The 60,948-nt window shown below is 42.0% G+C and overlaps 3 protein-coding genes across 4 annotated transcripts; all 3 read left to right on the top strand.

Moving 5' to 3' along the window:
• Positions 1-4,990: 4,990 nt before the first annotated feature.
• On the top strand, positions 4,991-12,812 carry LOC104251185 (protein FAM83D). The gene is made up of 4 exons (XM_059827197.1): positions 4,991-5,458; positions 8,329-8,496; positions 9,385-9,509; positions 9,873-12,812. The coding sequence occupies exons 1-4, from the start codon at positions 5,006-5,008 to the stop codon at positions 10,825-10,827; spliced, it is 1,701 nt and encodes a 566-aa protein (XP_059683180.1). The 5' UTR covers positions 4,991-5,005; the 3' UTR covers positions 10,828-12,812.
• Positions 12,813-13,458: 646 nt separating this feature from the next.
• Positions 13,459-17,395, top strand: LOC104253019 (protein FAM83D-B). The gene is made up of 5 exons (XM_059827424.1): positions 13,459-13,911; positions 15,752-15,919; positions 16,521-16,645; positions 16,889-17,116; positions 17,272-17,395. Exons 1-5 carry the CDS (start codon positions 13,459-13,461, stop codon positions 17,393-17,395), a joined length of 1,098 nt encoding a protein of 365 aa, XP_059683407.1.
• Positions 17,396-20,171: 2,776 nt separating this feature from the next.
• DHX35 (DEAH-box helicase 35) lies at positions 20,172-51,394 on the top strand. Of its 2 annotated transcripts, XM_059827155.1 has the most exons (22): positions 20,172-20,211; positions 22,552-22,685; positions 23,061-23,153; positions 23,986-24,063; positions 26,315-26,419; positions 27,682-27,743; positions 28,354-28,423; positions 28,995-29,054; positions 31,094-31,206; positions 31,557-31,653; positions 32,734-32,892; positions 34,192-34,402; positions 36,136-36,260; positions 37,064-37,118; positions 42,235-42,330; positions 42,728-42,822; positions 43,462-43,539; positions 44,718-44,847; positions 45,551-45,632; positions 46,172-46,243; positions 48,629-48,740; positions 51,280-51,394. In XM_059827155.1, the coding sequence occupies exons 1-22, from the start codon at positions 20,172-20,174 to the stop codon at positions 51,322-51,324; spliced, it is 2,112 nt and encodes a 703-aa protein (XP_059683138.1). In that variant the 3' UTR covers positions 51,325-51,394. The 2 variants fall into 2 exon arrangements, with proteins under 2 accessions (XP_059683138.1, XP_059683139.1); XM_059827156.1 differs by lacking the exon at positions 23,061-23,153.
• Positions 51,395-60,948: the final 9,554 nt, after the last annotated feature.

Genomic DNA, 60,948 nt, shown 5'->3' with positions numbered 1-60,948 from the left:
ATCTGCAGAAGTAACTGTAAATCTTCACCCCTTTTTCTACACAGAGGGGCTATTACACATGTAACTATTTGCCGCATGAGTGTGCGTCTTCTTGGGCAGTTTAAATTCTAAACTCTGAAAACATAAGCCTGTTTGGGTCTCTGTAAGCCATCAGTGGATTAAATCCAGCTCACGTAGTTGTGCTTCACCCAAGCAACAGCAAATGCAGCTTCCACCAGTCTTCCTTTTAGCTGGCGGCTGTTACACACCAATATTACACTTCACACAGACACTCCCCCTGTGGGAATCCTCACAGCCTTTCCTTTTTTCTAGGCTATAAAAAGTTGACTTAGGCTGCCAGTGACTGTTAAGCGCTACCCTCTGCTCCTCGTCAAATCTAGCCCATCGCTGGAGCTGGATATTGTACAATACAGGGCTCTGGGCTCCTCATTCTCGGCTCCTCGAGGCAGCAGAGGTGGCTGTGTGTCACCCCCACAACAACGCCGTGCAGGAAACGCTTTTGGACCTGTGAGGTTATTACCGGGCTGACGATTTACTCTTTTGAACTCTGAAGATACAATTCTCTTCCCTCACCAGTTTTAGGAACAATTTAGAAAATGGTAGCAGTTCATCTGATTGCTTTAAAACCTCAGTTCTGTTAAAGGCAGGGGGTTTCTTTGTCTGTTTTGAAACATTCAGAGAAGTTGGGCTTCCTCCATTATTGAAACACATATGCTAAGACTAGAAAATACTGTTGTGCTTGACTTAACCTTAAGGGATTTTAAAATTCATTCTCTAGTAGAAAGAAGATGATTTGATAACTGGACAGACTTTACCGCATCTGTGTGTGGTTAACAGTGGGTCGTCTGATTACCTCGAGAAAATTCTTCTGGGAGAACACCAAGGGTAGCCTGGCTATGACTGAACGGGAAGGAGATGATCTTTCAGATGCCTCTCTTCTCCCATGGTGGTGGGGGTTGTCTCTACAAATCCATCCTAATGAGAATTCAGGACGCAGCGTAAGAAATTTTGGTGCCGCTATCCACTAGGTTATAAATGGTGCAAAATTGAGGCCCAGCTGATGCCTTGCCTCCCAGGGAAGGAGTCGAGCCCTTTTCCTTCTCGGAGCAATTTTGTCATATCAGGTGTATTGACTCCTACCTAACTCCAAGCAAATAAAAAGGAAGACTGTTGAATGCAATAGCACTACGTAGTTTGAGGCTTGCTTTCACTGAGAGTTGTTAATACGATAAAGCTGTAGGAAGCCAGCCCATTTTAGACAAACAGCTTTTAGTCCATTGGTATTTCGCTCTGTTTATATGTAAGACTCCAGGAACTCATCGCTCTAGCTGCAATCTTGAGCAAACCAACAATTGATTTGCTATCAGGCAAAAGTTATTACAGCTTCTAGATTACAAAACATCCCCCTAATTGGACTTTGTACTGTAGTTGTAAAATTGGCCATAATACAGCTCTTCTGGCTTTATCACTAACATGCTCACTGACGTCTAGTGGCGTCTGATCAAATGTAATCAATTCTTATTCAGATGAGAGAGTCAGTAATCCAGGGTATGTTTCACAGCCATGCCAAGCATTTACCACTGGCTTTGGGTTGAAGTTGCATCAGAGCGGGACTTGCGAAGGCTGTTGAATAGGGACCTAGAATGGATTCGTGCTTATGTGTTGGTGACATTCTGGATATAATGGTCACTGCCTGCGGGGCACTGCAAATGCGCTTAGGGAAGGAGCTGGCAGTTCATGCTGCATGCAGAGTTGTTGGTTGTAGGTCTGGGATGAGCAATTCTGTAAAGTGGATAATTAACCTGCTTCTGGTCAGCTATTTTGTAGAGACAAACAGGCTTTTGGGGGATTAATAAAGACATAGATATTCTTATATGTGCATTGTAGGAGCCTACCTCTAGGAATAGGGCTTTTTATAATAAAATTTAGCAGTGTTACAACACTAGTGGTTTTTTATATCTGTGTGTTTTAAAGGCCATCCCAGGGGAAAGCTCTGAGGTACCCAGCAGAAGGCACTTGGCTATTTCATTGGATCTTAGTATTGCTAAAAAGCTGTAGAAACTAGAAATCATATTGTGATTGGCATATCTAGCACTTGGCTTATTAGAGGAAGATGTGGGGTTTTTTATGCTATACTCTGTGTTTTTAGCCTCAATAAACATGTAAGTACAGATTCAAGGTCCCACTTGCATTAGTAAGCCAAAGGTTGTAGTTGTTCATACAGACTACGCAAAGATTTGAGAACGTGGATGTATTGACGGGTCTATTGTAGGCAGAGCGGCACATGAGAATAACCTTTCTGCTTGCTGAAGTCCTAGTGGTTCTAGCAAACTGGTCGGTGAGAGCAGCTTTACTTTCCAGGTTGAAAGACTTTTTTTTAGGTGGGAAAAAAGGTGTCTCTCAAAACAGTGTCTCTGCTTTACTGAGCTCAAACAAGAAAGTCCCAGCACTGAAATGTTGGATAAGGGCCTAAGTACCATTGCTGGCATCTGTTTGACGTCAGACCTGGATCTGTGTTTCACATACGAAGTGATGCCATTTTAGCCCACTTAGTCTCACTTCTGTGGTGCTCCAGAATCTTAAAACCCTCCCAATTTTGGGAAAAACTGACTCTAGCTGATGTGATTCTTGCAGGTGTGGTTGAAGAACCACATGGATGAGGAACTCCTGGTAGGGAAGGAGAAGAGCATGGCAGGGCAATAGCAATAATGAATCAGTGCAATACTCAGCGGAGGCAGTGAATTCTGTAGTTTATTGAGCAGGGTCTTATTGCATGGGGTTGAAAGCACTTACAAGCTCCCAAATGGCATTACAACTTCTCTTTAGTGTCCTTTTGCTTTAATCTTGGAGCTCTGTTTACCCAAATCTTCTCTGCTGAAACTAAATCAGCAATACCGTGAAATAGGAATGTCTTAACCGAGAAAGCGATAGCACTGGTCTCCAGTAAGCCACAGGTGAACTCTTGTCCATCTGCTGGAAGGTGTTCTCCCTAGGTCTGGGTATTTCTGTGCCTTATCATACTTGCTAAAGGTAACTCAGTAACTAGTCTCTGGAAGGTTTGTGGTGACTATACAGTGCTGTTCTTTAACATGGAGACTATTTTGCAAAGGGATAGCGGTTCAGAGCATACCAGATTTTGAAGTTTTTATTTGCTCTTTCAATTTCTCTCACGATCACCGGTTCCCTCTTCCTAAATACACAGAAAGGAAATGCGAGGGGTCTTCATTCTAATTTAATGAATCACGTTGACCTACCTTGTTACAGCAGTTCTCTACAGGCAGAGTCCAGAACATGCTTGTAGTAGCAAGGTCTAGCCTCTTACTACAGAACACAGCTAGTATTTACATTTTTATTTTGTTTTGCCTGTGGCTGTGCAACAGAATTTGTTGTCCCTGGTTGTTCTTCAGTTTTATTCTGCTGTTTTCATGTTGGCCAAACTGGTAATGGACTTCTCGTTCCCCCCACACGATGCGAGTACCACTGGGTTCTTCAGGCAACATCTGCCATGGCAGTTATGACCTAGAATATTTTGCTATATTGCAAGTGCAGAAGTTGTACTAGAGGAGACTCTGCTCAAGATACCTGTTCCCAAACCTACAGCAATGCAATTATCTCCACCCGCAGTTGGAGGGGAGATAGGGCTGTTTAAACAGTGCGGATGCAGCCTTAGTGTTGCCACCTCTACATCATCAGCCTATAGATTGCAGTGTGAGAATGGACTACAGGAGTGTCGGTAACCCTGGTACAGCTCGGTGTGACTGCTGCATGTACAGGATATTAACAAATGATGGCAAGCCTTCTGCAATAATTCGTAATTCCGTCGATCAGTAGTAAACGATGTACAAATAAAACTTGATGAAATGTATTTTATGTGAAAAAAATAATGTAAGAACTGTATATTGTATTAGCAGCTTTGTGTATAAGATGGCATTTTGGCAATCAGAGTCTAATATATTTAAAACTTTTTTTAAAAAAAGGATATTTGATATTGTATGGAATTGACTTTATTGCTACTGTAAGTATGAAAAGAGGGTTTCTTAACATGTTGAAGCAATGCATAAAATCTTGAATTGTATGTAAAACTCATGCCAAAAGGGTATGTCTGACAGTATTAGCACCTGACTCAGTGTCTTTAATAGAGAGATTGAATTTTTTAATTTAAAAATTATATTAAATTTCTTTTAATAATACAAAAAAATGCCACTGAGTTTTATTTAATTGGTTTACATTTTGGGACTGCCTAAATACCTGTCTCTGCCTCCCCCACCACTGTTAAGCACAGCCAGAATTGCCTAGAAGAGTAAATCTGGGCAGTGGGTAGGTGTAACGTTTTATTTTTCAGCAGGTAGCAGTAATTCCTGATGGGGACAAGCAAGAAGGCCAAAACCTGAACTGCCTTTCCTGGATCTTGTCATGTCTGAGGCATTAGGCCCAGCATTCGTTAATACGTTTCGTTAAGAGGATCCTTCTCGAGGGGCTTGATTTGGGTGAAGGCAAAAGCACCCTCACCCTCCCAGCTCTGCCCGACGGGGCAGCAGGACACGGCGGAGGAGAGGAACAGTGAGGGCCAGGGCCTCCAGCGGGGCTGGCCACGGGGCAGGTCTGTGCCAGGCCCTGAAGCCGCGCGGACCGCGCTCGGCGCGCAGGCCAGGCGGTGTGAGACGGCCGCCTCAGCCAGGGGGGCCTCGGCGGCCTGAGGAGGGGGGCGCCGGGGCGTGCGCCCTCCAGGGCCGGGCACTAACGGGGCTGCGTGGCCCTGCGCCCCCGACGCGGCGGAGAACGGCTCCTCCGCCCCCCTTCTTCCCCTCGGCCCGCCCCGCACGAAGCGGGCCCGGCCTGAGGGGGGCTGCCGGGCGGGCGGGCGGCGGGGCCGGGCCGCCTTCGCCGCAGCCAACCGGGGCGCGGGGCGGGGCGCGGCTCCCCCACTGGCGGCGGCGGCGCGGCGCTGTTTGGATTCAAAGCCGCTATAAAGGCGCCGCCGAGCGCGGCCGGCCCGCACCGCGCCATGGCCAACCCCTCGCAGTGCCTGGAGGAGGGCGCCGGGCGCTGGCCGCCGCGGCCGCCCGGGCCGTACAGCGAGGCGCAGCGGCTGGCGCTGGAGGAGCTGGTGGCGGGCGGCCCCGAGGCGCTGCGGGCCTTCCTGCGGCGGGAGCAGCTGCCGCCGTTCCTCTCGGAGCCCGAGGTGCAGGCCATCGCGCGGGGCGCCCTGCCGCCCGCCGCGGCCGCGGAGCCGGCGGGCGAGGCCTCGCTCGGCGCCTCGCTCGACGCCTCCTCGCTCACCTACTTCCCCGAGCGCTCGGACCTGGAGCCGCCGGCGCTGGAGCTGGGCTGGCCGGGCTTCGCCAGCGGCGCCTTCCGCGGGCTGACGCGGGTGGAGGCGCACTTCCAGCCCGGCTGCGGGGAGAGCATCTACGGCTGCAAGGAGGCGGTGCGGCGGCAGATCCGCTCCGCCCGGCAGGTGAGTGCGCGCCGGCGGCGGGGGGCGCCCGGGGGTGCGGGTTGTTAACGGCAGCGCCCGCCGCTCCCGCCCTGTCCGGGGCCCTTCCCCAGCGGGTCAGCGAGCCGGAGCGAAAAATCAGCGACGGTATCGATGAGCATCTCCTTCATGTGCCACTAAGCGAGGCCACGCGGCTTTAAAACCCCTGTCGAGCAAAGAAAGCCTCGTTAGGACAAGCTCGTAAATACACAGCGACTGGTGCTCGTCCTGGCAGTGTGCGTCTACGTGCTACAGCCGTGAAATCTCGCCTTCCCGCTAGCGTTGCTCCGGAGGTAATGGGCCGAGAGTTCCCCGGTACTGCCTGCAGAGCTGCTGCTGTTCGTGGCCAAACCACCCGCTGGTTTTGAGCTGGTCTTGCTCTTAGTCAAAGCGGGTTTCTCATTCCTGGTGCCTTACCGGTGTGCTCTGCAAGCCAGACGCACTTGCAGAAACCTCCTGCTGTCCCTTAAAGGATATGATACAAAAAACCTGCTTTTATAAGGGAGGCCTTATCTATGGAGATAACCCTATAGTTATATATCCCTTCTTCAACTCATTATTTGCTCTAAGTAACGTGTAGACCTGCTCTTAGCAGGACTTCCCTCCTACAAGAGGGGATGGTTTTGGTCTGGTGCAGAGTTATGGCTTATAAATCATGCAGCATAGTAACCTCTAACTGTTCTCTGTAACTCATGTAACCTGAGTTTATAGCCTCCAACTGTAATCCCCAGGAGGGATCCACCCTTCTCATTAGCAGCTGTTCAATTGGCTTAGCTAAAATTTAAAAGTATAGCTTCCTCTTCGGGTGGCCAAGGGAAGCAACCTCTGGTTCTGCGTAACGCATGCCCGCGCATGGCACACCCTGCATCCGCAACTAAGCTTAGTCGCTGCCCCGTTCTGAGTGCAGAAGCTTAGGGATTGTGTGAGGATGACATAAACGATGGGCTTCTTGCCAGAAACAGTTACAGAGGAAGCTCTGTTCTCAAAGGATCCTTATCAGGTAGATGAGACCAGTCTGGTGACTCGAGTAAACTCCATGAAAACATCTGTTTCTCCACAAAGATGGACTTGTTTGTAATGTTCTTTCTTGCAGCATCCTGCCAAAGGCCTTCCCTCGCACTGAGCCAAGAGTCAGGCAAGCTGTTCTGCCACTGCTGCGTATGTGCCTGATCCAGGCAGCGTTTTTGTGGACAAGGAACGGAGAGAAATCTTAATCCCCTATAATTTACTGAATATCAGATGGTGTGTGATATTGCTCAATCGTGTTCAAATTCTTCAGGTTAATGTGAGGAACGGGAAAACCTCAGATGCTGCATGGTTTCTTCTCAGCTTGCTCAAATGCTGTTAGTTTAAGTGAGGAAAGGCGACACTGTTGCTATCTTGCCTCTCCTTTCCTGAAGGGATGAGTGGAGAGAAAAGGGTCTTCTCTCTCTCTCTCTCTCTCTCCTCTAAACATAACTGTACTTTTGCTCATTTTGAGTGAAAGTGTATTTCTTTTTCAGTTGCTAATTCTGGAATTGGAACTGAACTGTGCTGTTGAGTAGTTATTTGAAGGCATCAGTGTTTCCAAGGGGTTTAGTGTGAATTGTTCTGTTTTCAGGGGTTATTTTCTTACTCATCTGGTCTTGTCAAAAGCATCTTATCTTTCTTTATTGTCTTTTGACACTTAAATGAGTGACTGGGGGAAGAAAAGCACAGGAGACATGTCAGAAGAACAAGGATAAACGAACTTTATCTAGAAATACCAACGTGCCTGTGTGTGTTATATCTAAGAACTCATCCTTAGGGAATCAATCCCTCAAGGAGTAGGGCACAGGTGGGAATGCAAAGCTTAGCCTGTTCTTGTGGGAAATGTTTCCTCTGAGTACCGGCAATGCCACACACAGAGCAGCTGTGTTGCACAGATATACGCCTTGGGTGTGCTGCAGCAGTGCGTTGATGCCTTATTTATCTGATAGGCAGGTGCCAGGTACCCGCAGCCGTTGTATAATCATTGTCCTTGATGCTGATCTAAGAGAAAGGGAATAGAAAAGTAACTCATGAAGCCAAATCCTTTGTGTCCCCACACAGATGTGTGTTCCTGGTTTTGAAGGGTGAGAATTCTAGCACCGAAATGGTGTGTGATGCGGCTCTGAATTAGCTGGAGAGATTGTTCATAAATGTAGGACTGTTGTCTTGTCTTCGGCCCATGGAGAGAAAATTTTCCCATTTTAGGACTTGCCTTCTGTAAAGAACTGTTGAGTGAGTGGGAGGATTTCTTGTGAAGGTGTGGGGTGGAAACCAGAATACATCCAGTAAGAGTCTGGAAATAGTGTATTCAGTTTATATGTTGCCACAGAACTAGTTTATCTCTTGGCAACTTATATAGGGACAGCATTCCCTTCTGACCACACAGAAATCAGCCGGGGTTTGTGAAATGCTCACAGTGATGTGAGGAGGCCATCAGAGCTGATCCTCCTGCAGGCAGCGGCGATCTGTAGCGGTATGCCACGCTGGGAGCACAGGAGTGGAGATTCCCGATCCTGCTGCGATAGCTTCCCTGATATTACCAAAAGGCCAGATTACGGGAGATTATGTAGGAAAGCAGGCTGTGAAAGTGTACAAAAGCAGCAGCAGATGTGAGGGGGAAAAAAACCTCTTCAGGCTTATGTTTTGCACTCCAGGGCACAGTGAATTTACAGAAACATTGCGGGGAATATAGAAATCTTTTATAACTTGCCAGGGCCTGCGCAGCAGGACAAAGAAGCGTGGGGCTGACCTCGATGACAGCAGCCGGAGATGGCTGGGAGAGGCAGTGATATGGCCTTGTGTAAAATAAAGCCCTTGAACAAGTGTTGTTGCTTTTATTGCAGGTGATTGCCCTTGTGATGGATTCCTTCACAGATATTGATATCTTCAGTGACCTTCAGGATGCCTATAACAACCGCAAAGTCCCTGTCTATATCCTTCTTGACCAGGACTTCCTACCCCATTTCCTGGAAATGTGCAAGAATTTGGGAGTTTGTCCTGAGCAGGAAAGTGTAAGTACTAAATGTGGGTGGGTATGGCTTGTTTTTATTTTTTTGGTACAGTTTATGGTTATGGATATTAAAGATACCCTTCTATTAAAACATCAAACTGCCTTGAAAGACTAAAGCATCCTGTCTGTTTGGTAACTGATATAAAAGGGGATTTTCTGAAATGTTTCTCAGCTCCTGAAGATCAAGGCTCAATATTGCATGGTTTCAGTACAGTCTCTAATCCAACATGTGAAACAGCTTGCAAACACTGTGAAAACCATGCGGAAAAGGCACATCTACTACCTGTATATAGGAGCTACAGCCATGCTGTGCAACTCCCTGGTGTGCTGGGTGGAGTGCGTACTGTGATCCCTGTCGTGAGGAAGCGACAACTTTCAAGCATTTAATTTTGCAAGATCTAAGTAGCTGGGTTCTTCGGCTTAAGGAGCTGCTTGCTAAGGAAAACAGAAACAGAGGAAGCTCAAGGGTGGTATAGCTCTGGTAACATCTAATTTCTTTCCTAATACATAATTGCTTTCTTTTAAAAGGGTTTGGATGATGTGACCCAGGTGATTTACTTAATTCTTCTTAATATAAGCCGACATGACTGTGTTATGACTTGGCTTGGACAGGCTTATGTCCACCCCAGTGAGCATTTCTCTGGATGGGGAAACATTTTGAGCTTTGTGGGCAGTAATTAATTAGAACTGGCTGTTCTCTCCACAGACTCTCCTAATCTAACAGAAATTTAGCACAGTGTAACTAATAACACTCCCCTGCAGACAGTATAAGGAAGTTAATTTCATTCCTATCTTCCATAGTGTGTGTAGCTGCTTTTAGGTAGAATTGCTAATCAAAACTTTTTGGAAGTTAACTTAAATCTGATGTTTCCCTTATTTTCTGAAACAGCTGATGAGAGTTCGAACTCTTACGGGGAACACGTACTACATGAGGTCGGGTGCCAAAATTGTTGGGAAAGTCCACGAGAAGTTCATGTTAATTGATGGCATTAGAGTGACAACAGGCTCCTACAGGCAAGTATTGGGGTCCGCTAGTGCCTGATGAAGCTACGGAAAGGGGGAGTTCCTGCAAGAAGGATGCATTAACTTTGCTGTTTGCCTGGCCTTAATGAATGCCAATGGCAAGTGGACTAGCTGAGTCTAAATGGGACTAACACAAAACTGGAAACAGCTTTGAAAAACTGGTTTACACAGCTTGTTGCTAGCAAAGCACTTGGCCATGGCTAAATAGAGGTCTTTCTGAAGAAGAGAGTGAATAGTCTACTGACTTTATACCTTTCTTATGCACAGCACTTCTAAGCGGAGTCTTGCTATTTCTAACTGTATGTGTTGAAATGCACTGGAGATTAACTGTGAATCTTTGTTTGTTTTCAATAGTTTCACGTGGTCTGACGGGAAGCTGAACAGCAGTAACTTGCTGCTATTGTCAGGTCAAGTGGTTGAACACTTTGACCTCCAGTTCAGGATTCTTTATGCCCAGTCGATGCCCATCAGCCCTAAGTGGCCGTCCAGCTGCCGGAACAGTGGGATATTTGATCACCTGGCAAACAGAGTCGAGTCCCCTAAAGAATATACTGTAGAAGGCAACCTGAGAGCAGAGTTTGCCAGACTGTCTAGTACTCCAAAGAAACTGTTGAAAGAACTAGATCTGGCTGAAGTTACTCCTGGAGGCAAACCTTGTAACCTGGAGCATTCTTGCCTCTGTGAAGAGGAGTGGTTCAGCGATAAAGTGGCCATAGCAGAACAGAAAAGTGCATCGACTCAAACTGGCCCATGGGAAGATAAGCCTGTAGTGACCATGTGTAATGCTGCCACGCAGACCAATGCTGTAATGGCAGAAACTGGCACTCAGACTTCTGTCACTGCTAGAATGACAGGCACTCAGACTTCAGTTTTGCTGAAGACTGCAGTGACACAGACAAAGGAAGATGAGTATGCAGAAACACCCCTGCTTCACAGAAAGTTGTCTAAAGAAGCATCTTTGCTGTCCGGAAGGGCTGTATCAAGTTCTAGTCTGCGATCACTATCTTCGTCATCATCCCAGTGCTCTCTTGCAAGCTCTACCGGCTCGCTATCTTCTCTCCGGTCCTTTGAATATTCTAGCAGTCACAGGGCAGAATACTTCCAAAAGCTGCATAAAGAGAGGCAATTCCACTACTCCACTATCAGGTCGAAGCTTAGCCACATGGTGGATATCCTATCCCGGAGGGGACGTGTGCCTGGAAACTACATGACCCAATACAGCGGAAGATGCAATCTAAAACAGAGGCGTGACATCAGTGCCAGCCTGCGCAGCCTCCGGGATGTTTCACTCTTTTCTCTGAATAAATGATTACTGTGTTGAATGCAGAAGACAAAAGCTCCAGCCTCACACTGCAGTCACTTTGTACCTGCTGATTCTTTTACTGCCTTCCAGCACTTCTACTTTTTTAATATATGTGTACATCACTCTCCAGCACTTTGTTTTATACTATGCAATTTAAGCAATAAAAAGAGGGGGTTATACTGTAACTACTTGCATGTTCCTCTTACATGCATTAGTGGTGAAGATTCATTTTAATTCTGGATGTTTAACCTGAAAAGTAAACTTATTACTGCTTTCTAGGGTTGCTAATGCTCTGGCTTTAATTTATGTAAACGTAGAAAAATCTGAGTTAGACTGATCTTGCTCAGAGTGACTTTGGATATTTAGCTTACATCAAGGTATACTCAAATTTTTTTCTTTTTAATATTGGCTTTTATTTCTACTTTATCCTTGGCATGAGGGGAAACAACTTTATAAAAAGAGCCATAAAGCTAATTTTATTCTAAGTCTAACTTCAGATATATATACATTATTCTTCCACTAAAGTTGTGAATGGTCTGTTGGAGCAGTTGCAGGTTCTTATCTTCAACTGTATCCTTTTTCCACTGTTTTAAGCCTTCTGAAATGGACTGAGCTAACTAGCTCTTCAGTTTGATCGTCCTCTCATGCCTTTGTGCAGATACATCTATGTATATATGTGTATGTATATACATCCTCAGAAGAGCATCTTTTTAAAACTAAGACCAGGAAGTAGCAACTTAGCACTCCAGGATAGCTGTACCCATTTCAGGTACAGCCCTGATGTAAACATTTCTAGTATTTGGAACTAAAAGCTAGATGTATTGGACCTGCAAGACTATTAATGGGAGCGTATTGCTGAGGTGTAGGGGTTTTTTTGTGCTTGTGAGTGGGAAATGAGGTTGATACCTGGAGTTCAGTGCCTTGCTGCAAACATACCTGTTGTACTTCTCTTTTGGATGACTTCAAAGAACTTTGTCTTTTGTGCAACTTGCTACATGGAATGAAGACTTTTAGTCTTAGCACTGTAAAATGAGCTTCCAGTTCTGGCTCGGTCTAAGAATGTCTGAACCACCTCTCTTGCGTTAAGAGACCTGTAAACAGCTTCTTCCTTTGGAGTGAACTCGGAGGTGTGAGAATCATGGAGGGCATGTGACAAAGCCCCTGTCCAAAAGTAAACTGACAAATGCACTACAAAATGTTATGGTTATGTTTGCTAATGTTAATGTACAAGTAAGTCTAAGAGTGAAAAAATAATGTTTTTAGACTGTCCTATTGGAAACATCCTGTGTTTCCTGCTCTGTTTATCCTTTACCACTACTAACTTGGTTTGAGAAGCTGAAGTACCACTTGAGTTTTTGAAAAATACTCTACTTTCAATATTTAAATGGATCTTAGGTTAAGTTGCTGTGCGGGGACATTACCTAACTATTTTTTAGCAGTACTGTGTATGTTTGTGCCTGCTGGATCGCTTCTCTGAGCAGTGTGTGGATCTTCTCTCTGAGCTCTGACCTGTACTGTTCTTTAGACCTGCATCTCAGTACTTTACTGACCAACCCGACTCTGAATTTTCTGCCGACTCGAGTAAGCCTGGGTTATGTATTTTCTTATTTATGGGCAGGTGTGCCCAGTAGATGGCACGTTTCAGCTGTTGTTTTGAATATTCCCGTAAACAGCAATGAATGAGTGAAAGAACAGAAAAAAATACCCAAAACTCAACAAAGCTGCAACTTACGTGTAGACAGCAACTCTTTATTCGATTAACTTTGGCATTTCAGTCTCTGAAATCTCTGTGGACAAAGAGGCTTAGCTACTTTTATAGCTTGGATTTCAAAGCAGCCACTCCTTCCCTAAAGCTGTAAGGCAGATGTGCAAAGAGGTGCAGGTGGGGAAGAAAGCTCTGCACTTGCTTGAAAAGATATGAAACTTTCTTGCCTGGAGCTGGAACAGCAGGAGCGAAGCAAGGTGCAGAGAGGGAGCCGAGATACACCTTCAAAGCCAATCTCCAGTTGTATTTTTAAGAGCTTGAATGTATGTAAAATCAACTTGTTTGTTCTATGTGCTTTTTAACTTTATTACACTGTGCAGCTGTTGCACAACTCACAGGAACAAGAAACAGTTTACAAATAAACTTTTGCCGTGGGCCTTTCTGCCTGATCGTTGCTTTGTTTTCTATGCGTTTGGCATTTTGAAGCTGGGTGACTCTTCAGTGCTTTCCTGCTGCTGCGGGTAAGCTGAGTGGCCATAAGGAAGCCGCCTGGCCGGGAGGGCCCTTGGCCCTCTCTAACCTTAGGAGCAGCCTGGGGAGCAGGTCCAGGGCCGTGCTTACTCTGCCCTGCTTAATTCAAGGTTGGCTCTTCTGCGGAGGCTTGCCGGGGCGGGGGGAAGCCAGCCGGCTCTGCCACCCGTGCCTCTCCCGTGGGCGACGCTGCTCCCGCGCCCCTTTCCTTCCCCGCCGCCGGTGGCTGCGCGGGGACGGGTGGAGTGGAGGCTCCGCGCCCGCGGGGCAGCCGCCCTGCGCGGCGCCGCCGGCTCCTTCCCGGGGCCGGGCGGGAGGCGTGGAAGAGCCTCCCGCGCGTGGGGCCCGCCCGCGGAGCCGCTATAAAGGCGCGGGGCAGCGCGGCGCCGGCCGGCCGCGCCATGGCCAACCCCTCGCAGTGCCTGGAGGAGGGCGCCGGGCGCTGGCCGCCGCGGCCGCCCGGGCCGTACAGCGAGGCGCAGCGGCTGGCGCTGGAGGAGCTGGTGGCGGGCGGCCCCGAGGCGCTGCGGGCCTTCCTGCGGCGGGAGCAGCTGCCGCCGTTCCTCTCGGAGCCCGAGGTGCAGGCCATCGCGCGGGGCGCCCTGCCGCCCGCCGCGGCCGCGGAGCCGGCGGGCGAGGCCTCGCTCGGCGCCTCGCTCGACGCCTCCTCGCTCACCTACTTCCCCGAGCGCTCGGACCTGGAGCCGCCGGCGCTGGAGCTGGGCTGGCCGGGCTTCGCCAGCGGCGCCTTCCGCGGGCTGACGCGGGTGGAGGCGCACTTCCAGCCCGGCTGCGGGGAGAGCATCTACGGCTGCAAGGAGGCGGTGCGGCGGCAGATCCGCTCCGCCCGGCAGGTGAGTGCGCGCCGGCCCGCTCCGCTCCGCTCCGCTGCGCCCCGCAGCGCGGGGAGAGCCCGCTCCGCCCCGCTCCCGCACGGCTCCCCGAGATCCACCGCGTCCTTCCTCCCTTCGTTTACTTGGAAATAAATTCCCGGTTTTACTTTGCTATTTCGTTATTGCTTTATTTTTTTTTCCCACCATCTTTTGTACTTATTTATTTAATAGGTTCGTTATTTGCGAGCTTTCCCCCCCGATATTGATGCAAACCGAGTCCGTGCTCGCCGGGCCTCGCCAAGCTCACTCGGGGCGCTGGCGCCCGGGAGCGGTACCGTTCCCGTTGCCGGCTCCTTTCAGCAGTCGTTGGTTCCGCACCGTACGGCGGGTGCGCGGCGAACCCTGCGGGCTCCGTCCGCGGGCGGGGGCTGCGAGGGCGGCAGCGGCTCGCAGGGGAGGTCTAACTCCCGGAGCTGGGGCGAATAATCGGATCTTGGCTTGAAGTATCGTGAGAATCGGAATAAGAAGTTGAAGACAAACCTCACTGTTATCTTAAGTAGGGAGATGTGATATAAAGGGCAGTCAGACACCGGTGATTTTTTTTTTTTTTAACTGTTTCTTTTCATATTTGAAAAGTTTGAAGGACTGGAAAACTTAAGTGTTGGAAATAAGCTCAGCTTTTTCTTCAGGCAGTGCTTCTGAGGAAAAGACATCTGTTCTCAGGAAAAAACCCTCTTGTCTAGGAATTGGAGACTAAATTTGTCTAATGCAGAACTAGACCCCAGTTTTTGCCATATCTCAGGGTGAGGAAGAAACCTGAAGCAATACATTTATTTTGTCACTGTTCTGTTTCTTCCGAGATGTTCTCAGCGTTCCCAAACATCTTCACAATCAACTCGGTGCTCCTGTTAACACCAGGAGTTACTGATGTAGCTGAAGAAGACTGACAGCGAAATGTCTGTCTTTTCCTCATGCAAAATACTTTTTTTATCAGTTCGCTCAGGTTTTTGGAGATGTGTCAAGTCTTCCCTCTGCCTTCATAGGTCTTGGCACTGCTCTAGAGGTGGGGGGAAAGGAGAAAATGCTCAGATTTCTGCAATTTTTTCTTGAAGGTGAGGTTATGTACTAAAAAAGGGAAGGCTTTAGTACAACCTTAACTAAAACCCACGAGCAACGTGCTACTGAACAGATGCAGGAGCTATCATTGCTGTTAATTAGTGATGAACTCTGGTTTTTAAATAGAGAAAAGGTGTCTTTCCACAGTAGGCTTTCAGGCTAGATTGCTGGTACCTAATGAACCAAAAAAGCTACAGATCCTGGCAAAAGAAGCTTCAACGTCTGCTGCTGAAATTAATGAAATTCTACAATGCAATAATAAAAATCTTAAATTATGTTATCTGCTATAAATCAGTCGAGCGACAGCAAAATTGAGGCAAATAATCTTTAACAATTTCTGTCCATAAATTCAACATTTTTTTTTCTATAGTTTTTTCTATTTAACTATGCAGGGACATGAATAAGTGATCATAGTGAAGGGGCGATGAATATTGTGTCTCCTGTACCTCGCTGTACTGTATGCAGGAATCACCTTTACCAAAATACCAGTCTCTTCAAAGAACCTTATTCTAATCAGTTTTTTTTTCCTTTCTCTTCTCTTTCTTATATGTCTGTTAAATGTTTCAGCAGTCCTGTGAACAACAGAAGAATATACCGTATCAGAGAAGACTGTACCATGTTCCATAACCACCAGGAAAAAAATAAGGGGGGGGAATATCTAATTTGAAAGTCAAATTCCTCATGTGCCATGTCCTTTGGGATGCTGTGGAAACAGCCTAATGATTTCTTCTGAAACTTTTTACAGATGATTGCCCTGGTTATGGATTCCTTCACAGATACCGATATCTTCAAAGACCTCTTGGAAGCTTGTAGCCAGCGGCAAGTTAAAGCATATATCCTTCTAGATCAGTCTTCATTTTCTCACTTTCTAAAAATGTGCAAGGATCTGGGAGTTGACCTGGAACAGCAAAAGGTGAGCCTTGTCGTATTTATAGGGATAGAGAGTTGAGCCTCTTACGACTGAAATCTTTGAGCTATCAAACTATTATGCCTGCTGACACAACTTAAAACAGGGTTTATGTAGCTCTAGCTCTTTCTGGGAAGATTTAACCATTCTTGCATAAGAAGGCAATTAATAGAAAACCTGAAATCTTTATAACTGGCTGTTACAGGTGCTTTCTGAGCACAAATACTAATTGAATATTCAAGGAAGTGCAGGAGGAATGTCGAGTTCCTAAAGCGTGACTGGAGTTGCTCCGGCTCACTGAGACTTTGAAGACTGCTGGAGAAGCAGGTTCTCAGGATTCTGTGGAGTTTGGGCCTCTTCAAGATTTGTTGATAAGGGTTTTTACAGTCGCATTCTGCACGATCAGTTTATGGGTCTGCCCCTTAATGCCACCTCTTTGCCTACTAAAACAAGACAAAATTATCATTTGGTTCCTAGAGGGTGAGTCTTGTGCCGCTGCGCAGCAACCTTTGCTAGTTCATCAGTGATAATTACTGTTGTCTGTTACTCCTTTAAATGCAACCATTTAACTTTGAAATCCACATGACGCTTGCCATATCTTTAACAGTTCATAAGAATTCGAAATATCACTGGGAACACATACTACACGAGGTCGGGTGCCAAAATTGTTGGAAAAGTCCGTGAAAAGTTCATGTTAATTGATGGCATCAGAGTAACAACGGGCTCCTACAGGCAAGTGCCAATTTCTTTCTGTTGCTTTACATGATTTCTTCACATGGAAAGGAGAAACAGCCACGTTGCAAAACTGCTTTCCTTATCACAGTTTATTTGTAACGTTTGTCCTAAAAAGAGCGCGCTGCTCATCATTTGGATTATAAGAACAATCTAACTAAATGTGATGAAAGAGAATATTCAGTTAGTACTTCACTATTTATTTTCAATGAACTCAGAATTTTCTCATTCTTCCTTTGCTAGTTTTACATGGACAGATGGGAAGCTGAACAGCAGTAACATTTTGATCCTGTCAGGCCCCGCGGTTGCACACTTTGACCTGGAATTTCGGATTCTTTATGCACGGTCAAAGCCTATCAATCTCAAAGAGTTATCCAGCTGCAAGAAGAATAAGGTGTTGGACCAGCTGGTCAGGATAACAGTGGCTTCTAGAGACTTGACCAGGGAAAACTTCCTGAGAATGGAGTTTTTGTATCTCAGAGCATTTGTAGGAAACCTAAAAAGGAAGCGAAGCTGGCTGCATGCCTCAAGGGAGGCAGTCTACGTGTCAAATAATGCGATGCATGCCTCTCCTCCACTGACTAAGAGGAATGGCTCTCTAGTTATGAGGCCACACTGGATTGTAGAGAGATGAATTGCATGTTCACTTGGAGCGAGAAGCAGAACCTCAGGAACCACATCCAGCCGCCCATGTCCAGTACTGTCTATAGTATGTTTGTGAGAGCAGCTGGGAAACAAACCTCGAACTGAGAGAAAGTGATACTGGGACTGTGGTTTCATTTGAAGACCACTATAATGCAGATCAACAGATACAGTTATGGTATTGTCTTAGGCTCAGATGTGTTTTTTTTAAAAAACCTCTAACACCTGGAAAGCCATTATTGACTTCTAGCATTCTGTCAGATTTTCATTTTTCAACCTCTTACATGTTTCAAGCTAATGGGTTAGCAGTGTCTTAGCTCAGTAGTGCAAACCTTTTTTTTAAGGAATCTAGGTATAGAAAATAATACTACTTAAAGGTCTTCCAAAGAAGAGTAGCAGAACTGTTGTACGGTTCTGAAATCAGTCTAAGCTTAGTCTTGTGTTGCACAAACTCTCTGCAAACTCTTTCATGACACAGAACTGGAGTAAGCATAATCTAGAAACCAGATTATCACTACCATGCTACTAGTCCTCAGATGTTAGATTTTCTTTACATAAAGCAGTGCTGCTAGGCAGAACGAACTAACGTGTCAGACGAACAAGACTTTTGCAATGATTTAATTTCAAATGACCTTTTCTTTATAATTGTAAGAATACTTGGATTGTTGGACATCATGCCATAAATGTGTGTAAGGGATAGTATTCCTCAGAACCTACTATGTTTGTAGTAGAGTCAAATGAAACCATTTTCTTGGCATTACTATATATACTTTTTGGTTTCTTTATGGTTGCTACTGCTGTCTGATCTTATGGGAAAAGTTGAGTAGATCTGAAATCTGTGAAGCTGCTGCTACTTCTCAAAAGCCTTACTTCCACCAGACATGCAATAACATGAAAGTCAGAAATAGAACCCTTTATTTTTAAGGTTTCATGCAAGCTTGTTTTTTTTTTTTTTTTTAAATCCATCCATTTCTGGAGAAAAACAAAAAAAACCCCAAATTGAGTAAACTGTCCTCCCAAACAGTTGTACGTTGAGGCACTGAAGTTCCAGCAGCCTGCCGGTGCAGAAACTCTTTGTTAGTCCAACCACGGCAGCTGTGGCAAAAGCAAAGGTACACCAGTTCTCAGGTTGTTCGTGAGGCTCTTGCTACTGCAAAAAACTCGTGTGTGTGCTTGCCTAAGTGTCTCGTGGCTTCAAAGGGGAAGGTTAAAACTTTGCTGGGGGATTTCATATGGGTCTCTGCTAAACGTTGTCAGGATAACATTAAATTGAGCATGTGGAGCTTATAAAAATGGTCTTTATGGGCAATGCAATGATGTACTGATTAGGATGCAACGGATGTGTGCCCTTTTTCTTCTGCGCTTACAGTCGTGGAAATGTAATAGTTCTGACTCTCCTAATCTGTAAATGTTCAATAGTCTTTAACTTTTATCCAGATGTAAAGAAGTTTGAAATACGAATTTTTATTCTTAACTATGTTTTCTGTAAACACAAAAACCATACAATGTTGTACTCTATGCAAAATGTTGTTTGTGCAGTCTTATTTTCACAATAATTATCTGTATATGTTTTCTCAAATATAAGTTTTTAACTTTGTTATTCATCTCATTGCTTTAATAGGCAAGTCTTTCCACGTGCCATTAGTAGGGCTTTTTTCCTCAACAGTTGCTAATACATTGATAATACACAATACTATGGTAAGAGATGTGTTTATTTTTGATAGAGTGGACTTAATCTTAAAAGTACATTGAAATAAATAGCTAGAATTTTAAGAATGTCTTTAATTATAACTGAATAACCTTTTTTCCAAGTGGTTACCTAGACAGCGTAACAAGTGACCATGGAGGTACAGCGTTGTGAAGTGCAGTCCGTGATCACCCCAACTGCACTGCTAGCGTGTCAAGTTGTTAATGAAGAACGAGAATGATTAATAAGAATATAAAATGTGATTAGATTTTTTTTTTCCATAAGCATGAGTTTTTGACAGGATTACTAAACTTATTAGAAGCTGTTTGTGGGTTTGGTGTTTTTTTTTTTTTTTTTTTTTTTTACTCCAGCCTATACTTAATTAACTCAAAGTCTACATTAAATATGATTCAATAGTAACTGTCATGGGCTGTAATGAGCCTGTGGCAGGGCACCGCTGGATCTATTAACTATTATTGAGCTTGTTTTCTTTTTAATCCCTCAGCTGCCTGGTGTGAAGTGCCACAGCTGTGGCGCACGGTGTGGAAGCACCCTTCATGTGGGGAAGGGAAGCCATTAGCTTTACTTCATTAATGAAACAAGGACTTCTTGGAGGCGATCTTTCAATCCCGTTAAATCCTAGGTGCTCCCCCAGGTTATACACTTCATTTTAGCAATAGGAGTAGCGTCTGGAGGGCTTGGCTCAGGCTTACCCTCCGGGACTGCGTTACATCCATTTCACTCGTTTCCGTTTGGCTCGGCGGGGAAGGGTTTCAGTCACACTTAGCGACTATTTTATCGACTGCGTTTCCTCAGCAGCGTCGCTTCTGTGTGTCTGAGTAACAGCCCGGATCTTACACTCGGCATTATGAACTGGGAGCCATTTTTGCCGTTAAAATAAGGAAATGTCCAAAGCTTCAGCACTTGTGTGGGTAACAGCCAGGGCCCCGCGCTGCCTCAGAGAGGCGGCGGCACCGATCCGCTCTCCCGCCCAGCGCCATCAGCGTTCCGCGGGCAGGCAGCTTCCCTCAGCAAAAGCACCTCGCACGGCTGCGCCGGGGGGGGAGGCCCGCGGGCGGCGGGGCGGCCTCGGGCCCGGCAGAGACCCTGAGGGGCGGCGGGCCCGCTCCGGGCACCGTGGCAACGGGCGGCGCGTCACGTGGGCCCCGTCGCTTCCGTTTGCCCTCTCACCCCAAGATGGCGGCGCCCGTGGGACCGGTGAAGTTTTGGAAACCGGGTGAGGGGGCGCGGCCGCTGCGGGGAGCGGCGGCCCCGGGGCGGCGCGGGGTGTGCGTGAGAGTGCTTCTTGCCGGGCTGTCTGCTGCGGGCCCCGGGGATTACCGCACCCCGGCGGGCCGCGCTGCGGCGAGGGCTGGGGCGAAAGCCGCGGCGCTGCCCCCGGCAGCCATGAGCTCTTGGGGGTCTCACGGTTTCAGACGCGGAGAGCAGCGGAGAAACGTGCTGTCCCTCTTCTGCCGGGGTCGGGGGGGGCGGCGAGGTTTCTGTGCCTCCAGCCGGGCGTTGCCCGGTACCGGGGGTGGCGGGGGGGGGACGGAGTCCGCCCTGAGCCCCCTGGGCTGGGGGTGGATGGTTCTCCGGGTGGGCGTGCTGCCCTTCGGGCGGGCCTCGACTGGCTGGAGAAATGCGAAGGGGAGCCCCAAGAAGTCTAACAAAGAAAGGTGCAAAGTCCTGCTCCTGAAGGGGAATAACCCCAGGTGCCACACACCGGGGAGAGCAGCTGAGCAGAGCTGAGGGGACCTTGGGGTCCCGTGGGCACCAAGCTGAGCCTGAGCCGTTGATGAGCCTTGGCAGCAAAGGAGGTCACCCGCAAGCCGGGCTCTGTGGGGAAGAGCATTGCTGTTAGGCTGAGGGAGGTGATCCTTCCCCTCAGCACCGGGAAGGCCATATCGGGGTGCTCTGTTGGCTCCCCAGCACCAGGAGGGCATGGACTTACTGAAGCAGGTCCACAAAGCGATGGGCCACAAAGATGACTGAGAAATTGGAGCATGTGACATGCAAGGGGAGGCTGAGAGAGCTGAGACTGTGCAGCCTGGAGACGAGGAGTCTCGGGAGGATCTTCTTGATGTATATAAATATCTTATGGGGGGGTGTAAAGAAGATGAAGCCAGACTCTTGGTGGTGCCTCCTGACTGCACAAGAGGCAATAGGCACAAGCTGAAATATTAGAAAGTCAGCTTAAACAGGAGAAAAATCTTTTCTACTGTGGGAGCGATCAGGTTCTGGAACAAGCAGTCAGGCAGGTTGTGGGGTCTCCAACCCGACTGAATGAGGACCTGAGCAGCCCGCTGTAAGTGACCCTGCGGTAAGCAGGGTGTTGGACTAGAAGGTCTCCCGAGGTCCCTCCCAGCCTCCCCTATGCCATGACTCTGCGATCGTTCCCTCAGGCTTTGGGCAGTTGTATACCTTCCCATTCGCTTATCCCAAAGAGGAGCTTGGTGGGTCTGAGTTTGGTAATTTTTTTAAAATTGGTTACTGTGTTGTGGTATGGTGTGGTTTGCAAAGCTATTCCAGAGTCGAGATTAGTTTAGCAAACAGCTTCTTAATCATTTGAATATTATAGTAATATGTGCTTATGTACAATATGTATATACAAAATATATTGATAGTTGTGTATTTAAAAAAAAAAAAAGTAGAAAATGCTGTGAAAGAAAATCAGTGGGTGATGAGAAGCAGCATCTGTTAACTTTGCTGATTTATCAAGATCCAGATATTCAAGTCCCTGGTTCTTCCCCATCTGTCCTGGCAAGTGACTAGTTACTGGAATCATTGCTAATCACTCTCAAAATTGGATCAATTTGCTATAGAACTTGCTTGGCAGCTTTGAATTAGGGACTAACTGTTTTTAAGCAGTGGAAAAAGTGGGAAAAGCCCAAACAAGCAAATCCTACAAAACAGGGGAATCCTCTTTTTTCTCAGACTTTCCCAGTTGAATCTGCAGCTGGAGATGATACATTCCATTATTGAGATGAGTTTTTGTTTCTAGTTCATTTGCATGATTCAGCATTTTCAGTTGTCAGTAGTTTTATGGTCACCTGCAGCAGGAATAATTCAAGCTTCAGTTACTGAGGTAAATTCAGATCTGAAGCGAGTAGCATATCTTACAAGCAGGCAAGGTTGAATGTTTATACAGTTGATACACTTCAAGGGATGTTCTGTTACAAGTCTGACTGGCTGGCTTAAAATCCATGGACATACTTCTGAGAAAGGTATTGAAGGTATATCTGGACTTTTGCACAGAAAAAGAATAAAATTCCCAAGATCTTGCTGTGTATTTTTCCTATGTGCTTTTTTCCTCCTTTACCTTCTTGTAAAAATTAAAATACTTATTCACATTAGATTTTTTTTTTAACGAGCAGAAGACACATATTTAATTTCAAAGAATTTCTGCGTGTTTACTCTTAGTTAATATTTTGTTTATTTTCATAGAAAGGTTAGTCTTTTGACATATGCTGCTACCCATGATTCCTCCTGGTAAGGAACATGTTTATTTTGGTTGTATTGTGATACACTAGGCAGAAGTGTATTCTTCCAGTTAAAATTATCTTGTGTCATTTAGGCACGGAAGGTCCTGGTGTCAGTGTCTCAGAGGAGAGACAGAGTCCTGCTGAGAGTAGTGGCATAACAGTCATCTATAACCCTTATGCTTCCCTTTCTATTGAGCAACAAAGACAAAAGCTGCCTGTTTTTAAGGTACAAAGTACTTTTTGGTATACTAAATCTGTTGGATGATGTCTGGCTCTTATGTCTTTTTTTGAAAGACCAGTATAGAATCACTTTGCAACATAAACCAATGATTTTATGACCTTGTTCTCTTTATTTGTTGGAACTGATTGTCCTGTTTGACAACTGTTACTGACAGTTTTACAGGCTTTGTAGATTTATGTTAATTACTATATGTTGTCCATGTCATTTATAGATTTTAAAGAACTGTTTAGCTTTTGGCAGTAAACTCCATGTAAAATGAATTTCCTGTCTCTGTGACATATGTAACTATTGTAATTTTAATTATGTTCTTATTTTTGTACACATCTGTTTTTAATAGCTAAATGTCATCTTCTCTTTCAGCTAAGGAATCACATACTTTATCTAGTGGAGAACTATCAAACTCTGGTGATAGTTGGGGAAACAGGTTGTGGGAAATCAACGCAGATTCCACAAGTAAGTGTCTTTTTAACTGAGGAAAATCAGGGGATTTGACATGAAATGTTAAACTGACAATTGAGAACTGCACTGTGAGAATGGAATTCACCTGTGCTCATGTGTGTGACCAAAAGGAGAGAAATATAAGACTTTATATCAGATAGCAGGAGCTGGTTTATCTGTAATATAAAACCTTCTTCCACTACAGGAAAGGACCATACACAATAAATAAGTTTATGCTGGTACAAATGATAGTCACTGTGTATAGTAGGTATTTGTAAATCCATCAGAATCATGTTTAAGATTTTTGTTGAGAATATGTTTTTAAGAAGGAAAAAAGGTACGCTTTTCTTACAAGCTTTCCTTTTGGAAATTTTTGAAATATTCTATTTTTTGTGGTTTTAAAAAATTTTCTCTTTTGTGACAGGAAAGAAAAAATTCTGAGAATGTTTCATAGTTAGTTCTTGATTTTAACTTAAAAAAATTGCAGACTAATGATGAATGTCATTTGCTTCAGTGTGAGCACAGGACTTGTGCTGCTTAGCTTTTTTTCTTAAAGGGGTTATAAAATAAAGAGAAAAAAATGAAGTAGTTCAAAAATACTTGAGACCCAAAGAACAGCTCTTAGATGCTTTCTGAAAGCTTATGTGCTTAGGAAGTAGCTATTGTACTGTATTAGTTTTAATGGTGAAATTAATAATATACAAAATCTCTTTAAGTAACTGATTTGCCTAAGGTCTTGCATCAGTTAGTGTCAGAACCAGGAAAAAGCACATAGTGCAGAGAACTAACACCTTGCTGTAATCACAGCATGACCAATTAATTTCTTATCCTCAATATTTGTTTGCAGTACCTAGCAGAAGCTGGCTGGACAGCCGAAGGTAGAGTTGTCGGAGTGACGCAGCCCCGTCGGGTTGCTGCTGTTTCAGTGAGTTTCTCTGTGTCCAAATTTTCCCGGTTTGTTGTCATTATAACCTCCAGTTTATTAGCAGGGTTTGCTGAACAGCAGGAATCACAAGTGCGTGAGCTCCTGAATGAATAGACGTTTCTGCTTATCTTCCTCACAGGATTGCTGGTACTATGTGCTGAATTCAACCTGATTAGTAGGTCTTGCCAAAGATTCCAAGCCCAGAATTGCAGATGTAGAAGTTTTGAAATAAAATTGAGTGGTACCAGCAGAACTGTGTACAGAAGTTAGGGCTGCGCAGGGGTGAGCTATGATTGACTCTGGACTAGAACTGTGCTTGTGTGACCCTTAGCTTCTTTCACGAAGTAAAGTAGTGGTGTAAATCTGTGCATAGTAACATAGCCAGTGGAAGAAAGAGGAGGTTGTGTACCTCTTTCTAGCAATTCATACCAAGTTTTCTTGAATCTTTGTTGTGTTCTTTTGTTGTGTGGTGGGGTTTTTTGTTTTCCCCTGGTAAGAGTGCTGGGGAAAAGAATGAACAATTTTATTGTGAGAAATCTTTTCAAATATGTAGTATGTCTAGGAGAGCTTAATGTCAACTGGATGTAGTATGAGAGGAAGAGGAGGGGATGCTGAGGGCAACAACTTTTACTCTCTGGTAATAGTCTGCACAGAAAGCATCCTGTGCTCCTTGTCTTCATTACTGCTGCCAAACACTGACCTAGTGAGCTGAAGTTTCTGCTGCAGCATTCTGAGGTGCCATTTGTAACCCTCATTTTGCCTGTCCTTTATAATGTATTAAACTGTACCTGCAACAAATCAGCTAATGCCTCTGGTAAAAATGTAGTAGACTGAGCAGCTGTACAACTTGCTGTTTGATCTCATCCAGTATTCTTTGACCAGATCCACTACGGTTAAGGAAACAGTCTCTAGCAGTGATCTGCATCCTATGCTTTGGGCAGCCTGCCTGCAGTGTCCTCCCTTTTCTCCTTCATAGGACATCCAGCTGACAGTGCACGGTTCTGCAGGAGATGTGTATGCTGCAATGATTTCTCACGACAAACTTACTTCTCTTTTCCCTTTGATGTCTTAACACATTATTTTTAAGCCTAAAATAAAAATACTCAATTAGGGCTTAGTATATAGACACAGTAGGATTTTTCTTTGAGACTGTTACTGCAAACTGCCTGGACTTGTATGGCTGTTGCAGGGGGACGAGAGGTGTGGTTGGTGATTTATTCTTCTGTCTTGAACTGAAAGTGATCTTTTATTCTAATTGTTGTGCTTATCTGCTTTCCCATCTAGAGTATGGGGATTGTCAGAAGTAAAGAGGTAGTTGCAGAGGCATAAGGCATAGTTTAGAAATTCCTGAACCTCTGCTTGCATTACCCAGACTGACAATTATCCTGAATGCTTGGGCTGAAAGTGATGGAGTGATAAGATTCAAAATGAAGTCATGAATTCACTGCTTGTTGATATGGTTTAGAATGTCACTCAAATGACTGATAGTAGCTTCCTCTTGGAAGGACTAGGAGTAATGTATGCATTTTGGAGTTTTATTGTGTCTTTAGCCATTAAATGTCTTTGTAGTTTGCTGAAACCATGGCCTGATAATACCTAATATTCTGTAGAATAAGTCTGAATAACTCAAGATTTTTAGCTAAAGGAGCTATTGGCTTAAAACTGGCCCAGGGTAGTACTGTTCCAAAAATTGTCGCTGTTTTTAATTATTCTGCCAGTTCTCTGTCTGATTTCTAAGTAGAAGATTCTGTATTATGAAAAATACAGTAGCGTCTTTATTTTAAAAAAAAATGTCTGAGTAAGTTGAGGGACAGATCAACTTAACTGATAACTTTTTTCTGCATGCTATATACCTGTACTCTTTCCCTTTTTGCATGACAGCTGTGTTCTTAAATTGCAGCCCGGCAATTGCTGGTAGGTGGTCCTTCCCCAGCATTGTGACTGGTTGAGTGGCTGCCTTTCTAGGTCTGTCAGAGTACTTATCACAGAAAGGTACCTCTCTAGCTTTCCTGAGTAGAAGCGGTGTGAAACAGATTTATTAAGTTACCCTAAAACATTTTAAAATATTTACCACTTGTATGTTCAGTATGCACTGTTATGTGGAACAGAATTTTGTGTTTGATCAAGAACCATTCTTGGAAAGCACTAGCTCTGATCCTGTTTTAATGCCAGTTCTCTACGGACAAAGCAATGATATATCGAAGAAGTGTGCTGTGAGCTGTCTCTTGTTTATAAGATTCTCTTTTCTCAGGTTGCAGGTCGAGTTGCTGATGAAAGGGGTGCAGTGTTGGGTCATGAAGTTGGATATTGTATTCGGTTTGATGACTGCACGGATCCACAGGCTACAAGAATTAAGGTGAAACATGAACAGTATGTGATTACTCTGAAAGAGTTAGCTGAAACTCTTCAAGTACCTTTGCAAAATTAACGAAAGCTTGTAATGCCCATTAAAGAGAATAGATAACATTTCAGTTTTCCAGGTGGGTACCCCAAAAGTGTGCTTGAAATGGCTGTGGCTATCCAAACCTTAATAAAATGAGTACGTGTTCTATTCTGCTAGTCTGGCAGCTACTGTTTTAAAACTAAAGATTTTCAAGGTAGTTATGGACAGATATTGGTACAGTGCTAGTGTGACCTGATACGTCACTCAAAGTCATAGTGAAAGGCTGCAGTGAATCACAGCTAAAGTATCCTCACCACCCTAAAAATAGGTTTTGATCAAAAGCACAGATAAAACATAAGATGAGTAGGTTAATTGAGAATAATTTGATGTGGATTAAATAGCAAGCTTTGCAGCTGTTCTTTAGTGCTGTGAGCAGTATTGATGTTGCTTGTGTCGGTACAGACGAGAGTTTGCTTTAGTTATGCTGGAATAGCAATGATGACGAATGAGACAATTTACTTTTTGATTATTTTTTTTCTGAGGCTAGCAGCCCTTTTAAAGTGAAAGAAATGGAGATGTTTGTTCATTAAATGCAGCTGAAATCTTCTTTTTATTTTTGAGCGTGATGATTAGTCATTTGGGGTTGGAAATTTGGAGGTTTTTGCCTCGCACACCAGTTCTTGCCCAGTTCAAGGTCACAGCTGGAGTTTCAGGTCAAACTACAGTTTGATGGCTACATAAAGCTGGTGGCTTTCTACTGGCTAGTGGGATGAAAGTTTTAAATTAAAATGTTGCATTTTGTTAAGGTTTGTGTGCTGATCGGAAGTGTGTGATAGATATTAAGTAGCCTACTTTGAGAGGGTCAAGACTGGATTGGCACACAGGATGTTGTTGGTAGAGCAGATTTACCCATGTTACAGACAAGAGTGAAGAAACTTCTATTGCCATGTTCCAGTGCTGCTAATCTGTTATTTTTTTTTCAATACAAAAATAACTAAATTTAAAAAATGCAATACTGATTAAAATACAATCACTCTGCTTACCTCTGGGCTAGCACTCAGAAATACCTATTTGGCTTCCATAGCTGAATATAAGTGAGTTTAATAGATCATCAGAAAATTAAAGGCAAGCAAAAATTTAGACAAAAGCCTAGAAAATCATCTTTAAAAATCAGATGGATAATCAAGACTACCTGTTAGGGGTTTTTTTACATTTTTCTTTGCATTCACTTTTAGTTTCTAACTGATGGTATGCTGGTGAGAGAGATGATGGCTGATCCTTTATTAACAAGATACAGGTAAGGAAACATGGAATGAATGCTTCTGAAGTGTAATTTGGTAAACAATTGCATTTTTTTTTGGACTGAGGTGTGGTTATTATAAATTGAATACCAAAAAATTGAAATTATTTTAGAAGTTTGACTTCTTTATGTTGTAAAGACTATTAGAAAATCAGCTGATCATTGCAACACCAAACCTGGCAGGATTTGGTTCTGTGGTTTTGGAACAAAAGGTAAATGAGGTTCATGGAGTTTGAATCGTTTAATTTACTAGTTTTAAATTCACTTTTTCTTTCTGATGCTAATCAAATAAAAAAAAAAATCAAACAACAAATCTGGTATCCAGAAAACCTGTGCAGTACAGTAAAGACAGACCTTATTTCTTCCACCCCTTTCCAAAAGCGAGCCTGAATAAAGAACAGTATGTATGTACCGCGTGATGCTACCTACATTTTTGTCCCCACTTTCTCACTGTGCTTTTTTTAACTTCCACAGTTTTCTAAGTGGATGTGAACAGTAATAGTCCAGCAGCAGATTTCAAATAATGATATTTCTAGAAGACATGAAGATACTGATTGTAGTGTTATCAAACCATTTTTTAAATCTTATATTTCTGCTTTATTCACAGTGTCCTCATGCTGGATGAAGCCCATGAAAGGACTCTTTATACAGATATTGCTATTGGCTTACTAAAAAAGGTTATTTTTTTTAATGTTCTCTGTAACTGTTGTCATTTTCATCCTTTTCATTAAACTTCCGAACCTGATGGCTGATTAGTCAACTCATTTGAGAGAGGGTGATTTCTAGTTCCTCATTTATCCTATAGCCTATTGTACATACACAACTATTTACTTTAGATATCTGACACTCAGGATCCTCTATTTCCTCCCTCTGATGCTGAAATTTCTCCTTAGATGATATTAGCAAAAAGGTAGTCTTTATTCTGCTGCTGCTGATCATGTGAAGTGATCTGATAGGGGGTTGTTGTTGCCTTTCAACCTATGAAAGATTTGACTTCCACCAGAAATTAAGAGTAAGCTATAAAGATTACAGACTGAATACACTTAAAATGAGTAAATAAAACTCCAAACAGTCATCAGGTTGTTAGGTCTATGGGGTGCTACGGGCGCTTCGGTTCATCAGCTGTCTTGTAGTATCAAAGTATTTTTAAAGAGATGTTACTGGTAATCTGGATGCTCTAAAACTTGGTTCTAGCCTTGTATCTCAGAAAATACTTTTTACTCTGGATGTTCTTGGTCTCTACCCTAGGTTCAAAAGAAGCGTGGGGATCTTCGACTGATTGTGGCTTCAGCCACCTTGGATGCAGAGGTATAGCTCACAGATTTGGTTTGAAATGAAGTGACCTTAAGTGGCAGCTCCACTTTTATTTATATGCAGCTTATCCTCTGTGCTGCTTGCTTCTTGTGAAGCATTACTGCTCTCTGAGTGGTGAAGAAGAGAGGAAGGAGTGCAGGAAAAAAATCTGCTGTAGTTAGGTTGCTCTGTTTGGTTTTCATTTTGTATTAGCAAACTTCTCTGGAAGTAAATTTAAATATGAATCTGCTTTTCATGTATTTATGCCTTTTTTCCTCTTATCAGTATTGTATAAAAAGATGTTCTCTTGGCTTAATCTATTCTAGTAAGAGACGGTGGTTTAGCTCTGTTTTGCTGATAGCAATAATTTGAGACAACCATAGACCAGTAAAAATAAGTGATAAATTAGTAGATTTAATTTTGTTGAGATCTTACTAGTTACCTGATTGACTTGTGGCCTATGGAAACTTAATATAACTTACTAAAAACGTCGTTAATTTAATTTTGAGTAGGAACAGAAGAAATGGTCTCCTAGATCAGAGCAGTGTGTCATCCAGCCCGGTGTTCTGCCTGTAGCAGCAGCAGCAATAGGAGATGCTGTTTAGGGAGAGCATATGAGCCTGTCTGCCTGCTGTGGGTCCGTTCTCTTTGAGCTGCTTCAGTATCTGCAATGGTTGTAATAGAGATATTAGACAGTATATTCCTGCTGTTTCCTTCTAGTATGTGTTTATGGACCTGCTGTTTGTTAATTTGTCTTTGAATCTGCTTGATGAAGCTGTAAGTCTCCAGGACATCATGTGAGAGCAATTTTCAGAAGTTTGCCATCTGCTATATAATGAAGTACTTTATTTAATTTACTTTAAACCTGCTAGTTTCATCAAGGACCTCCTAATTCTAGTAGTGTGGGATTTGTTTGCTGGTTTTTTTTTAAATAAAAAAACCCCAAAACTAGTTTACATTTACTTTATCTGTCACTTTTGATTCTGTAAACCTCAGCTGTGTGTCTTCTCAACCTTCTGCTCCCCAAGCAGAGCTGCAGCCTTTTCAGTCTCTCCTCATAAGGCAGCTACTCCATCTCCTTTATCATGTTCATTGCTTTTCTCTGTACTTTTCCTAACTCCACTGTGTCCTTTGTGAGATGTGGTGGTGAAAGCCTGCATGTAGCACTGAAGATGTAGGTGTACTGAGATTTCCTGTAGTGGCAAATATCATATGCCATAAAGCTTGATAGTATGCTGTGCTTTGGTAGTACTTGCACTACTACGTGTTCTGTACGTTACATTAGATAACATTACAATACTTTGCCTTTGCAAAATTTTAACTGCCAGAAATCACGTGTTTCAAACAGATTACTGTTAATATAAAAATAAGTTAATAGGAGCAAAATGATTAGTATGACTATATAAGCATTTGTTTAAATGCAGGAAGTTTATGGTATCTCTATAAAGGTCATAAAAGTTGAGATGGATTATTTGGGTTCTTAATGTTCATTCTTTTGCTATTACATATTTAAAATACTTCATGGCAATAAATCTAAATTTATGAAGGTGTCTCGCAATGTATAAATCAAAAACTACATAAATCAGCCTAACTCTGCTTTTACAAAGTGAGATCTTGGTGTTCAGAACGAGTTGTAAAATTTACTTACTCATCCAAAAATGGATGAGAATATGCAAACCCTATCCAAAACTTTTAGGACCAATCATTTCTAAGTTCTTCTTAGCTTTGACTTTGCTACTGTTATAGATCCAATAAAAAGTTGATATATCTGCTTCTTTCAACTGTATCAACTGATCTAATTAATTTTATTACCTCTTTTCGATCTTTGCTTCTCAAAGTAATAAACATGCAAGACAATGTATTTGTGCTAAATGCCTGAACCCCAGACAGAATAGAAGGCAACAAAATGAAACTTTAAAATTTTTAAATTGGCACTGTCAAATTCGGGAATAAAACATCCAAGTAGTAGTGATTTAACTTCTTCGTACCTTTAGGTTTCTCTCTCTATTCTTAGAAGTACCAAACTGAAAGTGTTTGTTTTTATTTTAATGTAGAAATTCAGGGATTTCTTTAATCAAAATGATACCGGTGACCCCAGCAAAGATACCAGTGTGATCCTTACTGTCGAGGGGAGAACGTTTCCTGTGGACATCTTTTACATACAGAGGTATGTTCCTGTTTCATCTTGTCAGTGGTGATTAGGAGGGTGTGCAACTGTGGTATCGTTTTGTCTAGGTTAAAGCTCAGAAATTCCCAGACCAATGGTGAGGAGGTGTAACATTCAATTTGGGAAACATTTGGGTATTGCTTATAGCAGCAGACATGTTTTTAAGCTTCCTGTAGTGTAAAGGAAACAAATTAATTGCTGAAGGCTGATATCCAAGGATGCATAATGAACTGAATGTGGTATGGCTGATGTATAGTGTCCAAAAGCTAGCACTCTATTTGTTCCTTATGGAAGTGAGGAGTCTGTACCTATTTTTCTGCTAATGTCTCTGCTATTTTCTCTCCCTGTAGTCCTGTTCCAGATTACATAAAGTCAACTGTGGAAACTGCAATGAAAATTCACCAGATGGAGAATGATGGTGATATACTGGCATTTTTAACCGGCCAGGTATAGACATAAGTAATTTTTTTGCTTTACAGCACTGTATTGTGGGCTTTGTGAAGCCGCCTCAGTCTCCTGCCTTCCTTAGCTGTGCTTACTTTAATCTCATTAAAGATGACAAACATTTCTGCATTGATGGGAGCAGAATTAGGGCAGTCGCAAAGACTTGTAGAAAATGTATGGCCTGGATTTATCAAAGCTAGTCATGGATGATAGTTTTTCCTCATTTAATAATGTATGCTTTCAGCCTTGTTAATAAGTGGAATAGTGTGTGGTTTTTTGGTGCCAGTCACACCTACAAAGTTGTTAAGGTGACAGTGAGTCATCATGAATAGTTCAGGCAAATGGAATTTACATTTGTTAGGCTTAATATCTGAAGTCTTTGACAGAAAAACAAATTGCTGTGAGATAAAAATTTACTAGTCTCTTCTTCTCTATTTATGCCTGTCAGCTCACTTTGCAGCTGAGAAGAGTAAATGGGAGGTAGCTCATCACTTTTCCAGTGCGGAGCTACCTTGAAGAGCTTCAATAACATCTTGCATATTTTCAAAAGCAGTTCTTCATCCCCGTTATTGATTTAACTTTGGAAGAGTGAATTGGGTATCTCATGAAGTGATGTGTGAACATTTTGTCTGTGTTTGAGTGAGATGCCACAGTTGATCACTGAGATTAAATGTGAAGTTGAGCAATAGGTGTTTATGCTGTTACTGTGTCATTCCTGATCAAGACCCACAGCATTCTGCACTGTCAAAATAGATTGGCCTCCCATTTTGCTCTCACAAGTTGAGATACACAGGAAAGTATGCCTGCCTCCTCATGAACTTTCCCTTGTGATCTTGCTCATATATTTGTGGTGTGACATTGTCTCAAATAACAGTTAACATAATAAATATATATTTATATAAATATTTAGGAATAGCAATTTATGTAAGAATATTACAAAATCGAGGGAGCTAGCCAAAAGATCCTGGAGTTTGAACAATTAAAATTATATTATTTTGGTGCATTTTTTGTATATAGGTGACAGCTATGTGATATTAAAGTGAAAGCTCTCTCATTCTGTCCCCTGTCTTGCTCTGGCTCTAGGAGGAAGTGGAGACTGTTGTTTCTATGCTCATAGAACAGGCTCGGGCTCTTTCTCGCACTGGAATGAAAAAACACCTCCGTGTCCTCCCCATGTATGCTGGGCTGCCTTCTCCTGACCAAATGAAAGTGTTTGAGAGAGTTTCTCACAGTGTCAGGAAGGTAAGGCTGTTTTGTATGTCTCAATTTCTACCACCCGGAAGGGTGTCTGCATTACACAGATTGTGTGGATCAGGTTCACATCATGAGACTATTGCAAACACTTACCGAGGGAGACTTTCTGCATCTCCTAACACTGCCTGTCAGTTTTCAAACTGTGAACCGAGAACATGTTCTCTGGTTTCCCTTTTCATCTTTGATCAGTCCTAGACATGTCAGTTCTAACTCTCCTGTCTACCTCATCCACTTCTCAATTTTTAAGAGTCTTCATACAACCTTCTATTTGTCTATGTCCAGTTACAGCTTCTTACACACTGAAGTCCTCTACTTTTACCTTTTTTTATTTCTTTTTTTGTGATCTAAGTGTCTATGGCTGTTTTCCACCAGTAATGGAAAAATTAGTGACAGAGAGGGTAAATGCTCTATTTTCACCTAAGAAACAAGTTAAAACTTGCTTGGTTTTAGTAGAAAAAAAGCTTTGTTTTGACTTCTGCAAGTCTGGTTTGGATATTTATTGTCACAGAAGTATATAATTGGTCATGATTAGTGGTTTCTGCTTAGGCAGAGCCTGTGTTGGGGCTGACAAAAGCTGACAGAATTACACAGGGGTGACTTGGTATAATTCTTGTGCCTGCTGGAGTCTGACAAGTAAAATTGTTCATCTGGTGTTGCGGAACATTGAGTATAAATACTACTTCTCTCTCCAGGATATAACATTAGTCAATTAACTTCCAAGATTTACTTTTATAATTTCAGGTGAAATAAGGATTAAATTTCCCTCTGTCGTCTGGGAACAATTATTTTTTCATATTTTAGGACATATATGTAAGTCTATCTCTGCAGAAATTCTGAACATGGAATGCTTAACCAACTCTGTTCCTCTCCAATCCCATGCCCCACTCCAGTGTTACAAGTAACAGTTCAATATGACTGAGAAGCAGAAAGAAAATATTTTTAGTGTGCTACACAAGAACATTTGATTTACAGTTAATGTTTTTCTCTGCTAACTCTGCCAATGATTTTCTCTGCAAACACTGCCAAGTTTTTCTTTTATGGAGAGAGAATAAATTTGAATAAGAAAGTGATTCTGCAGCTGTAAAAACTGGGCTTATTTCAAGCTGACAGCTCATTCTGTTGCATGTACTGTATCCTTTTATACTCTAGAGCATGTTTACTGGAACTGTCATATCTGAGATCTTTCAGGTGGCTTGTATTTGAGTCCTGGTGCACTGATGCTAGGGCTTGATAGTGTAATTAAGATTGGGGAGTTCACAGTATCCTCAATTCTGTCTGTATCTGTAGGTGATAGTAGCCACCAACATTGCTGAGACCTCCATCACAGTTCATGGAATTGCATTTGTAATAGATTGTGGTTTTGTGAAGCTTCGAGCCTATAACCCCAAAACAGCCATTGAATGCCTTGTGGTGGTCCCAGTTTCTAAAGCTTCGGCTAATCAGAGAGCAGGACGTGCAGGACGGAACCGCTCTGGAAAATGTTACAGACTTTATACAGGTCAGTAGTTTGATGTGTAGGGAAGGTGAACTTGCTGGTGTGACTTCCATTTTGTTTTACAGTGTTTTTAGTGTTAGATTAAGGAGAACAAAACTGTGTTTTTTCTTTCAGCGAGAGAGAAATTTCCCTTCGTTATTCCTCTGGCTTATTTAGAAATACATTGTTCATATGTGCTAAGCGTTGGAAACTGAATCCTTTTATGAATCAGAAACACAAATTGAGCAGGGGAGGTACTATGAGATTGTCAGCAATTGCAAACCTGTAATGTTAATGCAACTCTTAGTGGCAACTCTACTAAGTTTGTTTTTTAATGATTCTGGTTTCTGAGCAGTTGCTTCAATTTATAATACCCACCTATGATGCTCTCTTCTGTGACTGAAGTCTCCTTTAGGCTGTGCACCTAACAAAGGACTCTGGAAATCCTTCAGCAAACTGAGGGAAAACTTCTTTTTGTGGCCCCTTTTTCATAGGAATAGGTGCCAACCCCAAATACCTCTCATGAATCAATGATCCTGGCACTGTACAAAAATTACTGTTACAAATAAATCTGTTGGCGACCTAGCAGTGTCCAGAAAGCTGCAATCTAACTGTCTTGGTTATCAGCTGTTTAATGAGAAAAGGCTTTGCAGTTGAGCACTGCCATTGCTTATGTTCCCTCTAGTTTTACTGGAACTTTGAGACTTAGATCAAGCATATCTTTTAAAAATGTGTGTGTGCTTGCCAGAAGTTGCCACATTAAACAAAGACATGATTTATTCTCTAAACTTTTGTGTCCAGTGAAGAATCAAGAGTGAATGTTTGCTGCATAATACACCAAGCTTACATAGCTTTTTAAGTATTTTACTGGAGAAACCATGACTACGCTGAAGTTGTTTTTGTGTGCCTGAGAGCTGGCCTAATGGGTGCTTTAAGAAATATTTTAAAGTCCCTTTTAAAGTGCACTGAATGGACAAAAGTAGAGAAAAGGTACACTATTTTTGTCTTAGTGAAGGTCTGAGGTAGAACAATTAAAGAGTGTTCTATCTAGAAATTAAAATAATTCAGGTAAAAATAATATATTTCTTGTCTTGATATGGAGTTTTAGCGCAACATAGGGATATGTGTATCTGTTTTTCTTCACTGCAGAAGATTTGGTTAATGAAAGGTACAGGAATTTTGACCTTACATGAAGTATTTTTCTAGGCTTAGACTTTATAGTGATTGTGCTTTATAAAAGGCATTGCCAAATAAATTGGTTTTCAATCCTTAGTCGTTATTTTAAATATGCTTTTTAAAACCTCATTTAGTTTGAATAGTTACTAAAAATAGTATTTTTATACTGAAAGCATGCTGGTTTTGAACTTTTCCTTGTCCCTTCGTTAAAAAAAAAAAAAAAGACTTTTTTGTAGTATTGCACACTGCCTTTTATTTTCTGGTTAAAAATATTAAACAGAAGAGAAATAAAGCATTTCCAGATTTCTGTGGAGAACTTACAACATTTCAACTTGAAATGTGGGTGGGTCAACTACAGAATCAGTAATGTAGCCAAAACCATTGAATTTTCTATTTAAATGAAAGCATCTTAAAATACAGTAATTGTAGAAAGATCATCTTTGAGTTAGAGTTCTTTTAACACCTGGTAAGTATTCATACTTGATAATTTTAACTTGAAATGGGTATGATTCTATCATGATGACTGCTTACAGTAGGAATTGAAACTCAGTCCCAAATTGCTTTGTTTTCTCCCGCAACAGAGGAGGACTTTGAGAAGTTGCCCAAGTCCACCGTTCCTGAGATGCAGCGCAGTAACCTTGCACCTGTCATCTTGCAGCTGAAGGCTTTGGGAATTGACAATGTGCTCAGGTTCCCCTTTCTTTCGGTGAGTCCTAGGCTGTAAAGTCTATCATCTTTCCGTAGCGTGAAGAAAGATCGCTAGATGACTTGTTGATAACCCACGGAACCATTAACCAGTAACGGTTGCCCTGTTAATTTGGAAAGCATACCTTATTGCCCTCTATCGGGTGGCAAAGTATGCTTTTGGGAGTCAACTAGGGCAAGTAACGTGTGTGACAACTTAGAAACAACGACTGTTTGTATTCTAGAGCTTGCTGTTAGGAGTGTTGAGAAGTCAAGAAAGGCCTAGAAGGACAAACTCTGAGATTCTGCAAAACTGTAACTGTAGTCCCTTTGCACTGAATTTATGAAGAAAAAGGAAAAAAAAATTGATATCTACAGGTATCAAAAAATATAAACCTGTCCTTGTCTGTCTTGTTAAAAAGAGCATACCAATTTTTAGATTTGCTTTCTGTAAAGTTTCTAGCTACTCTTGTATTGCTGTGAAAAACTAATACGGTGGCATTAGAAGATAAATTTAAGAAGTAATTGTTCTGATTGCCGCTGGCATCACTGTTGGACAAAGCAAGTAAGCCTTTTCTAGCTCAGATCTTGAGGTGATCATAGTGATGATGCTGAGCCTGTTGAGATGGTTTTGACTCGCAGCACTGGTGGTCAGTGGAAGGGTGATATGAAGAGTCTGAGAGCTCTTTCTTTATTTTGCATAAGTGAAAAGGTAAGTAGTCAGAACTTAAGGATTTTGAGAAAGAGGAAGATCTAAGAGTTTTTGTGAAAACTCGTGTGTTCTGTGATGATGACTTTAAACAACGCACATTTTTTTCTTTACAGCCACCTCCTGCACAGTCAATGGTGCAAGCTTTAGAATTGCTGTACGCTTTAGGAGGTGAGAATATTATGCTTTGCTTTATTTATAGGTGTTACAGGAGTTATGAAAAAAGTTATTAATTTCCATTTAGTGATTGGATGGACATTAATCAAACTTGCATTTGAGAACTGTGCTTAGAGAAAGAGAAGACACATCCTTGACTGGCAGAAGCTTTTTGTTGGTGTGTTTTTAAAGTGTACTTCAGTCTCCTCTGAATTTGCTTTCCTTTCCTCTGATTATTTCAGACAGGTAAGCAAGCAAAAGGCAGAAAAACTTTCTGGGAGGAACTAGAAATCTATTGCATAGAGTATAAACTAGAATTTAACTGTTTAGATTGGGCAAACGTGTATTTTATAGCTATCTTTTGTGTATTTCCTTGCACCTTCATGGGAGGAACCAGTCCTTTGTCCTTGCCAGGAACAGGGCTCTGAGCTGATGAGGGTGTTGGCTTGATTCTCTCAGGCAGATCCTCTGTTTGTGTTTCTGGAGTCGTTAGAGTGGTATAGAGATACAAACGGAGTTTGGACACTAATTAGTCCAGTACATGAGTTAGACACTGAATTTACCGGCATCCAATTAGATAAGTTGTTAGATACTCATCACTATGTCAGTGATGGAAACGTGTGGCACTTGCAAGTATAAACAAAAAAAGTTGAAAGTAAAGGTTTGACATCTCTTTCAGGAGCAGACTGATTGCAACAACCTAGAATTTAGCAAGCTTAATATAATTGCTACTTTGTTTATTCTGTGGTCAGACTTTGAAAAGCGTAGTGTATCTATTTTAAATTTTTCTGTTAGCATGTTACATTCATTATGTGATCTTGATGTGTGTGCAAGGACTCTGCCTAAACGTTGTAAGTAAAACCTGATGCTTGAATTCGGGAGAGGCCAGATACTGGATGTTAGAATTAAACCCGATAAAGAGTGTGTTTCCTGATGGCTTAGCAAAGCAAGTGTCACACGTTAGTTTTCAGACCTTCTTTCTTATTGATGTAATTTTGAAGGTGTGACTGACAAAAGTTATTAAGAGCTGATAGGGTTATAATTTTAAAAATGAGTTCTAGTCTGTGTCTCTGCTCTGAATGTAGTACGGCTTATGGGTAAAAGACTACGCCTTATGTAGTGCAGTGCTTTTGATGTTAGTGTTGTTGGTCCTGCAGCTGGGACAAGGTTCAAACCTGTAGCAAGTGAAACTGTTCTCATTCTATTAGCTGTGAATACATGATGCAACCACTAAAAAAACCCCGATCATTCCTAAAGGCAGCACATTTCCTCCTGGATGAATTAGAACTGTTTCTCACACTCCGTGTCTGTGTTTCAGTGCACAGCCTGCTTGCTTTTTATGCTTTTAAATGCATAGGAGCTCATTTGCATGCAGCTTGCAAAGTGAGTCTGCTCTAGTTTTAGTATTGAACTTTCTGGTTATGGGCAAATGAACACACACACAGAAGCTTCTAATGAAAAGAAGAAAAAGCTAGTCTAACAGACCCCGAGAGCAGAATTCAAAGTACTTTTCTACTATTTAGCTACTTAATAGAATTTTTTCTTTAATTATGTTCTCTGTATTGCTAATCACAGCTTGTTCTGAAATTCAGTAGAGAGTCTGAACAACGCACTTAGTCATATAGTTTAGTTTCAGGTAGTCCTGTGAGGAGCCGGGAGTTGGACTTGATCCTTCGGGGTCCCTTCCAGCTTGAGATATGCTATGATTCTACAACTCTAAATGTGTTCATTTTCATTTTATGCGTTATACAGCTGTTGGATACCTATAACACTCAAATCGCAGTGTAGTAATATTTTTATACACAGTTTTCAATTCCTTTTTGTTGTGGTGAGTGGAATGTATGCTGTTTAATTTTGTTTATAGGAAGAACTGTTACAGTGTTGGTTTTTTTGACAGCTATTTAATCTTTTTGAATGCAACAAATGTAAACAAAACAGAAACTTGACACAAGAACAAGTAATCAAAATTAAACTCTGTTTGACTTTGAATTAACTACAAACACTGAGTTAAAGTTAACAATATTTGCTCCATAATGTAAACATGAGGAAAAGGGTAGCGTAAAGGAGATTGTGTAAGTTTTGGAAGCTTCCAGAGGTTTGTGGCTATTTTTACATCACTTACAAATGCTGTGTTGTAACTTCTGGCATTCTGCTCTCTTCTTATTCTCATGAAGCTGTAACTCTCTGCTCAGCCACGATTTTGCTCTGTGCTGATTCAGTTCTATCTTGCAAAGGAGGGTTTCACTTAAGGCACTTGGTTCTTGGCAACCTTTTCAAGCTTGGAACAAGGACCTGCACAGTGGCTCAGAAGCGTGTTGTAAGGATGACTTCACAGCCAAAACCACCTTAGGGAAACGGAGAGGAAAGGTCAATAAACTCGCTGAGTAGCTCTTTGATGTTTTGGCAAAAGTGTTATGCTCAGGGTAGCTTCGCAGAAAAGAAGAGACCTGTTACTCTCTTGGCTACCCAGCTTTTGTAGCAAAGCAGAGAAGTGCTGACATTGGTGTTTGAGATGGAGAGAAATGTGTGTCCGTGTGTGTGATATACGGATTTGCTTTCCAATTTTTGCTGAAGTTTAAGGTTTTAGGTTGTTTATTACGGAGATTTTATATAAGTTGCAGAGGTGAAGCTGCCCAAGCATTTGCAGGTGCAGTAGGGATTAAATTTCTCTTATGCAAGTATGAACACGTATTTCATCACTTGCATTGTAACAGCATGTAAAAGTGCAGTTCAGGGTCAGGAGCCTATTGTGCCAATGTGGTGCCAAGACAGAAACTTGTGCAGAGCAGACGCTCTTAAGGTTGAGATAATTCTGTTGAATAAACACATCGCTGTTCTTAGACTGATTATTTTTACAGGGATGCAAACTGATTACATCAGAGTATCTCTTCTCAGCCTTCTCCTTTGATGCACCTTTGAAAGTCTAAGTTATCAGTTGGAGTTTATTGTTTTTAAGCGTAATTTAGGAGTTAAATAAGGTAAAAAGTGGCTTTATTTTCAGCTGTATTTCAGATGCAAGATTTTGTTGAAGATTTGTTTGTAAGTTGTCGCCTGTCAGAAGCAACCCCTCTACTTCAGTTTAAAACAGAGTGTTTTAATCCCTTAGCCTGTCACATACTAGTAGTTGTTACTTAGAACTTTTTAGTGACACAGTAATTGAGTGATCTCTCCTGAGCATGTTCACTAAAAAGCTTTGCAGTATCTTTTTCTAAGCGGAGCTTCAAATATACAACTTCCTACAATTTCATATATATATGTGGATACAGTGGTTGCTTCCAAGATCATTTCAAGGAAACTTTTACCTGTTCCAAACCTGTATCCACTGCAGGTCTTTTGTATATGTTCAGACTTACTGCTACGAAGACATCTGTGCACAAGCTATATATATCCATGCAAAATTGCACTGAGATTTGTAGGATTTGGCAGAAGCCAAAGGATTTTTGGCTTGATGCACCTATAGAAAGTTAAAAAGATGACAATTTGTCCTTTTCCCTACTTAGGAACCCAGTTATCTTTCTTTAGATGAAAGACAGTGTATTATAAGCTATTAATTGCAGTAGCACTTAAACTTCCCATATTGCAGTGGTTAAATGAAAACTATCATACCTTAATTTTTGCGGTTTCTGTGACTTTGTATTTAAATATATTACTTTATCATTTCACATAAACTGCCTTTTGTATCTGTTTCTGAGGAAAATATTTTGACTTTATGTGAAATGTCTGTTAGGTTTTGTTGAACAGTGTAGGGGTGTGGTGAGTGAATTACCACATTGTCATAATAAGTGAGATGATAACATATCAAATAATAAAGAAAATTAAACACTTGGCAGAGGTATATGTGGTTTTAGATATGCTGACATGAGTTATAGGAGATCTCATTCCTTGACTTGATATGTGGTTTTGCTTTTTGCTGTGAAACATAGCTGAAGTGCAACTGTGGTTTTTTGCCACCACACAGTTTGACAAATGATGTGTTTATATAATGCGTGGGCCACAGTTGTGTTTCCTCAGTCCACTCTGCTGTGGCTATTTATGCAATCTACAGTGCCCCAAAGTCCTATTATTGGGGTGTTGTTAGTCCCTCCTTGTGTAGCTTTTCTCTTGTGTTCTGCCTCCTTGTCACACCTCGTACAATGTGGCTTACTTGCAGGTTTTTTCTCTCTTTCAATTCTCTCTCTTTGCTGCCTTTCTTAGCAAGCTCTTTTCTTCTTACTGTTTCCTGTGTCTGTATTCATTTTTCTAATTCTATTTCCTATGTCCTCTTGCAAAGGAAATGCTTTTCCATTTAAATCGTTCTCTGAAATTTCAGCACAGTGCTCTGGATTAGAATATGACCCAGTAGTTTGCATGGGTGAACCTTACTGCAGGTGTTTGACTGCAGGAAGCCAATCAACTAAAATGGTAAAGGTGCAGGGTTGCTCAGTGATAACTGGGAATCGAAAAGCAAGCTGTCATGCCTCCGTCCTGTACCATCTCCAGTAAAAAGGCTACAGTTGAAACACGGCTGACAGTTTAGTTATTGATGCACGAGGCAGTATAAACTGCAGAGAATCTTCATCAGCTGTACATCTCTAGTTTAGATTATGTTAAAGTTAAATTATTTTTCTCCATGACCCCAGCAGATGTGACTCAAAAAAATGATACCCTACCCCCGCCCACCGCCCCGAGCAGTGCTTCCTGTTTCTACAATTATGCCTGTTCCATAATTATGCCCTTTTTTAATTCTCATCATGACTCCTTCTGCTTCTTGTCCCCATGAACAAAGATGTTGCTAGATACTGAAATAGGAGATGCATGAGTCTAACACCTAATAGGCACTCTGGCCATTGCATTGACTATGACTGCAAGATTTCTAAATCATTGGCAATAGCAACGTAACTTCACCAAAATGAAGATACTTGTGTATTCAAGTATGTTTTAAAAAAAAAATAAAATACTGGTGACCCATAGGAGAGTAAATGGAAATTAAGGAGCGCCTTTAAGCTTAGTTTAATATACATTCAGAAATTCTTAGGTGCATTTGCTATATTTTAGCTCTTAATTCTGCTCTTTAGTACACATGAAATTCCTAAAGAAGACTTTCTGTGCTGCTTTTGCCTGTATCACAGCTACATTTATTAATACGCTGTAGGTTTGGATATGCACTGCCGTTTAACAGAGCCTCTTGGAATGAGAATAGCAGAGTTTCCTTTGAATCCTATGTTTGCAAAGATGCTTCTTGAATCAGGTAGGAGAAAAAAATGGGACTTTTTTCATAGTCTTGCGTTGAGTAGAGGATATTGCCTCTCGTGATTATAGTGTAGTATTAGACATTTGCTCAACTTGAAACGAACTGTATGCTTCATATTGGTGTGGTGTTTAGTGGAAAGAATTGGTTAAACTCATGGACCTCTCAAATAATAAGTCTAACACATTTAACACACTAAGTCTAACACATTTGTCTTTCAAGTTTTGCAGTAAAAACATTCACTGTTTTACTAAAAAAAAAGAAATCCAGGAGTTTAGGTATTTTGGGTTTACATGCTGTAAGAATATATTCTGCTTCTTTTCCTCTTTATTCTGGATGGGGATAAGGTTAATGGAAGAAGTATTTCCTTTACTGAATTTCTCCACTTTCTCCTCAGGAAATTTTGGCTGCTCCCAGGAGATTTTGACAATTGCTGCCATGATGCAGATTCAAAACATCTTTGTGATCCCTCCAAATCAAAAAGCTCAGGCTGTAAGTTCAGTCGTGTCTCATTTTCATTTTGTTAGTTCCACATTTCTGGATTTCTGCCAAGTATTTTACTGATAGTCATCACAGACTGCAGGTTTGTATGAAAAGGAAGCAAGGTCTTGAACTGTCCCTATTGGTTATAGGTAAAAGAAGAAACTGAGTAAAATGGGAACCTTGGAGTCCTTTACTAGTGTTAAATGCTGCCTTCTGAGAACCAGAAACATGAAGGGTTATAAACCAATATTGGTTATAAACCAATATTGGTCAGTGGAAGGGTTTGTGGGGGGAAAAAAACCTCCAAACACAAAAACCAAACCTCCCCAAACACCATTTCCTTTTAAGAGGAACAAAAAATATCAGCATGTAGTGAATTCTTAGTAGGCAGCAGGAGCCTAATTTTAATGCGTTCCTCTCTTGGATTTTGGGGGTTCATTTTCAGTTCATTTTTTCTAATTTCAGTTTTAAGAGTGCTCCTGAATATAGGTGGGTTAATAAAATATTGCTGTTGCGTAGAGGAACTACTCTATATGGTAAGAGTTTTGATAGTCACCAGGAAATACGCAGGTTATGGGAACTGAGTGCATTGGGTGTGATTTTTGCAAAAACCAATCTGCCTAACAAAATATATTTCTTATTCTCCAGGCCAGGCAACACAGAAAGTTTGCTGTGGAAGAAGGCGATCATCTCACTATGCTTAACGTTTATGAAGCCTTTGTCAAAGTAAGTGAGTTCAAGTGTATGTGGATTTGCAGGAATGGGAAGAACTTGAGGTCCTCAGTTCTGATTCTGGAAGTTCTGGATATAGAATCCTCAAAGCTGAGGACTTACCAAGTCTGTTAAGTGATAATTCTGCTTTAGAAGATATTCTGGTCACATTTTGCCACAGACCTTCTGTAGTTCCTCTGAACAGAGAATAGAAAGAATTTGGTTTGGGTACAGCACAGAAGTCTTGTGGATAGACAACTGTATTTTCAAGGAGATGGGGATTTTTGAAAGGGCCTGGGAAAAACAGATATCCAAATTCCAAATGAAATTCATATTCTCTCATCTTTTCTATAGATGTATCTGAGTTTTACTGATGATAAACTGCATCTAAATCTAGCAGTCTTTTTAAAAAAAATTGCCTTATTGATGATCATATCCTCTTTTTCATTGACCTTATGTATCTACCCTAAGATTTAACACCAATCTTAATACTTCTCTGTAAGCTGAGGTTTTACGTAACAGTTTTGAAGCACTATACCTATTTGGGAGAAGTATATTTTGCTGGTATAAAGCACTTCTGTAATAACATATTTGCAACAGTGTTGAGTTGAAGCAGTATAACCACTCAAGTGTTTAAAAGATGACTTCCTTCTCCCCAACCCCAATGCAATCAGTCAGGCACCAACTGAAATTTCGCCCTTTTTAAATTTTATATCTGCCTAATTCTCTTAGAAACAGCCAAATGCAGAGGCTCTTGGAGTAAGTGCTGGCTTCTGGAGAAATAGTTCTTTGCATAGAGAAGACCAGCAAAAACAGTTTACAGAGAAGGCTATTTACATTTTGAGATTGAAAACAGACTAGTTTATGCTATGATGCATTTGTGTGTGAGAATGGAATGACTGATGCTATTCTCTTTCACCACATATGAAGAAATGAAGCACATCTGTTTGAAAATACCCCATGGCATTTGTTCTGCTGCTATTTAGATGTTGTTTGAAACATGTTTTGTAGTTACTGGTGTTATGTACCCTTGTTAGTTGCTATGTAAATAGGGAATTTTCAGGGAAAACTACAATAAATATGTTGTAGGAGACAGAAGAAACCAGAACAAGACTATGTGATCCAAAAGAGATTGGTTTTTGTTTTGCTGATGGTATTTCATTGTAATTTTTTCTATTCTTCTCACTGTACAGCACAGCAAGAGCTCTCAGTGGTGTCAGGAACACTTTCTGAACTACAAAGGGCTTGTTAGAGCTTCTGTTGTAAGAGAGCAGCTGAAAAAGCTTCTTGTCCGCTTTAAAGTGCCAAAGAAGTCCAGTGAAGGTGAAAATTTGTTTTAAAGTGTTGTCCAATACATATTGAAGGTAGTCTCCAAATTGCCAGTCTGCTTCCTGCTTTTCTTCTAACCTTTGAAGTATTTTCTCCCTAGCCTAAAAATTAATTAAAACCAATTTTTTTCCTAAAAATGACTGTAGAAGAGCATTTTAGCCTATTTTTACAATTAATGTTTAGTCCAGTCTTCATTGTTAAGTTTTCCAGCAAGAGATTATCACTACTGATTATATATTTAATGGACAGACTTACCAAAAGAGTCATGAATAGGTCACCCCGTTCCCTCGTTTGGCTTTTCAAAAAGCCATTTTTCTAGTATGTTCAAAATGATGTACAGTCATTGGGATCTGATTTCCAGCAGTGCTGTGCGTGCATGGGTGCCATGACTAGTTCTCAGCTCTTATCTCTAACTGCTCTGCAAAATCAGAGTTCAGTGCTTAGCTGTCACACAACGTTGCTCTAAGGACTGTGAAACTATCTTCATGGAGACACCAGTGGCAACAGTAGTTTTTTACGTAGTAATTTTGATTTGCTGTGAAATTGAAGTCAAAAGAGATTGCAGGGTTTGTCTGCCTTCAAGCCTTTGCTATCAAAGCCTGATGCAGTGTGAAAAGTTGTTTGAGATGATTAAGTGGTATTTTAGGGATTTTTGCCATTCCATTGACTCATTTTACATAAAAATCCTTTTCTTCAGGTGATCCAGATCCTGTTTTGAGATGCATAGTTTCTGGTTTCTTTGCTAATGCAGCTAAATTCCACTCTACCGGAGCTTACAGGTAAATATATATAGCTTCATTACAACTGCTCCTTTAACTGGATACCTCCTAAGTATAATCAACAAACAGATGCTTCTCTAGACACCTGCAATAAGAAACACATAGTGTTTGATTTACTAAATATTTGAAGTTTTGTATCTTCAAACTGCTTCAATGTTTATCTCTTCTCTTTGGCAAATATAAATAGAGTTATTGATAGTGGGAAGCTGTTACTAATAGTAATTAACTTGTGTTAATACAAGCAAGTACAGTATCTCTGTACACTCCCGGTGTTATACCAGGATAAAAGCCTGAAACACTACTTTTTCATTTAATGCAGATAGATAGAACTCTTTCAGGACGTTAAATTATCATTTCTTCCTTTGGCCATGATTCAAGCCTGGTTTCATCTGAAAGCCTGTTCATTAAATGCAAATGTTCTTAATTTGCTCCAGCTCTTTCATTGTTGCTTTTTATTAAACATTCTTACTGGGGATGAAAGGAGCCAAATATTAAGTAATAAATAGACGCACGGTCTGAAATACTATCTTGCTTTCAAGGACTATCCGTGATGACCATGAACTTCATATCCACCCCACTTCAGTGTTGTATGGAGAGAAACCTCCACGCTGGTAAGTTAAAGCTGCTTTCACTTGCTTTGTGACCTTTACAAAGACATTCTCAACATCCAGACATTTTCATGAATGACTTTTCTCGATCAGTGGAGGAATAGATGTAGAAGGTCATGGTTCCCACAGAGAGAATTCAATTGGTATTTCCTTTGTATTTTTTTGTAGGCAGTATCCAAATAAATCAGGGAAAGAGAGTGGCTTTTAGCTGTCAAAAAAACCTGCAGAAGTTGGAAAGCAGAGTCAGGTGACCCTTTTTTAATAGGCACCATATTTTGCACTGCAGATTGCTCTCTGAGTGGTCTCTGTACCTAGATAGAACTAGGATTAATTTACTTTTATTAAGCCTATTAAGTAAATGTCCTGTCAAATAGGTGCTGCAGTAATTGCAAATGGCTTGCTAGGAGAGGGCATAGATGTCAGATGTATGATGCAAAAGGTTTGAGAGAAGTTATGGCTGTCTAGCAGATTGAGGAAAGAAGTGGTTGTACTTTCATATTATCTGGGATATTACAGTTCCATTTGTGTGTCAAAGATGCTCAGATAACAATTAGAAATGTGTTTCTAACTACCAGGTCAGCGTGATCAACCTGCAGTATTTGGACTCTTGTCCTTCTTTGCCTGTTGCTGAGACTTTGAAGGATAAACTTGGCCAGTGTCATCTTTTATCTTTGAATTTGGAGTCCTACAGCTGTTGTGTAGGGTTTGCAGAAGCGTAACTGATTGGAACTTAGCCATCAATTACATTAGCTCACAAAATAAAAATTAGTCCAGCTCACTTGTTCTTAACTGTGCCAATTCTTCAGGGCTGAGTTGAGCAGAGTGTAGCTAAAGTAATTTTTGCCACTGAAACCAGCCTGACTCACTGCTGTTTTGCCAGTTTTTTTTAACCTCCTGTCACTGCTGTTAAAAATAAAACACAAATTGTTTGAAATAGTAAAAAGAATACTTTGCAGCTATACTTCTGAAATTTATAGCTAGGTAACAGTTGGTAACATCCTGAAAGAGGCTGGGTTATGGGAGAGTGACAGGCAGTAAGAAGAATAATTTGAGAAGAAATTCATCTGGAAAGAAAGTCTAGTGGTAGGAGAGTACTGGAAGAATTCTTTGCTCCAGCACACACCTCCTCCAGGGCTCAGCTTTTAGATGATGAGCCCTCAGCCTGAAACTCCCATCCCAGCCTTGGGCACTTCCAGACACATAGAAAAACAGAACTGTAGACAGCTAGCTGGAAGTCTTAACTGGCAAAACCTTAAGTCTGCTCTTTGCTTCACAGCCTGTTTGCTGTTGGTGGCAGCAGTATTGCTGGAGGTTTTGGGAATACTGATTCTGGGCTTAAATCCCTTTTTGGACTCCTGTGTAGGAGAACAGGCACAGAGCTGTCTTCCAAGGCCACCAGCCTAAAGACGCTGCTGGTTTATGGCATCCTATAAGACAGGAGTTTAACTTACTGAGCAACCCGAGTTTCAGTGCTACTGCTGCCTGGGCACCCATCCTATATTGAGGGCTTCAAATCTCTGCCTGTTACAGGTGTATATAAAATGTGTTGTTGTTCCTGTTTGTTTTCCTCAGGTTTTTCTTTAGTTGTATTAGTTGGTATGTCTTGGGCTGCATTTGGCAGAGAAGATAATTTTGGACTCTTTCCTCTTTGCTTTTGAGAGCAAAATACCAATTAATGAGAGACCGCAAACCTTATGGGTTTGCAGCTCTACTGTGTATAGAAGGCAGATAATGACTTATGGTTTTAGTGACTAACCCTTCAGCGCGTGGGTTTGCGCTTCCTTGGTAAAAATTACTTTCCTCACTGAAGGATGACTTCAGAAATAGGTTGCCCATGCTGGCAACCTGTTCATGCTGGCAGCAGGGATTGAGTCCACATGTCTCTCTGTTTCTAAATCTCTTACCAGGAGATGTTCTGGTAGTAGTTAAAGCTGATTTCTTCCTCTAATCCTTATCTTGCCTGTCTGCAGACAGGCACCAGGGATAGTTAGGTTGTGATTTATGCCCTCCTTGTTATGGGTCCAGGGTTTCGGTGCTTTTGACATCCTTCCTCATGATATCACAGAGCAACTAATATTTTCTCTTCTAAAGCATCTGTTATGAGTCCCACATGGCCCCACTGTAAGAAATATTCTTTCTTTTATACCTCATATCCATATGTCCTGGTAGCATGTGAAGGTGTTTTTAATGGCAGTCCAAAGGTTTTCTTAATGTAGAGTACTCTGAACAAGCAGAGGGAAGGAGGTAAGAGGCTGTACTATAACTTAGACTCTCTTGTCACTCTCTAAATACTACCTCTGGCAGCGTGTGTGTGCAACTGTCTAAATATACTGTTAATCATCTCTCTTTCCTCAATGCTTTATAGCAAACACTTTTTCTTTCTCCTAGGGTTGTCTACAATGAAGTCATACAGACTGCTAAATATTACATGAGAGATGTGACTGCCGTTGAGTCTGCATGGCTCTTGGAACTGGCACCTCATTTTTACCAGCAAGGAACGGTACGGAATCGGCATAAAGCCCAAACGGTACCATTGCTGTATTAGCAGCTCTTGTATCTGAACTTTTAAAGTGTTTATGTTTCGTTGATGTCTGTTTAATGGTACAAAAATGAATTTGGTTTTGTTCATTTTAGTGGTTTTAATATAAAGAAAGAGGATAATAAATTGATTCATGAAAGTTTGGGTTTTTTTTTCCCCCTATTATCCAGCCAACAGATGTGATCTCAAAGTTACAAAATAGTGTATTACTCTGGTAAATGAAGCCTTCAACTGTTTTACACTTGAATATAGGCACTTGGTGGCACTTCTCTGAGCAGCGCTGTAGCTAGGCAGTGTTCATACTTTGCACGATAATTTTAGAGGAATCTCTGCATGCTTTGCAAATGTTTGTGCAAATCCTGAGCCTTTTTTTGAGCATTAATTATGTTTACTGCAAAAAAAAATCTCTGATCTGTTGCAACTTGAAATGGCAAAGAACAGCTGCTATTTGTGCAAACCTTTGTTGCAAATTCTGTTGCGTGTGATATACATACCTTTTCTTTACAAGTATCTTTTAATAGTTGTCACCATTCTTTATCAACTCTGTCCCATGTGAATCCATCATTCTAGACTTATTCACTGCTAATTCTGAGAGCTGGATGGGTATTAAATATTATCTAAATGTTAGTTATGCTGGAGCTGTTGATACCACATTGCATGTAAATACTGTACAGGCAAGATTGCCAAATTGATCTTGCATGTGAATTTCCCATGGGAGATTAATAACTACTGAGCTTTATATTCTAAATTAGTGAAGTATTTCCAAAATACTGAGTGAAAAAATGCACTTGCATATCAGACCTATGCAAAATGAGATCTGTTTGTGCACATGAACAGCCATGTTGCAAAAATGGCTGTTTCTGATTTGTACATCTGCTGCACTCTTTGACTTTTCTGAGAATCTGATGTTTGTTTTCTTTCACTTCCTGGGTTTTTTGGAAAAAAGAAAAACACTGTGGTGCATGGAGCACTTTAGGGCATATGTCTGTGGTTAGAGTGTACAGCAGCATTGGCATCTGTCCATGTAATTGGCTTGAGAGGGTTGGTTTTTTTTAATGTTGAGCTTGGATAATTCATCTCAGTTGTCCAGGCACTTACCATCTTAGTAAGTAGCTGAATATTTTCTGCTTTTTTTTCCTATAACACATTTGACTAAGGCAGTAATGACCCCTGCAGGGTAGACCCCTGAGTCTTTAGCTACTGTGAAACATTCTGCAAGCATGGTGTAAAAAGGAGATGAGCCAATGTTCCAGTTGTATCAAATCTGCTCCTGGAGTAATTAGTCCTTTTGACTCACATATTTACGTGTTGTGACCTCCCGTACACAACGCAACATCCCATTATGATATGACCTCTCCACGGGCTCAATTTTGGGGTGAGGTTTTCCTTTAGGTAGGTGGTGTTGGGGAATGTGACTCAATGACTTGTTCAGGCAAAACTTGAGTTGCTTTTGGTAAGTGAAGAAGGCTTGTCTTGAATTGTACTACCTACCCGACTGAGAGAACATGTTTTTTCAAGGTAGTATTATTACTGTTGTAGATATTCTGTGAAATTACATCAGAACCTAATTTTTACCATTGCTATCTTTTTGATTTGATAGAGATGAACTCAGCTTGCAGTATGACCTAAGCATTGCTTTCATCCTAAAATAAATGGAAGCTCTGGAGGATAGTGCTGGTTTTGAGGAAAATTATCTTTTCCAGTTTGGTCAGTTATCAGCCAAAAGTCTTGGGTGTCTTTATAAAATGTTTAAAAATTAGAAATATTCCTGTTGTGTAAAGCTTGGAATGATACAAGTAAATTTTGAATAAGTAAGCCATTGCAAGGCACACAAATTTATACTAATTCATAGACATTCCGACCCTTTTTTTACTGGAGGATACATCTTAGTGCTAATAAGAGATTCCTGAAATACGAGAACTTTTACTTCTGTATCAAGTTAAAAACAAATTACAGCTGAATAGGATTCTGCGTGAAAAGACTTTCTTCTACAGCTTGATCATGGTCTCGGTCAGTAAGGTCTCATTGCAAATTTTGCAGGACTTTCTTCATGTTTTCATCCCACATTTTTGTATCCCTTTTTCTTTAAGAGCATAGAGGTTCAAAGGTCCAATGCAACTACAGCTGCAGTGTTAATACATTAGTTAAAAGCTTGTACTTCATGTACGTACTCCCAATGTTTATGCACATGTGTTGTTGGGAGCAGATGTCCCTTTCTGTGCATTTTTACAAGTTGGCAACTTGCTTCTAGTGGGAAATTGTTCCTATGCTTGCAGTTAGTGCTAGAAGATGATATTTTATGCCAAGCCAGAATATCAGTTGGGGATACACGTGGTTTTTAGATTTCGTAGGTTTATTTTAGCTGTATCAGTAACAAGCAGAGCTTGGGAAGGGTAGTCTTTGATATTTGTATAAGAATTTATTTCATTTGACTGAAATTAAATTTTTTTCTAATTGTGTATATGCTAAGCAATTTTTCTTTTCTCTTCTTTTCTTGCAGCATCTTTCCTTGAAAGCAAAAAGGGTTAAAGTAGATGACCACTGATTTGACATGACTTCAGTCTTGTGACATCAGATGGAGAAGCTACCAGTGATTTCAAGCTGGCTACAGTCCATTCAGCAGTCAGTTCATTAGCAATTTGATCTTACATCGACTTAAATGTTTAAATGCCTGCCAGGATCTGTAGGGGTTTATGCATGACCAATACATTGTAGACCTATGTAGAGCTTGCATTGTGGACATCTTATTTTCTGCCTACTTGACCACTGTTGTTAATCTGGGCATGTTGCTCCTTTTAAATAGGTAGAAAAACAATTTAAAAAGTAAGAGGACATACAGGACCACAAAAAACTGAAACCTTCAAGAAGGAAACTGATTTCCTGGTCTGGTACAGCTGCCTTATGAGAGTGGGGAACAGGGTACCCTGCCTTCTATTACCTAGAGCACTGTGACTACTACCCACCAAACTGAGACTGACTCCTGACAGCAGGAGCTCAGGGCAATGAACTAGCCCTTGAAATGCAAAGGGCTGCCATGGAAACATTGATTTCATGTTGGACCATCCCAAACTGGTGCAGCTTGTGCTCCCAAGCAGTAACAGTCTCCTGCCTGAGGTGGAGCTGCCCCTGGCTCCCTGTGCTGTAAGAGTCCTTCTGTAGGCAGCATTATATTAAAATGTCTTGTTTCCATACATGAGAGTTGCTGTTTGGGGATGGGGAGGAAGAGTAGCTCCGTATTTTTAAGAAGGATTAATTTTTTGCTCAATCAGGAGACTATACACATATATTCACAATCAAATTCACAGATGAGACTTTTTTTTTTTCTTAACAAGAGGAAATATGTTAGCCTCTCACTGCTTGGAAATACCAGAAAATTTCAGCAGGAGTGTATCATGGAACACTGTTTTTTAGCCTCTGTCATTCAGCAAAGATAAAAATGTTCTGTACTTTCCTGTAGGGAGCACAGTCCTATGTATTTCTTTTATTAAGAATCTGGTTTTTGCTCCTTGGATTCCTCTTCATGTGTTACTGTAAGAGAAGGATGCTCTGAACAGTTGCTGCTTTAATCAGGACTCCATGGCTACTTTCCAGTAAGGAACTGTACCTTTTTTTGTGTTTTAACAAGATAGCTTGGATACATGTATTTATTTTTTCCAACCCTATTGATATTTATTTTAGAAACACATTGTTTGAAAATTTTATTTTTGTAAGGCAACTGATTTGATGAATGGGTTTTTGGCATGTTAACTATAGTTTTATTTTCTTTGAAAAAAAAATGTAAATAGGGAAAAATTTTTACATAGAACAAATGCCTTCCTCATCACAGGACTGCCTTGAAAACTTTCTTGAGAGCTTCTTGACCTTCTCCCTTCCAAACACCTGCAGAGAGAACATGTTCTGTCATGTGCAGTGTGTGGTCTATTCAGTGTCTACGTACTGACTGCCAGCACAAAAAGGTGTACCAGTCTCCAGGTATGGCACCAGCAGCATGACAAACCGTGTCACCTTTTTTGTTTTCCCTGCGAACCTCACCTTTGTATTACTCTCTCTCCTAGAATGGAAGCTCTTTGGGGCAGGGACTGTCTCCTAGCCAGAGCTGAGAGAGGGATTGGCACTTACTAAAAAGATTCCATTTGTGGGGTTTTTTTTCTCTTAAAGGATCAGAGAAAGAGCTGAATATGAAGACTTGTAAAATATCTGTGTCTCTCTGTCCTCTGGAAATATTCTTAAGAAAAATAAAAGCATTAAATCAAGGAAGCTTGAGAATGCATCACTTCAGCCGGAGCAGTGGGTGATTTCCCAACATACTGAGTGGTTGTACTGTGCTGATCTGGATTGTGATGGGCTGTCAGTGGATGGCCACTTCATTTACCAGTTCTGAGAGTTTCGGGTGGTTCTGGAGAACTCTTTCCTCCAGATGTGCTTTTACCTGGCTGTACCTCTGCAAAATTTTGTCTTGGAATGATTGTGACTCCTGCTAAGTTCAGAACCCAGCGATGTGAAAGCTTTGTAACATGCTGCAAGCAATTGTACTTTTCTAAGAATGAGTGCAATAGGTCTTCGTAAACAAAACCAGAAATTGAGGCTTGTTTTTTAGTAGTTTTACAAACTATCAAGGTATTGCCAGAGGTGCAGAACTTTATACTAGAGATGCAGGCTAAGAATAAGTGTTTTTAGCATCTAGATTAAGGTTACCTTTAGAGAGAAAGCACTGCTTTCATTGGAAATGTGGACCCTTTGAAGGTGTTTGAAGGCAGAGACTCAAAACTTGAAAGACCCGAAAATCTCTTTACTTTGTAAAATTTTGCCCTACAGCGCTCTGCTAGATTTATACATAACGTTATGCTTTAAATAACTTTGATTAAGGAGATGGGCAACTGTGCCTTGTTGTTGGCTCTTTGCTGCATAAACAGTCTGTGTGCTATTTTGGAGTCATTTGAAGATGTTTGTAAAGGAGTTTATGAAACAGTTTAAGGATTTTAAATGTGGCTTTTAGAAAATGGGGTTAAAATATTAGGCTCTTGACTTAAAATGTTGCTTGAAGTAGAAGTCAGGCCATCACTGGCAAGGAGATAGATATTTTTTAAAAAAAGTAAATTTACAATCCATTAATGTCAAATTACTGTGTGGAAAAAAAAAGAAGTTGTAAGTCCATCAGAAAGTGCTCTCGGTGTCTGCTCGTGCCTTTAGTATTGTCAGTTACAGAATAAGATGAAGCTAAATTGGAATAAAAAATTCAGCCAAGACAATATTAATTGAAATATATTTCTCAATTTGTAGATTAAAAATAATTCTGATAAACTGATGGGAAAACAGTCACAACTCTTCCTGGTTAATCTGAAGAAAGAGACCAGTAATTAAAAGACTAATATTAAAAAAGGGAAATAAGTAAGGGAGAGGTAACTGCCATTTCTTCTCAGTGCTTTATGATAAAAATGCCTGTATAATAGGATATATAATTGAGCTATGCACACGGCAATGTTCTTTAAAGGTACATCAAGGTAATGTGATGTAACTTATTTTTAAGCTGAGTTAATTTTACATATGTGTTACAGTAAGCACACAGGCATGGGGAAAAAGTGGTAAGTCAGGTAGCATGCGTCTTTAAACCAAAAAAAAAAAAGTAGTTTACCAGAATCAGATAACTGTGTGACTCATTCCAGATCTGGTGGGTCAGATCTTTTCTGGCTTGTGGGCAAGTGCAAGCAGTGCATGGTTTGCTGTTCCAGCAAATGGAAAAACAGGACAGGGATGCTAAGATGGGGAGAGAGGGGAGCCGCATTTCTGCATGAGGGAAGAGAGCGCTGTAAGACACTAGAAATAGTTCAGTAATTCCAGCCATATTCTGTAAAGGCATTTCTGATTACGAGGGAGGGCTGGGCTTCTCTGCTTCTGTCGGGAGCCTTGGTCATAGGGAAGGAGGGAGAGAAAAGAGCGGAGAAGCAGAGAGGGATCTGCAGGGAAGGTGCAAATATAGGTGCAGGGTTTCTTCATCATCAGTTCACGTGGTGACTCTGCTTGTTTACTCCTCTGACTGCAGCTGAGCGGGTGGTTACTGAGCTGCTGGCTTGGTTGGTGGGAAACTGAACTTCCAGAAGCTGATTGGGAATTAATTAGCTGAGCCAGTATTGCTGTGCTTTTCCCCTTTGCTTGACTTTTGTGATAAAACCCCTGACCAGCAGGCCTGGAGTCAAGGACCGGGCTGCTTGCTCACGGGCAGGCAGCTGCTGATGCAGGAGCAGAGGCACGAGGACTTCAGTGCTATGGAGGCTGTGTGAGGCTGGGCTCAGCCATTCGCCTTGCCGTGCTGGAGGTGAAAAGCACCTAGGCAATACACCCTCTTTGGATTTGAAAGGCGATGCTATTCCAAAATGTAGTTATCAAAATCATTCCTTATGCTTCAGCTGCTTTCTTTACCAAGGAAAATTAGCTGTATCTGTTTTTCCCACTAGCCCTTCAGAACGTCCTCATTTGGGAGCATCAATGTGCACCGGTATCTGTTGTCATCCTGTCATTCTGGTAAGTGTCACTTATCGGACTAGTTCATCACTTATGAGCAATTCCATTGAAGGCAACTGGGAACCAGTGTTTATTACTGTAATTCCATAACTTTGTATTATTCTCTATCAAGTGGCCATACTATCAACAATTGGCAAAGAAAGTCAACAACACAACTCGGCATTTAGAGTAAGGGACCTACAACAAACAAGTTACAAGATGAACGTAAGCGGCATATAGAAAAACTGTTCTTATATCCAGTTTCTGGTCTGTTCTCAGACTTGCAGGGCTTTTGTCCTTGAGAGCTTGGACGGGGTTTTTCTTATGTCAATTGGTAACTTTACCTTTCTCTGTAAGCTCCGAGATCTCTATTTTTGGCTTAAAACTGACTGCATTTTGAGAAAGGTGCCAGTAGATGGCAGGCATCAGTTTCAAGTAGTAGTATCTTGGGGAACAAATAATTGACCAATTCTTAAAAGTTTTTCTTATTCTTCAGTTTTAGCATTAAATTAGTTCAGTGATAAGTGGGATGAGGAAGGGTGAAGGAAAAACCTATCAGTGGCTGTGGGATAAAGTCAGTATTTGGAGTGCAGAGATTAGTGAAAAAGCCCAGAGTGCTGTGTGCCCCACTGGTTTAAAAACAAACAAACAAAATGCCCCAAAAACCCAACAATCCCAACCAGTAAACTCTATAGTGGCTCTTTCAATTCAACACTGAGTCATAAAAATGGCACCTTTCCTGTAAACCGGAGCTGGAGGTCTGGCAGAGCGTGCTGAGTGGGAGCGTGTTGATACTGTAAGGAGATTGACAGCATTTGTTACTGGCTTTTATACTTAGCTTATCCAGGTGACCAACCACAGCTGAAGTTAAAAGAGGTTTTTTTCACTTTGTTGTAACTACTTCCACCTGCAGCTCTCAGCGTTTTCAATAAACTAAATTTTGCAGCCTTCTTGGCTGACAGAAATACTTTCGTAATAAGACAATGAAGAGTTAATAGAATCCTTCAAGTTCAAAATTCCTGCACCTGGGCTTTGTACATCCACAGAGTTCCTCCTGTGGAATCAAAGCCTGAGGCTCGAGCAACGGCCAGTTAACAAAAGGTTTACTGAAGCGTCAGTCTAAGGCTGCAAGTCATCTTGGTTACTTAGACCTTTCTTCCTTCCTCACACTGGCTTTCTTTTCATATCTCACTTTGTAACTCAGTGAGGTGTACTGAAATGCTCTTCTAGTGTTCAACTGGTGAAGCTATCTTGGTTGAAAGTCGGCATTAACCTGTGGATTTTCCTCGGTGAAATACTGGTAAACTGGTAAAGTGCCTTCCTCCAGCAAAAACTTGTAAAATTGAAAACCCTGGAGGGAAGCCACGTATGTTCTTCTTACAGATTCTGGAGACGTGAACAAGGCTCAGAGCAGCACAAGGACCAGAAGTCTGTGGCCTGGAGTTGGCAAATACCAGCCTGTGTCCAAAATGTGGCCAGCCCAGTGGAGCCTGTGAAGGGCTGCACATATGGGGCAGGGCTGCACGTATGGGGTAGGGACGCACCGTATTTCTTTCCATAAGCCTCTGCAGCTGGCTCTGCTCAGACAGGGTGAAGGCTCTGAGGTGCCCTGGCGTGGCAGCCCTTAGTGGTGTGGTTCCCCCAGCCCATCCTCCCGCTTGGCTTTTATCTCCTTCCCGTTCATGCTTCAGAGCGGCAGCTGTCATATCCACTACAAAGAAATTTCTGATCTGTGTTGGATTCTAGCCACTATTGTAATAAACAAAATTAACAGTTTAGGGCAAAAAAAATCCCGTTCTGTTCATGGCAGCTTGGTAAATGTGATTTCTCTCAGAGGATGCAAAAAGGGCTGCCTGCTCCGTTCCAGAATTGTCTTTTTGCAGGGCTGCGGTTTTGCGAGGCTGTGAGATGCAGAGGTGGTATTTAGCTGTGTCGCCAATTATGAGAGAGCAAAAATTGCCTGGAAAAACTCCCCTTTTCCACCTTTCTGGAATCATAATAATAATTTTAAATAAATATATATTTAATTTGTCTTTCAATTTTATTTTAAGTCTCCTTAGCAGTTCCCAGAGCACACAGCAGCACAAGGAGCACCGTGTGAGGAAACCCCTGAGTGCTGTTTATGGTGTAAGCACGGGAGAGGGTTTCAGCTGGCTGCGGCTGCAGGTCTCACCCTCGCTGTTTCTGTGATGGCTCCCAGGTCCCAGGGTTGCTCCCTGTGCCCTCCTCCTCCCAAGCTGGGCGCTGCAGGGAGCGGCAGGAGGGGAAGACGGCTTAGATGGAAGAGCTTTGCAGGTGGAAGAAGTCAGAGGAGGATGTTTCCTGTCCTTGGAGTGAGTGTTGGACGGCACAGAGTTCCCTATCGCCTCTCATGGATGCCCTGGAAGCGGGCAGGTTTCCCTGCAGTGCAGAGGCATGAGTCCTGCTTCTGCCTGCAAGGGTCCCTTCGAGGTCAGCGGGTCTCAGACCTGACCGGGGGATCACTCACCAGTTCCTGTAGACTTTCCATCCCATACTACTTTGCTGGGCAAAGTCAAAACTTACAGGAGACAGAGCAGGACAGAGAACAAAAAATCACAACGGCTTCTTGGCTCCCTTCAGGCCAAGAACGAGGTTGTTTATTGCAGATACCTCTTGGCAGAAAGATAATCCCGTTGGGCAGGGTGTGTTTTGATGCCAGGAAATGTCTTCCATGAGCCAGGTTTTATGGAACTCCTGCTATTTCTCTTTTCGGTACCTGGTGAGATGCCAGGGTTTCGTAAGTGACCCATAAGCTGTGCGACAGCCCTGCTGAAGTGAGAGCAGGGAAGGAACCCTTTCAGATGAGTTGGGACCTGAAAGAGCCGGGCTCATGTCCAGTCCTGCTGCCGAGCGCAGGATCTGTTTGTAGGGCAGAATTAATCCTTCCTCCTTTGCGTTCTTCCCCTCGCCTATTAATGTTTTGGGAGGCCGAAGACTGTTTCCAAGTACGTGGGTATGCACGTGGGTGTTCGGTATCTGGGACAAGAGGGCACAGACCTTAGCAGATGCCTTCAGCCACTGCAGGGATGGGAACGTGTTGGGGCTTAGAAGGAGAGTGGAGAAGCAAGAGATGCAATTATCTAGAAAAATAAAAGATCAGCAGAACTGCCCCCAAAGGTGCTTGTCACCAAAGGGAAAGCCCTTCCTCTGCTGAGGCCCGGACGCCCGCTGTCATTTCAGAGATGGCGTTAGCAGGGGAGGGGGTCCTGCACAGGGACATCCCCTCTGGCCCCGCTGCTACGCGGGCACAGGCTGGGTTGTGCTGGTGAGAGGCATTGATTACAGCAGGCGCTCTGACATGTAAATACAGACTGAGACAGTATGAAATACCGATGGCCATTAGGAGCTGTCAGACCAGTCAGGATACCGAAAAGTGCTCTTTGCATCTCCCTGGGGGGGTGCTGGGCAGCCCGGAACGTTGCGGGGGGGCAGTCAGAGCTGCATCAGAGCTGAGCAAGGTGCCTTGTCTTGCTCAAAATCTCTCTGGTTTCTTGGAAATTGCGGCTGATGCTGATTTAACACTTTGCACTGCAGGAAGAGGCGCTGATGAGAAAGTGGTGTGTTCCAGTGGCGAGGGATTGACTGGAGAAGCCTTGGAGCCTCTTGTTTTAGATGGAGAATCAGAAAGCGATTCCTCCCGCAGCTGCGTGTGTGGGACCTGCTGCACTGGAGCACTTCTTCCAGAGGTGATCATTCCTGGCTCTGTTACAAAATCTGCCTTCACAGCTGGCTTGTCAGTCTGAGCACCCACATGGTAGGGAGTCAACCTGGGATTTGGACACAAGATCTAGCTAACGAGGCTTACTGAAGTCCATATAGCAATGGAGCCAGCCGTTAGAGCTTGTGTACGTGCTTCTTCTTTGCAGCAGTGCATGTCTTCTGCTGTGGTGAGAGCAAACAGGCTGTCATTCCCCCTTCATTGGGCTAAGGGTGCCCACATGGTCATGGTCAAGTTGTAGGGTGTTCATGTCCCTGGGCCTGGAGAACACGGGCGAGTTGGATGATTTTCTGTGCAGCTGGACAGACACAGTGTTCTGGTTCTCATCTTGTCAACAACACATCTATGGAAAAGCTACTTTTCAGTAAATTCTTTAAATGACTAATTGCAGCACTTGAGCGTCTCGGGAACCCCTAGGAAAGCACAGTTCAAAATGTCCCCACAGGTGCTGTTTTGTAAGCAGGATTTGTGGCACGTGAGTACATGTGTAACGCACGCTGTGCAGGTCACTGTGTGGGTAGATACGGGTGTCGTTAGTGCTATTCATCTTTCCACCTTTCAATTTAAGCGCCATTCGGAGGCCTCCTGAGGACGAGCTGTACCACGAGGAAGACTTATGAAGATGAGGGAGGAGGTCCAAGCAGAAAACTCTCGTCGTTAAATGAAGACTGAAGGGCGCAATGGTCAGGGGAGGACTGCAGGTACACGGTTGGTAAGAACAACCTGCTGCTCTGGATCTGCTCTATGTCCTCCTGCTGTTCTCCATCCAAAAGCCTTTTATAGATGCCTCTTAATTCCTGTCCCTTTGTCATCAAGTCCTTTTAGGTCTATTTAAGGGTGTCCTTGTCATTGTGAGGAGTGGTATACAGAGGGAAGATGTATTATAGGAGGAGATCCTAGGGACTAGGAAAGCTGAGATATATGGGAACCCGCTACTCAGTTCTTACTCATTTGAGTGAAGTTTCCATTAGGGTTTGGAAGCTTTCCAGGAGCCCTTGTACCTAAGCAAGCAATAATTTCTGGCAAGACAGGTATTTTAGGCTTTACCACAATTCCTGCATCAGGTGCAGTGAGAGGAGAGCTGAGCTGAGCCGAAGAGAGCTTTGACCAGGGCAAGGCCACGCTGACGGCCGCAGCGGGGCCGTGGAGGCAGGCACAGCGTGAGCGCCTGTCACCATCACAGGTCTTCCCGAGGTGGGTTCTCCAGGGAGAAACACCTTCAAGGAGTCCAGGGGTACTATAGACCGCTTTGGACCGGGTTGGGTTGTGTATTTTTACAGAAGTTAGAGAATAAACATTGTGTATCAGCCTCCTCCCTCCAGAATTTTATTCTGGAATGAGTTTTTGGTTGGAGACAGAAAGAACTGGAACATCTGAATTTTGCTGTTGACTTTCTCTCTCACTGGGTAAATCCACTTGTAGTTCATTTTACTGAAGTGTAAATATGGGTGAAATTTTATCTCCTATGGCAGTAGGAGACTGTAACATCTGTCAGATGTATTGACACCCACAAACACGATGCTTTCTGAAAGGTAAAAAAGTTTTTGGCAAGTGGGTTTGCGTGGTGGGAGATTTCTCACCAAAGCTAGCTGAAACATTCTGAGAGAAAACTCTTCTTTTTAAAACTGGAATTAGCAGATTGCTGACATCTGATATTTCTCAGTCCTGACTGATCTTTAAATGCTATGCTTGATTTGAGTTGCACTTTTTTCCTTCAATTTCTCTTTTAGATTTTTGGGTTTATTTATGTCACTTGTCTCCCTTTAATTCCTCCTTTGTGGTCACTGGAGAAAATCTAGTAGAGAAAGTACATCTTCCATCTCTCTCTTCTCCTAACATAGTTGAGTGGCAGAAAGTAGTTTGCCATGTATCTCTCCTCCCCATGCTTTTCCACTTGCAGAAAGATGCAGACTTGCAAATGAAGGTTGCTCC

The sequence above is a fragment of the Gavia stellata genome, chromosome 20 (genome assembly GCF_030936135.1).
Source record: "Gavia stellata isolate bGavSte3 chromosome 20, bGavSte3.hap2, whole genome shotgun sequence".
In the NCBI taxonomy this organism is placed as follows: domain Eukaryota; kingdom Metazoa; phylum Chordata; class Aves; order Gaviiformes; family Gaviidae; genus Gavia; species Gavia stellata.
This window is presented reverse-complemented; position numbering and strand designations above follow the sequence as displayed.

Coding starts and splice junctions, on each gene's coding strand:
- LOC104251185 (XM_059827197.1), top strand. CDS start 5,006: ATGGCCAACCCCTCGCAGTGCCTGGAGGAGGGCGCCGGGCGCTGGCCG. Junction 5,459..8,328: donor AGATCCGCTCCGCCCGGCAG/GTGAGTGCGCGC, acceptor CTTTTATTGCAG/GTGATTGCCCTTGTGATGGA. Junction 9,510..9,872: donor GTGACAACAGGCTCCTACAG/GCAAGTATTGGG, acceptor TGTTTTCAATAG/TTTCACGTGGTCTGACGGGA.
- LOC104253019 (XM_059827424.1), top strand. CDS start 13,459: ATGGCCAACCCCTCGCAGTGCCTGGAGGAGGGCGCCGGGCGCTGGCCG. Junction 13,912..15,751: donor AGATCCGCTCCGCCCGGCAG/GTGAGTGCGCGC, acceptor AACTTTTTACAG/ATGATTGCCCTGGTTATGGA. Junction 15,920..16,520: donor TTGACCTGGAACAGCAAAAG/GTGAGCCTTGTC, acceptor TATCTTTAACAG/TTCATAAGAATTCGAAATAT.
- DHX35 (XM_059827155.1), top strand. CDS start 20,172: ATGGCGGCGCCCGTGGGACCGGTGAAGTTTTGGAAACCGG. Junction 26,420..27,681: donor CACAGGCTACAAGAATTAAG/GTGAAACATGAA, acceptor ATTCACTTTTAG/TTTCTAACTGATGGTATGCT. Junction 46,244..48,628: donor GGAGAGAAACCTCCACGCTG/GTAAGTTAAAGC, acceptor TCTTTCTCCTAG/GGTTGTCTACAATGAAGTCA.